This window comes from Labeo rohita, chromosome 15 (genome assembly GCF_022985175.1).
Source record: "Labeo rohita strain BAU-BD-2019 chromosome 15, IGBB_LRoh.1.0, whole genome shotgun sequence".
NCBI classification, from domain to species: Eukaryota; Metazoa; Chordata; class Actinopteri; order Cypriniformes; family Cyprinidae; genus Labeo; species Labeo rohita.
This window is the reverse complement of record NC_066883.1, coordinates 19432581-19504669: the sequence shown is the minus strand read 5'-3', so window position 1 is coordinate 19504669 and position 72089 is coordinate 19432581. Positions and strand designations below refer to the sequence as shown.

The following is a 72089-nucleotide window of genomic DNA, read 5'->3' as shown; positions in this document are numbered from 1 at the left end:
AAGAACAGGATAATTGATATTGTAAGAGTGGGGGCAAAACATCTTCCGAAGACAATGCTGTACATCATCAGATGTTCCCCTGATGAGGGTATGGCTGGTATCTAATCACTGCAGCCTGTTTTGAGAAATGAGACACGCTGGTGCTCACAGGACTGTGATGTCTGGGCAAATACAACAGCTCAGACTGTCTCTCCCAGTTTTCCAGAGTGTGTGTGGGAATGCGGGTATGTGCGAACGATCACAGACGCGGTCACTGATACGCCTTGACAGTGTTTTGGCAGAACAGTTCTGCCATGAGCAAACACATTGAGCTTCAAATGCGGGGGTCTTTGTGCTTTCCGCAGGGCCGTTCCTCGCTTTTTGTGTTGGCTAGTGCTACAGGCTCTTCAGGCCTGTCTAGTTGTGCTCTCATCAGCAGATCAAGCTCATGCTATCGGTCCAGCTTCTTTTAGTCCCGTCTCTGTTTTTCTCATCCGTCTTAGGCCTCCAGTTGATTCACACAACTCCCGCCCACCGGTTCCAGCTTTACCAGCACGAGCGGCCCAATAGCCGGAGGCCCAGTGGCCCGGCGGTATTTCCGCCCTTTTTGCTGAGGTATGACACATGTTTTTACATACTGCATGAGAAAGCGCTCAGCTCAGTGTGGGAAACATACATTCCACACCCTGTTGTTGACCTGCATGAACTCACACACGCACACATGTCTCAGCACTGACTTCAGCCAAAGGAAGAGGAAGTCTGACCTTCTCAGCTCACAAGGTCAAAAACACACACACACACATTTACATGCTGGGAACACAGATGCAAAAGCTCTGGACACATGTGAGAGCGGCCATGTGTTCAGAGTGGAATATGATACACGACTGAGAAGCTTGAGACCACACTAGACATCACAGGAGGTTTGGAGACAATGGGTTTCTGAAAGTGGTCTTTAAAAAAAAAAAAAATAAATAAAATAAAATAAAACATTTTATCTGAAAGGCAAAATATACACAAAAACTAAACTTTTATGTTAAAAACATTGAAAGGTCTGAAAGATTTTTGTGATGTTTTTGAAAGACATCTCTTATGTTCATTTGATCAAAAATACAGTAAAAACAGTAATTTTGTGAAATATCATTCTGTTCTATATATTTTCTATTATAATATATTTAGCATCATTATGCCAGTCTTCAGTGTCACATGATCCTTCAGAAGTCGTTCTGTAATGTGCTGATTTGCTGCTCAAGAAATATTTCTTACTATCGTCAATGTTGAAAACAATTGTACTGATTATTATTTTTGTGAAAACAGTGATACATTATTTTTTCAGGATTCTTTGATGAATAGAAAGTTCAAAAGAACAGCCATTTTGATCTTTTAATTTAATGCTTCCATGTTAAATAAAAGTATTAATTTCTTACAACAACAATATATATATATATATATATATATATATATATATATATATATATTAATGCATATGTATGACATTTGTTAAACATGTAAAATAATTGTTTTTTATTTTGATTAGGAAAATGAGAGAAGTACACAAGCACATTATATTGTGTTTGGAGAAGAATGAAGGGAGCAAAATTGTGTGATTTTTCCAATAAGAACAAATAAAATGAAGTGTCTTTTTAATTCAAGAGTTCAGTTTAGGATAATATGGAAGCCCATTTCTGCCACTGAATAAAAAATAAAAACACAATTTCACAATTCTGATTTTTTTTTTTTTTCTCAGAATTGCATGATACAAACTTGCAATTCTGACTTTTTCCCCAGTTGCATGGTATAAAGTCGGAATTGTGAGATATAAACTCATAACATAAAGTCAGTTTTTGAGGGAAAAAAAGACTTGCGAGTTTATATCTCAAAATTTGGACTTTATAACTCGCAATTTCGTCTTTTTTCTCATAATTATGAGGCATAAACTTTCATAGCAACTTATAAAGTCCCATTTTGAGGGGGGAAAAATACTGATATGTTCTTAGAATTGCGAGTTCATATCTCAGAATTCTGACTTTATGACTTTGTTTATATTTCGCATTTCTTACTTTTTTCTCACTATTCTGATTTTTTTTTTTTTTTCATTCAGTGGCGGAAATGGGCTTCCATAGGATTACATGTTCAATAATATCAACACTTTTTCTCTTCTTAAAATTCTAATCTGTTCTTCTAATAACTGTAGATATATGCTCATATTTAATAGTTTTTTGCATAACTAATACATTTGGTGAGAGGTAATGCATATACATGCAGCTTGGAGTTTTTTCAAGTGATAATTAGTATCATAAAACAACACGTGTTATTAAGTCAAGTGTAGATTATGCAACACGTGGGACATTTCAGTGATTGACTCTTGTGTGTCTGAAGATGAATCAGTTACTTGCTCATGCTGTACAAATACTGGCTGGCATGACGTTAGAGTGCTGTGGCTGGTCAAAAGAGTTGCTATGCAGTTGCTAGGGTGGTCTGGATAGTTGCCAAGTCCTTTCTAAGTTGCAGCTTCCACGCATAAGAACCTCCAATTCTGTCTGATATTCTTGTCTATGTTAATGCACATCTGTGGGATTTTGGTGCACATTTTCTTGTCAGTCAGGTGAATCTCTTGATCACAGCACCAAGCACATCTGTCTGAATGATTTTAGGACAGAGTGAAGTATTTTTACTTAAGTACATTTTAAAAGCATCAGAGTAGTTTATTAGAGTGTTTTTTCTTTGGAAAACTTTACTACATTCCAAAGCATAATGTCATACTTTTTACTGCACTACATTTCATAAATAAACGTTGTTTGTTTTACCTTTAATACCTGAGGACATCAAAAATGTAGTACTTTCAACAAAACAAAAAGTACATCAAAAATGCAGAGTAAAACTACTTCACTACTGTCCACCTCTGCTTTTTTGCAACTTTTTATCTCGTAATTCTGAATTTTCTTGAAATTTCTTATTTTCCTTCAATTTTTAAAAAAAAAAAAAAAAAAAAATTCACAATCACACAAAAACATTAATTGTGAGATATAAACTATAGGTTTATACCAGAGACGATAAGTCTAAACTTTGAGATACAAATGTGCTATTTCAAGTAAAACATCGGATTTGTAAGATAACAAGTAAAAATTAATTGTAGCTTTTATTTTTGTAGTGGAAAAAAATTTAATTGTGAGATAAAAACTCAGAATTTAGAGAAAGTCAGAACAGATGTAAACTCAGTATTATAAGATTTAAACTGTATTGTGAGAAAAAGTCTGCATCCTGAGTTTATATCTCTTCTTAGAATAAAAAAATAAAAAATAAAAAAAACGTGTCAGAAATTGCATAAAGTCAAAATGACATAAAAAGTTATGGAAGTCCATTTCTGCCACTGAATAAAAAAAAATGTAAAATAATTATAATAATAATAATAATTTGCGACTTTTTATTTTACAATTCAGACTTTTTTTCTTGCAATTGCAAGTTTACATCTCGCAATCATGACTTTCGTTCTCAGAATTGTGATATAAATTCGCAACTGATTGCAATTCTGAGAAATTATGTCATATATGTGTGATATAAACTCACAATTGCATGAAATAAGGTTAGAATTGTGAGATAAAAACTCACAATTCTGAAAACATGTCTTTTTTCCTCCTCAAAACTTGACTTCATAACTCGCAATTGCAAGTTTTTATCTCACTATTCTGACTTTAGTAAATTTCTATCATGCAATTCTGAGAAAAAAATCAGAATTATGAATTCGTATCTTGTAATTCTGACTTTATAACTCACAATTGTGACTTTATAACTTACAATTCTGAGAGGAAAAGTCAGAATCGTGAGATAAAAAGTCACAATAACCTTTTTTATTTTTTATTTAGTGGCAGAAACAGGCTTCAATGAAAAACTGCAGTTAAGGCAGAAGAATAGAATTGTTGGATGTAAATAGAGAATAAAGAATGTGAAAATTGTAAGATGGGAAAAAAATGGCACAGTTGTAAGATATAAGCTCAGAAGTGTAAAGTGTCAACTCAGAATTGTGAAAAATAATGTCTGAATTCTGAGATAAAAAGACACAATTACTTTTTTAATTCTCTGGCAGAAATTAGCTTCCATATTTAACTAACTAGAAACAATCTAAATAGATTAAATTCTTTTGAAACTAATCAAAACTGTTATTGCAGAATATCTGCTGTTAATGCAGCCATGAATAGAACGGAATTAAAGTGTTCAATCTCGTCATCATTTTGGCCACTGAAGGCAGGCAGATGGACTCTGAATGACTGTAGGTGATGATACACCGAGATGAATCTCACCCTCAGCAATACTGGAAATGAACAATTGGCCAAGACGCTTTCATATTTTCCCTTCTATGACAGTATATCAGTACGCCACTTATAATCTAAGGAAATAGGTGTCAACAGATCATTTCAGAAGTGTTTTTATAGCGCCTTTCAAAATCTCCAGCAAGGACAAAAGCTTTGTGGCACAGAGGGGTGCTGTTATGTAACGAACAATGATGAATTAAACAGTGAATCAAATGAATCAAAAGTGAATTAAAGTGACGGCCTCAGACAGCGCAGTGTGCATTAGAATGAGGTCATTTCTGGCAGAGGCACTAATTCAGATGTGTTCAGATGTGTGATGGGCGGAAAGAAGAAATCAGTTTCCCACACGTACAGAACTTCAACACTCTCTCTATTCCCCGTAGATTTACGCTGTGCATTAACCAGGAGCTGGACTTTAATTAGACCCATCGGCCAGATGGATGCAGGTAGATTCATTAATAGAGGCCGAAACACACGTGACTACAAATTTGTGTGTAAATAGCTGAAACTGACAGGCGGTTTTTATAAAATGTAGTTTGATCATGTTCTCAATTGTTGAAAATCAAGTACAAGTGCACATTCAGTACAATTAAATGCACTTCTTTTTCACAAGGGTCAAAACATCTCTTTTTGTGTTGCGCATTAGATGGAAAATCATACTGTTTTGAAATGCCATCAAAAGTGAAAAAACTAACAACATTTTGCAAACTATTTCTTTAAAAGAAATGACTGTTTATGAAATAATATATAGAGAGATTGTTGTAAAAGGCAATGCTAAAAAATTAAACTCCAGATGGCGCAGGCTGATGGGTCGTTAATGCAAAATAAAGATATTCACAGCGTTAAACGACTTGACACAAGCTGATTGGTTCATGTTGCACACGCAGCCAATGAACTTACTGTGTTACACTTAAATGGCTGGTTAGCATTCACTAGAGCATTTCACAACATGCTTTCAGAGTTGCTTTGAAACCCTCCACCTCCCCAGCTCCACTTGTATACTGTAGATCTGCTATGGGTTATTAGGACCTGAGCACCAGTGGTGCAAGGACCCTATTGGAATTGCTCAGATTCTTCTTCTCCAAAAAGAATCACATGCTCAAAAACTCATTGCGCACACGCCAAAAGTGGTGAAAATTGACATAATTTTGACAAGCTATGTTACACATACATCTACAAACCAGCTGGCAGCAGGAAGTTTGGCACATATAAATAACATATTCCTTCTATATTTACCACATTAAATGTATATTGGCCACCGTTCTCTGTTTTCCTAAAGCTTCTGGGTGGTGGTGAGCCTAGGTGCGAGGGCCCTTTCAATGCTGCTTGCATATATATGCTACTTGCCATATCCATTACCAAGCTAAAATCTTCCGAGAGTTATGATAGAACTATATAGTTTTAAGGTATCCACTCTGAATGTCATTACATCAGCTACTTCTAGGTTTAAGTTTGATTGACAGACTCTTCTTATTATTTTGCACATGAATTGGAAAAGCTTTCATATTAATTTGCCAAAACAGATAAACCTTTATATTAATATATCTGGAAGGCTTCCGGGCAGAGAGAGTGCATATTGCGAGCATGCGGAGGAGAGTTTGGCAGCAGGCCCTGATGCCTCCAGCTGACCTCATTCATCAGCACAACCTAAAGGCTGATCAGCGCAGGCAGGCAGCTGAATGCATTAGTGATGTCATAGTGGTATTACGCATCATTGCTGCAGGGAACCAATAAGGCACAGAGGAGAGAGGAATGAGATCATGATCAGGGATAATATATGATCAGCTCTCTCTCCTTGTTTCATACCATGCTCTTTGACACTGAATGTGGTGGGTGATGCATATCAAGCAGCTGTGGAATCATTCCTCTACGTATGGCTTCACCTGATGTGCCTAATGATGCAGGACTGCTAAATTGGCTCTAATGCAAAAAAAAAAAAGTATGAGGGGATTATTATTATTCATAGCATCTTTAGGCAATATGGGAGATTAAAAAAACTGTGATTTGCTTTGCTTGGCAAAGTCATTTTCGTATAGTTGCATAGTTGTACCCTTTTTTAAACAAACTACTGCATCCAGCATGCAATACATACTACACAGTAATAAGCAGCAATCTAGTATTCCTTTTAAAAACAGCCTCTTTTTTTAAAAAAGCACCCACAGAGACATATAGCAGATGCTCTCTTTTCATCTTTGGGGCCCCATATTCAGCCCTTGGCACCTGGGGGTGTCAAGATGGTGGGGGCGAGTGAGAAAAAGCAAGCAGGAGGAGGGGGTATCTATTGTGAAATAGGGGTGATGGGGGTAGGACATATTTTGATGATAATGTGGCACACTTCTTGTATGGCGCGATCCCAGTCTTAGATCTGTACAAAAGGGCCCCGAAGCCCACTGGTCCGTGTCTATCAGACCATTTATAGGCAGAGGGTGGGTCACAAGCTGGCTGGTGCAGGGCCCAAAGGCACGGAGCCCCACCGTTCTGCCGTATGGGCCTCCACGTGTCTCTCTGCATGCAGTTTGCATCATTGCTTTTGTTACTGGCTCCCCCGTGTATAATTTGTGCAGCCATTATTCAGCATCTAGATTTTGGTAATTCTAGCACACAAAACAATCCTGTTTAAAATCAGCTGACACATACACAGGTTTTACTGAAGCTAATTTATAGCACATTTGAGTGTAGCAAACACGTGTACTGTATGCGTTCAAACCAATGCTGGGTATACTTGCAACGATGTCATCAGTGAGTATCTGAACACACCAGAGACTAGGCAATGGTTTTAAGTAGCACACCCCAACAAAGGCGAAACTAGGACTAAAACTTGCAGTGCAGACGGAGATTTGCATAAAAGTTGTTAAGCTTCATCTATTGGAAACGCCAGTATTGTTTCTGTGCTTTGAAATCAATAGTATGGCTCTAAGATCATATTAGGTAGCAGCTGGCACAAGTGTGATTAAACCTCTCCCTGAGGATTTCCCAGCATCCCACTGGGGCTGTCTGGTGCAAACCACTCTCTACATCGCCCTCTTGTGGTGGGAGGTGAAACCCTGTATAAAAGAACCTAGTTCTTTGTGTGCCTTTATCATTTATTATAACAGGATTGTCTTTTACATGAAGGCAAAGCCTCATCCCTCTCTATATGATCTTGTGTACGTCTAAACTGGAAAATAAAGATGCATATTTGTTGTTTTCCTGCTTTGTCTCATTGTGTAGTACAATACTGCCACCTGGTGGTGTGAGATGGAAAGTTTTAGAAATTTTAAGCATAAACATAATGCATCTTGGTTTCTATCCCTTGGGGGAAAAGAAGATAAAATAAGCAGTTGCTTAATTGTATTGAATGTGTAGTGTAATATAAACTGTACTCACTGATAAAAATATTAATGAAATGAAATGGAAAGAAACACAAGTGCATTTAAAGAGAGTACAATTTAAGTGTTTCTTAACACACTTATATACACTTTGTAATGTCAAATTAAAATGTTTTCTTCGTGTTTTTTAGAAGTACAATTTTGATGTGTTGATTAATATACTCATTCAAGCACGTCAAGTGCTTGTTCACACATTTACATTTATGCATTTAGCACCCACTTTCCAAAGTGACATAAAAAGAACAAAAGCAATTTGTCAAAAAGCCAACAATATTTGTCATGCACAAAGCCAACAAGATTAGGAGGCAAGCCAGAGAAGAGGAGAAGTGCAGAGGGCTGATTGAAAACCAGACATGCTGCCATGTTCTGGGTCGTTTGTAGAGGCTTAGTTGTGCTGGCTGAAAGGCCTGCCAGTAGAGCATTGCAGGAGTCCAGTCTTGAAAGGATCTGTGCCACATATTCTGATAGGAAGAGACTGAATTTACTGATTCTGTAAAAGGCGAATTTACAAACCAATGGTTTGTTTAAATGTGGGTTGAAAAGCTCTGTTGATAGTTGAAAAGTTCCTCCAGGTATCTTGCTGTCTTAGTTGGTGTTAGTGTTGAGGATCCCAGGTGCCCAGTAATGTTGTGTCAACTGATGGGGTTGCAGGGATTACAAGAAGTGCTGTCTTCACAAGGTTGAGCAGCAGATGGCGCTCTTTCATCCAAGCAGAGATGTCCCAGAGGCAGACAGAGATACAAGCTGAGACAGTGAGATCATTAGGTTGAAATGATAGATAGAGCTGTGCATCATTTGCATAGCAGTGGTAGGAGAAGCCATGTGCATTTATGATCATTCACAGTAAAATTGTGTAAATGGAGAAATGCAAGCACCAAACCTTGAGGCACCCATCCACTCCATGAAACTTTTAAAGATCTGCCTTTGAGGTAAGACTGAAGCTACTGAAGCACTGTACCTGTGACGCCTAAGTCAGAAAGTTTGAACATGAGGATCTGGTGGTCAACACTGTGTAAGGCAGAAGAAATGTCTAGAATCAGGACAGTGTGGAGTTTTTAAACAGTGCTGCCTCTCCCTGTTTGCCTGAATTGCTTACGCCACTTTTAAATCATGTGAGCTTGTCCTATTGTCCTTTCCTAGATATTTCCTAGGTCATTTTGAATTATATGTACATATATGTACATATAATATAGGAAAACGGCCAAATTTATATATGTCACATATATTAAAAACCTATATCAAAACCAATATTAAAACATATATGTTTATATAGGTTATTTCCGTATGGGTAAATTCCATAACATGCCAATTACATGTGATACCAATTTCACGTGTTCGCACATAAGTTTTTTGCATTTTTTTTTTTTAGTTCTTAGTTATTGCCTTGATAATAGAAAATATGAGCTAGGCATCATGTATGACAGTTGCCAAAATGAGATATGAGCTAAAATGACCAGATCCTGCCATGAGCTATATAGGAGACATATCTTGTATGTACATATAGGGCTTTTTTGTGGATATAAAGAAGCAATACAGGAGACCTATATAGCCTGTATATGCACATATATGCACCTCAATTTTGCCTATATGTGGCATATATACACATATATGCAGCATATATATTATCATATATGTGCATATATACTGCATATAGGTTTCATATATGCGCATATATCCTCATATAGGTTCTTTCCATGTGGGCAACCTGCTTCAAATATAGCTTAGATAATCGGAATTTGTTTTTTCGAAGTATGTGGGGGGGTTTTGCATGTGTGTTTATTGCATTTTTTACCCCGATATGTACTTTTGTAAAGCAACCTTGAGCTATAGTTCTATAGGAACTACCAGTGATGTAAGTGTTTACTGATTGCCAAACGCACACAAAAAAATTGGCTACCTGACATTTTTAAAAAGCCATGTACTCCATAAACATGGAAAACAGCGATAACAGCATTTAACTACCTGTTGTCTGGAGCGCTGTGTTCTTTTCTCAGCCATGATGATATCTAACACAAGTTGTCATAAGAGATTTCATCAGTTGTTGATGTTCGTAAATGGCATGGAAAAATGTTGTTGTTGGTCGCTTCAGATTTCAGAGTGGTAAAAAAACATTATAGGGGAAAGAAGACATGTAAGATAGATACTTGCTCAAGTCAAGTAAATCCGTTTTTTTTCAGCAGTCTGAGCTTGGTTCTGTGGTCACAAAGAGCATCTGGTAGCCAGGGACTAGAGGTGTCGCACATGCTGACCTGGATGTGAGAGGATAGATGTTCTCAGGGCAGAATGTTACGGTGGAGCACAGAATGTCTGTTGTCTATTGACACCAAGAGAAGAGAACTGGTTAGTGGGGGAGAGACCACAGAGGAATGCATAGGAAGAGAGTCAAGGTTATGGCGGTTACAGAAAAAGCAGGAGGATGCCATGGGAGCCAGAAGACAGAGTGACTGTAGAACGGGAGAGGTAGGAGAGATGAGGTGAAGCAGAGATATCCAAAAGTCCTTGAGGGCCACTGTCCTGCAGAGTTTAGCTCCGACTCGCCTCAACACACCTGCCTGGAAGTTTCTAGCAGTGTTGGGGTAACGCATTACAAAGGTGTGTTACGTAATCAAAGTACTTTTTTCAAGTAACCAGTAAAGTAATGCATTACTTTTTAATTTGCAATGAAATATCTAGAGTTACTTTTTCAAATAAGTTTTTTTTTTTTTTTTGCCATTTATTGATTGAAACCTCTCCTGCCCCCATATTGACAGAAATTAGGAGTAAGATGTTACTTTAGTTCTAGAATAAATGCATCTCACAAAAAAAACAAAAAAAAAAAAAAAACAGATTCAGTATTTCACACAGTGAAATGCAACTCAGAATATGATGCAAACCTGCAATAATTAAATATGTAAAATAATATCAAAATATCCTTTACAAATACAATTACCCTATGTATTTAATCCCATTTTATTAAAGGGCTCATATGATGTTGCTAAAAAGAACATTACTTTGTGTATTTGGTGTAATGCAATGTGTTTATGCAGTTTGAGGTTTTAAAAAAAACATTATTTTCCACATACTGTACATTATTGTTGCTCCTCTCTGCCCCGCCTTTCTGAAATGCTTCGATTTTTACAAAGCTCATTGTTGATGAAAAGCGAGGTGTTCTCTGATTGGCCAGCTATCCGGTGCGTTGTGATTGGTCGAATACCTCCCCTTACCATGTTGCCATGCCGTTTCCCGGTGGGAGGAGAAAACAATAAAACTCAGGCATTTGTTTCATCCAGTGAGGACATAATTACAATATAATTACAATAATGACTCATACTGTCTTTTACGCGTTGCATCGCGTTGCGCCGCGTAACCATAACACAATATCTGCATTTGCCATCTAGAATGAGAAACAACAAGCACTACTCTAACTTACATTGCTCAAACTCGCGTTTGAATAGTCAGTAGCAAATTCTTTAAATATGAAAACGTACTTACAGGCCGTCAGTCAGAAGCGCCAGACTGTCCTCGCAACGTTGGAATTGCCCCGCTTTATAGCCTTAACCCTTTGTGCACAGCTGGCATTAAATGCGTAAAATGTGCCGCACCCACTCGAATATTTGCGTTGTACTGTTCTAGAACAGTGTTGTAAATATAACTTAACCACTGATTTCTAGCTGTGTCCTCATTCGGAAGGCTAAACAAAGTACTTTTGAATGAAACACACAGCGTCTCCACAACATGGCGGCGGCTGCAACAATACTACAGCCCGTAAAAGTTAGGCCTTCCTTTCTTTGCATATGCATATGGGCGGTGTTATGCAAATCTACCCACACAGTGACGTAGACATGTAGGGGCGTGTTTGAACGAGCCATTTTAGGAAGGCGTGGCTGAGTCGACCTTTATAATAAATATCTCTTTGGGTTTGAGACTTTAAGCTTTGCTTTACAGATGTTATCTATGCACAAACAGCTTGTAACACTCCAAAGACAAAGGAAAACAAGAAACCGCATCATATGACCCTTTTAACCAGTGTCTTGGCTGCTGACCTTCGATGAGCCAAATCAAGCACACTAACAAGCAATAATTACTCAAGATGAACTAACATCTATTTTTTTAATTGCTGAAGAGTATTTAACTTTTTCCTACTGTATACATGTGAACTTACTTTTCCTTCAGGCTTTTGGTGTGTTCTTTTGCCAAAAATATAACTTTTTACATTAAAAACAAATAAGCAAGCCCTGCTCAGATTTAAAATGTAACGCAAAAGTAATGTAACGCATTACTTTCCTTAAAAAGTAATTAGTTACTCTTTTAGGGAGTGACACAATATTATAATGCATTACTTTTATAAGTAACTTTCCACAACACTGGTTTCTAGTATGTCTAGTGAGACCTTGATTAGCTGGTTCAGGTGTGTTTAACTGGGGTTAGAGCTAAACTCTGCAGGACGGTGGCCCTCCTGGAGCAGGACTGGAGATCCCTGTGGTGAAGTAACAAGATGGTTGTCAGGTTACATGTTAGGATGAGGAATGGCTCCTTGCCTGCTTAGTGTGTCATATGGGTGTGCTATCTTGTGAGGTTTAACAAGGCCGGAAGAGCTAGGACAGGGGTGTCTAGTTCAGGTTCTGAAGGGCAAAAGTCCTGCAGAGTTTAGCTCTCAATTAAACACACTTGAACCAGCTAATCAAGATCTCACTACAGATACTAGAAACTTCCAGGCAGGTATATTAAGGTATATTAACTCTGCAGGACACTGGCCCTCCAGGAGCAGGAGTGGACACCCCTGAGCTTAAAAAGTCAGTCAATTTAGGTTAGTTTAGGTCAGAGGTGCCCAGACTCGGTCTTGGAGGGCCAATGTCCTAACCACTGGAAGACACCAGCCTTGTTTGGGCATCCCTGGTTTAGGTAGACGTTGGAGTCACCAAGGACTTACCAGCACTGTGCCGTCCTCTAGAAAAGAGGACAGCAGCACATTTAGCTCTTCTAGGAAGTTGACCTGCCAGACAGAAGACAACAACAAGATGAAGTTTTGACATTTTTAGTTACAGTAATGGCATGATATTTTAAGGAAAAGAGGAGTGAATTTCCATGTGTTGGAAATGAGTAGACCTGAGAGTATTACAAGGAAAACCAGAAAGTAGTAAGGAAAAAAAAATTAGGAAATACCATATCAGTGGTGGCTTGGTGGACTTGCACAGGTAGACTTAAAGGGCTTTACCTGAGCTGGTCTACACACAAAGAAGGCTTCACACAAAGGCTGTCACTTCAGCTTCAGTGATGTTTGCTAATTACAATTTTAACTGTAGTATTTTATTCAATATGCCATGTTAAGTTAATCTATTTTTTTAAATGAAGAACATTTAGATTCTACTAATTTCATCTAATATACATTTAAACTACAATACATTTTCATTTAATTAATACAAAGTACATTACTTCTGTAATAAGTAATCTTTTAAAAAATAAAGTATGCTAAAGTGCACTTCTTGTTCATAAGGGATCTCCTGTGATTTCTGCAGAATCTGTGAAGAAACGCAGTTTAAAAATTGCAGCACAATTGCGTACTTTGACGTAAATAGTGCAGTACATGAAAAACAGGAACAAACTACCATTTTATGTTGTTTTTGTGCTCTCACAGAAATGTATCGCAAAAGGAAATGAAACCACTATGTTCAATAAGCAAGTGATAATATGACTATTACGTCTCAGTTTGAGTGTGCAAACACTGTAATATGCGAAAGCAACCCGGATGCTACGTGAAAACACTTCAGGAGGCATCGCTGAGCCATGACACGTGGAAGACAAAGGGTATTTAATATGCAATTTTATATGCACAGAATACAGAATGAAAATATATTTTCTATGCAAAGTTAAAACCCACAATATTACAACGAAGAACTTACTACTTACTACCAAAAGGTGTATTGGTGTATTTTAATAGTGTGTGAAAGCTCGTTAGCATTAGCCTGTGTGGCTAGGTCTTGTGGGCAAGGCGAAAGTCTGTGTTTTGGTTTTAAAAACCCAATGTGTTCATCAGATTGTGAAGGACAGTGGTGAAATAGAGGAACAGTTTTACTGTTTGAGTAGTTTCATTGAAAGTTTGTGGTTAAGTCATTTGCCTAATCAAATAAGTTTTAGATGGAATGGAGGACAGAAGGCACGTTCAGCAGATAAAAGCACAACGTAGTTAGATATACACGACTGAATCAGTAGGGCTTTTGGATTGTTTAGCATGAATTTTGGATTGCTAAGGTCAAATGTTTAGTAATTGAAATAATTATGGCGTCTAATAATATTTTGCTGTATAACCCTGTTGAAAAAAAAACTGCATATGCTGGTTAGGTATGTTTTGAAGCACGGCTGCTGGCTTGAGCTAGTTTAAGCTGGTCCTTAGCTTGTCATGTGCTGGTCCTGAGCAGGAGCTAGTTGCTTAGGACCAGCACGTGACCAACCTAAATCAGCAGCCATGCTTCAAAACATACCTAACCAGCATATGCTGTGTTTTCAACAGGGAAGTTCTCCACTGGTTTGCTTTTTTTAATCTTCATTTTTTCTTTTCAGGTCCCAGTCCAATGTGAAGACACTGTACGTTTGTTTTGGTTTATTAAAATATAGTATAAAATATCTGCTTAAACACTTGTAGACTATAATGTGTTGAAACTCTTTTCAGACTGAGATTTCAGTTCAGTGTCAGGATGACCAGTACGGGTTGGATGCTGAAGTGGTTTATGATGACAAATCCTTTCTCCTACGGAGGTGCACTCCATTTGTGACTGGGTCATATCACGGGTAAACCTTTTGAAATGTATCTAATGCACATTGTATAATACAGACGCTCAGTTTTTTAGCTTTTTGATTTTTGTATGTTCAAGCAAAATTTGTTTTCCACAAAATCATTTGTAGGGGAAGTGTTCCAGGGCAGAATCAAGATACTGGTAGGTACATTTAATATTGCAGAAGGTTCAAACGCTCACTGATGCTCCAGAAAGAAACACAATGCATTAAGAGCGGGGGGGTGAAAACTTTTGAATTTGAATATCAGGCTAAATTTAACTTATTTTGTCTTCTGGGAAACATGTAAGTATCTTCTGTAGCTTCTGAAGGACATGTCAAAAAATATATATTTAGACAAACAATGTACATATCTTAATTCTGTTTGAAGTTTATACCCCTCCCTGATAGCACACGCACATCTCAGAGACGTCTTGGTATTTGGCGTCTGCATTTACATCTGCAAGATGTAGTTCGCTCATCTGCAATACGTCTATTGGACGTTTCCTATCAGATGTCAAACAGACGTCTATTAGATGTCTTCAAGATGTTTAAGATTTACAATGTACGTAAAACTGACATCTTACAGACGTCTCTCAGACGTTTGTACACACCAGATGCTTTCCAGATCAAGTGATCTTTAACAGACATCTCACAAGACATTGCAGGGCATTTTTCAGAATTTAGTCTAAAATAGAATGTTTATACCAACTGAAATGCTGCAATGTATTCGTTTTTCTATAAAAATGAATACATACTTAATAAATTCTATAAAACTATTAAGTCACAACCGTAATGACTCTTCAATGCTTCCACATCTTTTACTGTACATTAAATTGTGTGCATGTGATCTTGTGGTAAACATTGTTTCAATCCATTCCAGCTGCTGGTCAAGTGCAAGAGTCATTTGCTGTGAATGGACAAATGAGTGCAACTGCAGGCTTTTCCACAAATGCAGACGCTTTGGACGCTGACAGCCGAACATTCACAGATGGTTAGAAAAGTCCAAATGATCAAAATGCAACATGAAACACTTGTTTGTATCAAGACTTGATAACAAAAAGGCTACTTTCTTCTTGTAGGTGTGTCTTCAGGATTCATAGCACCTGATGACATGGGAGACAACGGCCATGAGCTGATGAACAGAGATGAGCATTATGAAATAGAGAAGCGTGTCCATCCAAAAAGAAAGAAGAAAAAGGTTAAGAGAGAGAAGGGAACAGCTTCACCACTACAGAGGAAAAGGATCTAGTCAGCATCTGAATGTAGTGAAATGCTATTTGATTTTATTTGATAAATAACACTTATTTTCTTGTTTACTGTAGCATGTTTACCTTTTTCTTCCCATAAAATGCTTACTTTTATGTTGAAGAAAAAGGTGGATAGTCTGTATTTTTATAAGCTTGAGTAGCCCTTTGAAACTTTATAAACTTCTATCTTTATCTCTCTCTATATAACGCTAACTATAACTTTCTATGCTGTACTGTTAAAATAAATACTTACTAAAGGACAATACAAACTGTTGTTCATTATTGTAAATGCAAAATACTGTCATCATAGTTAAAGTGATAGTTGACCAAAAAAGTAAATTGTGTCATAATTTAGGCCGACATTTGTGCCTACATACAGCGCCGTTGCGCTACGGGCGTCCCGAGTTCGAATCCCGACTCGAGGACATTTCCCAATCCTGCCCCCTTCTCTCTTTTCCACTTTGTTTCCTGTCAACTATGATCTGTCCTATCTTAATAAAGTATAAAAAAAGAAAAAACATTGGTTAATCTTTGAAACATAAATTAAGCCCTGGTTTCACAGACAAGGCTTAAGCCTAGACCTCGACTAAACTGTAAGTCTGAGCTGTTTCAACTAAAAGAAACTTGCACTGGCTGATCTTAAAATATACAAGTGCCTTTGTTTTGTCCCAAGATACACACCAGTAATGTTTTTATCTTAGCATGTTTTTAAAAATTACTTAAATGTCCTAATTGAACTATGGCCTAATCGTGGCTTAGCCTAAGCCCTGTCTGTGAAACCGGGTCTATGATATTTTATATTAAACCTGAGAGGCTTATGTCCTTCTGTTAAAAGTCCATGTAACCAAAATTAAAAAATATCTAAAAAGATTATAAAGGTGTCATAAAACGAATCCATATAAATCAGGTGGTTTAATCTAAGTCTGGTGAAGCTATATAATCCCTTTATATGATGAACAGATGTAATTTAGGCTTTTATTCACATACAAACACACATGCATAAGGTTACTGCATTGTATACAGTAAACATGAAAGCTCATGCGCACATCACATGCTAAAACAAACCTCATTGGTTTCTGCATCACATACACAGACTTCTCTTCACAAGACATGAAAGTGAGTAAATGATGACAGATTGATGCTATATCATACAAAGTGCCAGCAAATTATACAGAGTCTGCAAACTATAAAAACACACATGAAATTGAGATGATGAGTAATGATCATTCATGAATAGTGATTGAAGAACACTCAGTTGGGGAAGAAAGTTTTCTGTTTTCATTCTGTCTCCTCATGTCTATATTGCTTCCTCCCACCCCTCAGCTCAGGAGTAGGCTTTTTTTAACCTCTCAGCTAACTCGCATAAGTGGTCAGGAGTGAAAAGAAATACATGGATCAAGCATTACAGGTTACTGCACACACATTTGCAGTCCTACAACATGTTTTGCTTCAGCTCACATGTTTTGGCTTCTAAATGTTTTTTCCAAACATCAACAGTCATACAGTTTTTGGTGTATGGTTGATTTAAAGAGTTCAATTGTGGTTCATAATGATGTAGATCTCTGTAATGAGTACACAGCTGAAGATACACTATTTTTTTGGTGTGCCACAAAAATTAAAATTCAAATCTATTTATTCAAAGTAAATTCAAAATGTTTTTAAATTTCGTGTATACAAAATGCTTATGGTTTTCAGAAAAGATTTTTTTCCCCCTCTAAACACAAGTGCTAGTTTGGCTGATATGTGAAAATGTTGGGTCTTAAGATTGAGAAACCTGATTTCATAACCCGGTTAACTAGTCAGACTGACAGTTGGGTGGTGTTTGAAATCAAAGTGAAACTAACTAAAAGAACTTAGAGAGCAAAACTCACTCCAAGCTACACTAATTAAAGTTTTTAAAACATTGTTTTAGCATTATAGATCTGTATTTTCAGAAGTTATCTAAGAATATCTGTAGTAAATGTGCAAAGATCTGTACCAATTATGTTACAGATCATAGAAGTCAGTTGAAACGCCTCTTACTGTGAATCATAAACAAACCATAAACTGGTTTTGCCACTGGAATGAAAACAGGAACTGTAAGAGCCACAGCCCTTTTTTTTCCATCATTCTCAGAGGAAATCATTTGCTGTTTCCTGAAATGACAGTAGTCAGTGACTGAAAGTGTACTGAGAATATTTAAAGCAGTTTTGTTGGTTGGATATAAAGAGTTAAAGATTACAGAATGGCTAAAGATGGAGGAAATATTTGTTTTCTGTATGTTGGAAAGGATGTATCAACAAATTCTACATCATAAAGGGAGGATCAGGGCATGGAGACGAGCATGGAGCAAACATCTATCCCGAATGGACATAAATTAAGTGACCTTTATTACAAATTTACAAGAGAAAAACAAATTCTCTTGTGTACGGGTATACACTAAACTCTTAAACAGGAATGGAAGAACTTCCAGATCCAGTGCCAGTATGAGAATTTCCAGATATACATCAGGACGTAGAAGGTAGGAGAAAACTCAATGGCAAATACTTTATTAGTTTCGTTTAAAAAGACTATGATCAGATAAAATGTATTTGTGTTATAAAAATATGTACGACTATATACGTATAACGTCATGTTGCACGTGACGTAAAGCAGCTACTTCCGGGTACTTCAGAACGGAGTGATGGCTGCCAGCCTGCGCGACAAGGTAAAATTTTATTTTTTTAGGACAACCACGTAGTCCTAAACGTCCTGAAAGAATAACAGGAATGTTGCAAATCAATTTTTTTTAAGGAGTGTTGATCTTTTTTAGTCTCTGTGTAATGATTCAAGTTATGAAAACTATTATGTTATCTGCAAGTTTTTTCTAGCTGATTCTGAGGTCTGCTTGAGTCATTTGTTTAGCTATACGAGGGGTTAAGACGTTAGGTGTTCGTCATACTGCGATAAAAATATCAAATAGCAGTTTGAGTCAGTCGTGAGAGTTGTATCAGTCATCGATTTGTCATTCCGTCTTTACAAAATCACTGTTATGACTGGCGATTCACACTATTAACAACCTTATAAAAAACCAGTGGGAAATTTTTGTATTTTTTGAAATTTTGTATTAGAAATGTTTTGCATGTTTTGCTAATGTCATGTGATCATGGTGGAGGGTAATTTTGGGGGAATGGGAATTTCAGGCACCTGTTTAATAAGAGATGCTAGGGAGAGGGTTAGGGTTAGGCTGACCAAATCTATACAAGGTCAGTGAAATATCAGTCTGTGCAAAAAAAGCAAAGTTGTAGAAAGTACTTTCTGCTTTACCAATATTTATTTTTTGCAACCCAAATGCATAAATTCCCTGACTTCTCAGCAGATTTAGTGAAGACAAAGTAGCCACTACTAGCATTATAGCATTTTCAGTGCTAATTAAAATTCATTTTTTAAATTAAATTTCCTATTTTATTTTTAGTATCGGTTCATTTTTTTTTTTTTTTTTTTGCTATGATGTCTTGGAAGATGTCATTAACATTGCATGCACAAAAATTTGTCTGTAATAATAGGGCTTCAAATATGAATAGGTTTTGGCTATAATTCATAGAGCATTTAATTTTTATCTGTCTGCCTTTGAGTTTCTTTGTGTACATTATTATTTGTTGCCATTATATTGTTTAGGTGTGTTACACTGATCATCGTTCTGTGAATTTTGGCAGGGAAATCCAGTCATTTCAATAGAAATCCCCTCAATAGCAATTTTTGTGCAGATTTCACACTGGAATCAAGTTGGTCATATGAATTCACTGCGCAGACCAACAGAAACCTGCTTGATTTTTTTTAAAAGAAGACCTATTACTCCTCTTTTTACAAGATGTTATATAAGTCTCAGATGTCCACAGAATGTGTTGTGTGACAGAATGTGAAGTTTCAGCTCAAAATACCTTACAGATCATTTATTATATCATTTTGAAAATGCCTATTTTGAATGAAAGCACAAAAGCAACATTTTTTCGTGCATGTCTCTTTAAATGCAAATGAGCTGCTGCTCCCCGCCCCCTTTTCCAGAATAGGGCTGTGCCTTTACAGCTTGTATTTTCCTGGGAAATTGCACTGCTCTGCATGCTTGCAGAGAAAGGCTTGTTAACATATTACCCCCCCTTGTTATTTATGGTTGGCGCATGCGCCAGTTCAAAAGATGAGCGCGCCGGTAAAAGGGGGCAGTGTTGTGTTTGGTGAGTGTGTGTTTGAGGAGGGAGACGAAGTGGGAAAAAATAAAGTGTTCTCTCTGTGCAACATAAACGTCGTGTTTACTCAAGTTTAACATGGTAGCAGAGGATGGTTAAAGAATGGCAGCTAGTTACAAAGTTCCTCCGAAGTTTGATGAAACCAGACCATACGAGTGTTGGAAAAATGAAGTTAATATCTGGACGCGGGTTACCGAGCTCGACAAAAAGATGCAAGCCCTCGCTGTCGCATTGGGGCTTGAAGGGAGAGCCCGTGAAACGGCGATGGAAATACCTGCGGAGGATTTAGACAGTGATAATGGTATGGCAACGCTGCTGGCTAAACTGGACAATGTCTTCCTAAAAGAGGAAAAGGATCGCGCATATGAAGCCTATTCTTATTTTGATGGTATAACGAAGAGTAGTTCGGTCACCATGGCGGACTACATAATTGATTTCGAACAGCGATACAATCGGATGAAAATGTATAATATGACGCTTCCTGATGCTGTGCTGGCTTTTAAGCTATTGGACACGGCTTGCCTTGATGAAAAAAACAGACAACTAGCACTGACAGCCTGCACAGAGTTGACGTTTTCATCTATGAAATCAGCTCTAAAACGGATTTTCGGAGGAAAAACGACAGGCTCGTCAAACGGAATACAAGTGAACCAGGACGTGGCATTTTTGACTGAACAGAGATCGCAAGCAAGAGGAAAACCGAACAGAACGCTGCAAAGTGGGCAACCTAAGCAGCCATTACCAGGGACTAACCCACTGGATAAATACGGTAAGAGATCCAGATGTGCCATTTGCCAGTGCACATTTCATTGGGCTAAAGACTGTCCACACAAGAAAACTGAACAAGTAAGAATAACTGAAGATGCAAATATTGAGGAATGTAACATCACACTGTTTACAAAGGACTCAATGTCAGATGCAGAGATATTCATGACTGAATCATTGGGATCAGCGATCATTGACACTGCTTGTACCCGTACTGTGTGCGGGGAGAAATGGCTGGAAAACTTTATTGATGACCTCACTCAAGATCAAGTGAACCAGCTGATGCAAACAGAAACTCCTAGTTGCAGACCATTTCGGTTCGGGGACGGAAATTTGGTGTATTCCACAAGAAATGTGAAATTACCAGCTAAAATAGGACTGACAAAATGCTTAATTGAAACAGAAGTCGTCAAGGTTGACATTCCACTCCTGCTGAGTAAGACGTCACTGAAGAAAGCAGGGACAATTTTGGACATGGAAAAGGACAGTGCAGTGATGTTCAAACAGTCCATTCCTCTTGAATTTACTAGTTCTGGACATTACTGTGTTGATATCAGAGACAGAGACACTAAGAAAGATCAAGCTGAAGAGGAAGTTCTAACAGTGACAGATAATATGTCTCCAGATGAGAAACGCAAAATCCTTCTGAAGCTCCATAAGCAGTTTGGTCACGCGTCGGCAGACAGGATACAGAGGCTCATTCACAGTTCAGGAAATAAGGACAAAGAATGCTTTACTATTTTACAACAAATAGTATATGACTGTGAAATATGCCAAAAGTACAAAAGGACAAAGCCAAAGCCTGCTGTGGGGTTGCCCATGGCTTCGGAATATAACGAGACAGTGGTGGTGGATCTGCACGAGTTAGAACCAGGTGTATGGTATCTTCACATCATCGACCACTTTACACGTTTCAGCGCCGGAAACATTGTGAAAACAAAGAAGTCATCTGAAATTGTCAACTCCTTCATTCACACTTGGATAAGTGTCCATGGCGCTCCCCAAAAGCTGTATAGTGATAATGGAGGAGAATTTAACAATCAAGAGATCAGAGACATGGCTGAAAACTTTAACATCGAAACAAGAACAACAGCTGGATACAGTCCCTGGAGCAATGGACTACTCGAGAGACATAATCAAACACTTACCGAGATCATCCTGAAGGTCAAACGAGAAAATGGATGTGACTGGGACACTGCCCTTGACTGGGCCCTCATGGCTAAGAACAGTATGTTGAATGTGCATGGCTACAGTCCGTACCAATTAGTGTTTGGACAGAATCCTAACCTTCCTTCTGTGTTAGTTGATAAACTGCCTGCTCTAGAGGGTACTACTGTGAGTGCTAAAGTAGGAGAACACATTTCTGCTTTACATGCTTCTAGGAAAGCATTTACAGAAGCAGAGTCTTCTGAGCGAATAAGAAGGGCACTACGTAGGCAGCTTAGGCCTACAGATGACATGTATGTGACAGGTGACAAGGTCTATTACAAAAGGGTAGACTGTCCTGAGTGGAAGGGGCCAGGGGTAGTTATTGGTCAAGATGGAGCTGTTGTGTTTGTAAGACATGGGGGAACTCTTGTTAGAGTGCATCAATCCAGGCTCTGTAAGACAAACACACAGGATCAGGAATCTCAAGATAAGCAAAATGAACAAGAAAACAGCCAAAAAGTAAGTGAAAAAGGTATCTTAAACAATGTAGCAGACAGTTCAGATAGTGAAGAAAACACAGACAGCGACCAAGAAAACACCAGCGTCAGTGAGTTAAATACAGGAGAAATGTTTCATCCTAGTATGACACAAACTGAAACAGATCATGATGTGTGTGGTAATCCTGTCTCTTCAGCTGATGTAAAGCTAAAAACAGGACAGACTGTAACATTTCTGAAACAGAACAGTGGTGGTCTACAGAGAGCCAAGGTTTTAAGCAGAGCAGGCAAAGCCTCTGGAAAATATAAAAACTGGTTTAATCTGCAACATATTGAGCAAGATGGCAGTAATGGGCAAAAAGAGTCATTGGATATGTCATGTGTTGATAATCTTCACATTGAATCAACTGAGAGAGAGTCTGACGTACTTGTAACAAAAGATGTTTCATTTGATGCAGCTAAACAAGATGAAATAGTCAATTGGTACAAAAACAATGTTTTTGAGGAAGTTGATGATGCAGGTCAAAAATGTGTCTCTACCAGATGGGTCTGTAGTCTCAAAGAAACTCCTAATGGCATTGTGCCCAAAGCACGACTTGTAGCCAGAGGTTTTGAAGAGCTTAATATTCACGAGCTGCAGAAAGATTCCCCAACTTGTGCTTCTGACTCTCTTAGGCTATTATTAGCTCTAATCTGTCAAAATAAGTGGCAAGTCCATTCTATGGATATCAAATCTGCTTTCTTGCAGGGCATGCAGTTGTCCAGAGAAATCTATGTCCGGCCCCCCCCCTGAAGCAGGGAAGGAAAATGTTCTATGGAAACTAAACAAGTGTGTTTACGGCCTTGCAGATGCATCATTGTATTGGTACAACAAAGTGAAAGAAATCATGCTGAGTACAGGTGGTAAATTGTCTAAAGTAGATCCAGCAGTATTCTACTGGTTGGATGAACAATGTAAGGTTACTGGAGTACTTGCATGTCATGTTGATGATTTTCTTTGGGCAGGCTCACAAAACTTCTCAACAGATGTGATACCTACACTAAAGTCTGCATTACATGTTGGACGTGAGGAACATGAAAATTTCTGCTATGTGGGAATGGACTTTGTTACCATTGATGGTGTAGTTCATGTACATCAGCATAGTTACATTGAAAACCTACAGCCTATTCGGCTGCAAGCAGCGCGGGCAGTGGAGAGGGATGTCTCTCTTAATGAGACTGAAAAAGAGCAACTGAGGTCAAAAATAGGACAAATACTGTGGGTTGCAAAACAAACCAGACCAGACATTATGTTTGATGTATGCAGTCTAGCATCAAATATAAAGTATGCTACAGTCCAGTCTATTCACGAGACAAATAAGGTCATTAGAAAGCTTAAATCTGAAAAGGTGACTCTCAGGTTTCAACATTTGGGAAATAGTGACGCTCTAAACTTTGTCGTTTTCAGTGATGCATCTCTTGGAAATCTCCCTGATGGGGGTACGCAAGGGGGAACATTGATTGGTCTCATGGGAGAAGGAGGGAAGTTTTCTCCTCTCTGTTGGCAATCCAAGAAAATTAGACGTGTGGTGAGGAGTACTCTGGCAGGGGAAACGCTAGCCCTGTCAGATGGAATAGATAATGCCATTTTTTTGACTACTCTCTTTTCTGAACTTACTACTGGAAATGCTGAGCTGAATACACCCCCGTTGATCTGTGTGACAGACAATCACTCTCTGTTTGATGCCCTTAAGTCAACGAAACAGGTCTCTGAGAAACGTCTTCGACTGGAAATAAGCAGCATAAAGGAGCTCATACAGAGTAAAAGAATCAAGAAGGTTCTCTGGTCGGACACAAAAACACAACTCGCTGACTGTCTTACAAAAAAAGGAGCGTCAGCCCTGATGTTATTGAAAGTACTCAGTGAAGGACTATGGTGCTATTGAAAGCACATAGTTGAGTATTGGTCACTTAAAAAAAAAAAAAAAAAAAAAAAAGGGGAGATGGTCATTTGAAAAGACTCTATGGTAACTTGTAATCTTTGCTTTGTATGTTTTTCTTGTATTTATATATATTTTTTTTTTTTTTTTGTTTAAAGTATAGGGAGATTGTTAACAATCTCCCCCCTTGTTATTTAGGGTTGGCGCATGTGCCAGTTCAAAAGGTGAGCGCGCCGGTAAAAGGGGGCAGTGTTGTGTTTGGTGAGTGTGTGTTTGAGGAGGGAGACGAAGTGGGAAAAAATAAAGTTACTGAAGTTTAACAGGCTTACCAAAGTTACTGGGTTGTCCTTTTTCACATTTTCTGGGTTGGTAGATTTGGGACCTGGTAAAACCTTAAACATGGTAAAAGTCAGATTTCCATAATAAAATTTTGCTGACATTTTGTTGGTAAGTCCAAAAGAACACATGTAACATGAATTTAAAGACATACTTCAGCATTTTCATTAACTATTGCTTGTCAAAAGTAAAAAACTTTTAAATGTTATTACATAAGTACTGAAAGAGGCTGTAAACAGTAAAGGCTTTGTGTGTTTGTGTTTTATTAAAGATTTCTGTCCAGTGTCAAGATAACCCATACGGAGTAAATGGTGTGGTGGTTTTCGGAGCTGAATCCTATGGCATGACCCCAGGATGTATCCCAGATATGACTGGATACAATCAATATCTAAGGTAATACTATGAAATTAACTGAAAGAGGTAAATCTACTAATTACCATAGTACCATCATGCATTGCAAACAGTTCTCATGTTTAAGAAATAGTTTGTCTAAAAATAAATCTTTGCTGACAATGTACTTACCCTCAGGGCAACCAAGATGTGACAGATGAAATGAACAATATTATGGATTAAGTACTTGTATTTTAACTGGAAGCAACCGTTGAAGTGTTAATTGTTAATTTGCTTTCCAAACTTTTATTTTTCTATTTGCAACAGACGTGGAAATGGGTCTAGTTCTGGATTCATCAATGCAGACGGTTGGAATGATGGTAAGATTTAAATTTACTTATCTGTTCATTTGAGCTCTTAGAAGTGTCACTTCTAATGTATGTTTGTTCACCATTCATCTGTAATGAACACTATGGAAACCATTATCTTTTCCAATTCAGCTCAAGCATCTCGTCAAATGCCGCCAGTGAATGTTGCAGTGACTGTGTCTGCTATATCGGCCCCGATGAGCACCCGCAACCAACTAGGAGGTCGTCGCATGAACCCACTTTTCACTGCTGGTGAGACATTGGACCTATTACTATTTCTGCAAAGCAATGAGATGTATGACCAACAAATGCAAACAGCATGGCACATTATCTAATGATGAAACAAAAGAATTGATTGGTTCTGCTGGTTGCTCCAGGTTATGTCCTACAACCTGTTTATGAACAGGGAGGAAACGTGTCTCAGTTTTGGGAGAGAGATGGACAACATGAGGAGGAGGAAGAAGAGAAGAATTTGCGTCTGAAGGAGAAAAAGAAAAAAGCTGGAAGCAGGAAGAGGAAAAGATTCCGCCATTCTGGTCATTAGAGGAGATAAAGATCTGGCCCACATGCTTAATAGATCACTAGATTTTATCTTAATAGATTTACATATTCTTAAGGTGCAGTTAAATTTTATACCAAAAACAGTGTTTGTTAAAAAAAAAAAAAAAGCTGCTTTTTCATGCTACTGAACAAATCCCCAACTGCAGTGTTAGTTCCTGTTCACACCAAGCATGAAAACTATAAATTACTCATACCCCTTTACCTAAACCTCTCTAACTATTTGTCTCACACATTAGGCTTTTTTTTTTTTATTCATGTTTATTGTTCTGAATTGAATCCTCCTCCAAAGAGCAATGGGTTGTGGGCAATATCAGTGGCACTATTTCCACCGAAGCTGGTAGACCAATCGGGAACCTTTGGGATAACATAATACAATGTGGGGCACACAAATTCTTATTTAGAATACAATTTAAAACAGATATATTTTATATAATGAGTTAACATTATAGTTATTTTTATAGTATTTGTTCTTGGTGTGAACAGGCTTTACACTGTAAAAAATTTCCAGCAGTTTGCCAGTAATTTACTGTAAATTTACTTACAGTAAAAACTGTAATTTTACTGTATTTTACTTGTAAAATATACAGTAATTTTATGGTCTTTTCTCCAGTAATATATTGCAATACAAGAAAAAAATGAAATAAAAATAAGCAGTGACAACTGTGTAACTTTAATGTTTTTAATTGCTCAATTGTTGCAATAACCCTTGCAATAACATTAACATTTTCACAGATTCAGTTAAGACAAAACACTATTACACACTATTGTATATATTACAGCACATACCATTTCAAGAATGTATACATAAATATTTGTATATTACAGCAATTAAAAAAAATAAAATAAAATTAGGAATAAATTCAATCATAAGAACAATCTTAAAAACATACAAATTCACAAAAACTCTCCTGAGTAAAATGCATTTGCCCGTAGTGGATTAATAGTTTTGCCAGCTGAAATCCACAAACTCTTTGGACACATGAGGGTTCAGGCCGGAGTTTCTCCTTTGCATCATCTTCCCACTTCTTTTGCTGATCTGGAAATTTGCAGAGCACTTGAGGTGTGTCAGGATTGATCCTCACAATGAACCTTCACATAAAAAAAAATAATTCATTAGATTCATAGTTCATTCTCTTTGAAAAAACTTTTTAGTTTTGAAAATTTTGTCATCATTTACTACGGTGTTACAAACCCATGAAACTCTAGTTTGTTTTCGGAACACATGAAAATTGATATTCTCTCTTCATTTTGTCTATCCAGGCAACCAAAGTCTTTTGGCTTCAAAAAGTGCATAAAGACACCTAATCAGTTCTCAAGCATGTTTGAGATTCTTTTAACCACAATTGATCTACAGTACTCTACATATTTGGATGATCTATGTTTGTATGTGAATAAAAGCCCATCGATTAATCATACAGATTCATACATTAATCATCCATTTCTTTACGCACTTTTTGAACTGGAATATTTTGGTTGTGTGTACTTTCAGTGGATAGACAAAAGTACTGTTATGAATTCATTAGAAGAATAAACAGAATAGTACACCAGTTAATTTTATTTTAACTCAAATTGTCAGTTACCGTTACTGCAAGCCAAGACAACACCCAAAAATTGCAATTCTCTCAACATTTAGTCACCCTCATGTCATCCCAAATATACTTTTTTCTGTGGAACACAATTAAAGATTTTTAGAAAAAAAAAAAAAAAAAGTAATCTGAAGCAAAACGATAGGTTTGTGTTAGAAATGTTTAAATATGTTTTAAAAATGAATATTATAAACCACTGCTTCCAGGCAAGTGTCCTACATGTTTGTTTGATGTAAATGTCAGCATGTTGTGAAGCATCAACTTTGAGAGACCTATTCACTTGCATTATATGGATTATAGATGGATTATTTTTCTAAAAATCTCTTTTCGTGTTCCACAGAAGAATGAAAGTCATGTACATCCAGGATGGCATGAGGGTGAGTAAGTGATGAGAGAATTCTGTATTTTTGAGTGAGCAATATTGATGGGCAAATTAAGCCTTGTGATGGACTAAGACTTTCCTCTGACTTTTCATTTTTGGTGGATTGTTCCTTTAAGGGATTGTTTACTAAAAAATGCAAATTCTCTCATAACTTACCGTCATGCCATCCCGGATGTACATGGTTTTCATTTTTCTTTTTCCCTTTAATGTTTACTTAATATTACAGCATATTGCAAAATGTACTTACCTCTAAATAAACAACAAAGTAGTGGCTTCCACTTAGTACTTGATCTTAAGCACATAAACGAAGGAAACAGCAAATGCAGCAGACGTATTGGGTAGGTCAATCACAGGAAAGAAGACTTTGCTTTCAATTGCCAGCATCCATTTTTTGCTGTGTAGAATTGAATCTCCTAAAAAAAAAGTCAGTTAATTAATTTATTGTGTTCATGTTTTTTATAGTGATATTTGTGACTTCACATCTGATTATGGTGTCAATAAAAGTAGATGTAGAAGCCTTTCTCATTAGTTCAAAAGCATTGTTCACCCAAAAATGACAATTCCATCATTATTTACCTACACTTGTTATTCAAAATGTATTTGAGAAGATGTTAGGTAGAAAGTTAGATATAGAGAGCCATGAATAAAGTGTGACAAAAGGTTTATTTTTAAAAACCATCCCTTTAACATTGCTAAATCATGTACTAAAAGATCTTACCAAGCATGATCAGAGTAGTGAAAGCCTGGTCTTTGCATCTGCTGCAGTTGTTGTGACCTACACACACACAGTTTTTCTAGGAAATTATCAGTTGTCAATTACACAAAATGAAAAAAAATTACACTGGCTAAAAGGAACAGCAAATCCTCTGCTTCTTTTAAAGTGGGCCATCAACAACAGGACACTTACATCAGTATTCACATCTGGCACAGCAGCAGAAAGCACAGTAACATTAATATCTACACAGATTTCTCAAAATCACATTTATGCTGTGTGCTGAAAATGATGACTTTACTCTAAAATACTTTTTACAGTTACTAACTGGACATTCAGTTTTTTCTTACCATCTCGAATGTGCCATCTTAGGTGTTTAGTGTTCACAAAGGCTGAAGAATTTAGTCGACACGAATGTACAACCTTCCGCGCTGCATCTAGAATTCAGATGGTGTTCAGATCAGTTCGTTCGTTTTGCGGTACATGTGCGACTGAAGTGCAGAGAGGCTTAAGAACGTGCATTAGCATTCAGGACAGTACACGAAAACCCACTTTGGCATGATTAATAAATGCATATAATGTCTCCAAAGAGATGCCACAGTGTTTGCAGACGAACACTGCGGGTTTTATGCTAACGTTAGCATGAAATGCATGCTCTACATTTACACGCTTATATGGGGTTAATAGGTAACGTAAGCATCAAGCGATTTCATAGCGATTAAAAACCACAGCGAAGTATCTTTAAACTAGCTTTAAACCTTTAAAAACACTGTATTTTAATGGCGCCAAGAGGATATTTCCCATTATGCAACTTTAAAATACAGTAACATACTGTATACCTGTTCTACAGTAAAGTACAGTTCATATTACAGTTAAATACAACTGTAAGTTGGCAGCATATATCTGTTAAATTATATACTACTCATAACTCCACACACAGAAAAAAAATGGTGCTTCAGTGGTTCTTCAGCGGTTCTTTGGTGTGATTGTGGTGCTATATAGCACCGTTAGTGTATAAAGAACCAGTCAAGCCCCTGTCTGGTTCTTCAGCGGTTCTTCAGTGGTTCTTTGGGGTCGTTAAGGTGCTATATAGCACCACTGCCATACAAAGAACCTGTTAAGCCTCTGAATAAGGATATCTAACTCTCTTAAACTCTTCAGTTGGGGAAAGGATTAAAAACAACATTAACATACAGTGTATTTCCTGAAGATCTTTTTTGCCCCTAAGGCCCCCATAAGGAAATATTTCCCACATAAGACCTTTAGACCTTAGAAAAGCATAAAAGTGATTCAAGACATTTTGCCATTGTAGTAAATATATTTACTACTATTGTAGTAATACAAGCCTCTATGATTGTTTCTATTGAGCACCATTTTTGTTGAAGTAATAAAATGCTATACACAGCAAAATCCCCAGTGTTAATTTAACACTCTGAGTGTGGACACATATAAACACTGAAGCAGTGTTGAAGTTAACGAAATAATTAGGTGATTAACGAAGTGATGATTGATCATTATTGAAGACACCTGATGTTAATAAGCAGAATCACTAAAGAAGAAAAACAAAATTTTTAAGCAACCATTATAGTGGTCAGTGTTTGCATTAGTTGGGCTCTTGACCCTTAAATCATCAATACTAGGTCTTGTTTGGCTGCAATTGCAGAGTTATAACAGCCAGACAAGCAAAGAGCAAAAGTCAATAAGATGGCACTGACTGTGCTTGACTTAATCATCATATAGTGACTTGAGTATTTGACATAGAATTTCCTTACAGATTACAAAAAAAGCTGTGAACAAAAGATCAATCAGTTTTGCCATAATCAGACAGATGATAAAAAGAAGTTTATCTTAATTTAGACACACAGACATGAAGAATCAGTGTGAGAATCACAACAACGGTGACCATCAAAAAGCGTGTTGTAGCCAATCAGAACTCATCCATGACTCCCATCATGCATTGCGGCATGAATAAATTATGAGAGTTCAGAGTTGATCTGTTTATCTGAATATGCCGTTTGTCACCATTGTTGAGATTCATGGGCTGGTTCTTGATGTCTATGTGTGCCTAGGTGAAATGCCTTTTTTTTTTTTTTTTTAAACAGGTTGTAAGAAAAACCTTTCCAAAATGTATAGGAAGTGCTGGATCTTCTTACAATAAGCAAAAAAAAAAAAAAAAAAAAAAAAAAAAAAAACAACCTAACTTAGAGATTAGACTAGGTGATTTACGTCAAACAATGAATATGTTAAAACATAATCACCTGGTGACTTGAGCTTCAACTCAAAGGGTCAAGAGCCCAACAAATGCAAACACTGACCACTATAATGGTTGCTTAAAAATTTTGGTTTTCTCCTTTGGTGATTCTGCTTATTAACATCAGGTGTCTTCAATAATGATCAATCATCACTTTGTTAATCACCTAATTATCTCATTAACTGTGTATGGTACATCTGATGGTTCTACATAGAACCATTTGACAAAGGTGCCATATAGTACCTTTTAAAATAGGTGCTATATAGCACTAAAAGCGGTTCCCCTATGATTACAAGCCAAATAACCACTTTTAGTGCTATATAGCACCATTTGTTTTTAAAGTGCATGATCTCAGTTTTCAATGCATTTTCTATTTGACTGTATTACAAAAGAGAACAAAGTCAAGTTATGTTCTGTTATTTTATTCTGATACAACAATAGTTCAACTTTTACAATATTCCCTAAAACAGGCATGCATATAAACATACAAACATGCATAAAGTCTTTATTTGTTCATAAAATACAAATGTACTCTCAAATCAGGCTTCAGTGAACACCAGCTAATGTTTTTTTTTTTGTTTTTTTTTTTTTTTTTTACAAATGCTTTATAAAAGATATCAGATGAAATGACTGGTGTCTTTAATTAATCATACCTTTATGTTCCTTTTGGAGCTAAAAGATTTGGTTCCCATTTGTCTTCCATTGTATGGGCAAACATTTCTCTGTGACAATATCTTAATTTGTCCTCAGCATAAGGTTGAGATGAGGATGAGATACTTCTGGACTGATGTTCTTCTTCATCATCTTGGGTCTTCTTCTGCAGTTTTTCCAGTTATTTTAGACACCTCTTTTCTCCATGCAGCTTTGATCCTCTTTTCTGGATTTATTCCAATAAAGTATCTGAAAAATAAGAGGAGAAGAGCTTCAGAACATATTCTTGTGTATAATTTGATTTGATCAAATTAAACTTTACAACTAAAAACTAGTCGATAATTAACTGAAGTCTCGGAATACACTGCACAAGTCATACATGCTGCATTTATAATAAATGGATTCTGGTATGAGGCACATTAAGGTGGATCTTTTCCTGATAATAGAAACTAGTGTCAGTCTGGAGCGTGAGCTTTGTTTTAGTGAAACAAAATGCAGACATATACTTACCAAGAAGGTAACAAGCTAGGAGTCATAGACAGGTTACCCATTTTCTCAAGGTCAGAAGGAGTGGCAGACATCTATTAGTAAAGAAAACAATTTAAAATGGCTCACAGTATCTGCAAATGACTAAAAAACTACTTGTTGCAATATTCTACAGAGGTAATAAAACAATTATACACAGAGTAGAATTCAAAAATGATAATTTTCTTATTTACTTGCCCGTATGCTGATTTAAACTCTGATGATGCAATAGATGATATTTAATGGAGATTTGATGTCTGTTTGTCCCAACAATGCAAAAGAAAATGGGGACCAAACTTTAATACCAACAGACACGCAGTAAACAGAGGATAAAGGTAATTAATCGCATGATTTAGCCAGTTATCTGAAGTGATTCAATTTGTTCAGGTGAAAACAATTTTGCATTTTGCAATGCCAGTTTCTAATTTGTGGTTCTTTGGTCTGATATTTTGATATCAGACAAAATTACTGGTATTTAATCATACCTTTATGTTCCTTTTGGAGCTCGAAGGTTTGGGTCCTACTGGTCTTCCACTGTATGGGCAAAACAGATATCAGTTCTCCACGACAGTATCTTCAGTTGTCCTTCAAGAGAAAGTCCTATGAGTTTGAGACAACATAAGGTTGAGTAAATAATGAGATAACCATTTTTAGGTGAATGATTTCTTGAACAAACAATAGGCAAACTTACATTTTCTTAAAGAATGAGTCATTTGCTTCTCTACAATGTCAGCCTTTGAACTACAAGGATAATGTATAATTTACATAATGTAAAGAATAGATAGCTTCTAGGTAGGGCTGACACTCCTGTGGTAACTTGCTAATTAAAACATGGTCATAAATCCAATTTAAATCCCAAAAGTTTAATTGGATGTTTAAACGTTAACTTTTAAAAAGAAATTAGTACTTTAGAAATAAAACAATAAAAAGGAAGAGCTGCAAAATGACCTTGTGCAGATAAACCAAAATGTCTTACTATGTGCACATGTACAAGGGAAAATATTGTATTATGCTGCTAAACAACAGTGTCATACTGTTGCTGGTCAACATATCCCACAATGCTTCACAAAATACAGTAACTTATTGTTATTATATGAAAACAGCATTTTACTGTTAAATTTCCTTGTGAATTTACAGGAATTTTTTACAGTGTAGGAAGAATGGGAATTTTGTAGTGTGTAAAAATGGTAAAGTATCCTCAATTTGCAAATTATTATTGGATTAATTCACTTGTGTTAAGTGAATTTGAGTATTATTCATTATTAATAAATACTAACAATATGTTGCAATAAAGTTATTAACAATAAAACAATATTAACAATAACGTTTCGATCTCAATTCAGTGTCAATTCATATGTATATATTGTACATATAAGAGGATAGAAATATTTTTTTTAGCACCATTTTAATCTTTTCTTAGGTTAAAATTAGTATTTGCTTGCATTAATTTATATTCAAAGTTATTAACTTTTTTTTAATTTTCACATTTAAAAAACCTAGTGTTTAATCATGTCTAAATATTTATTAAAATTCAACACTTAAAAATTAGTCAGCAGGTATGACCTGCAATACTCTTTAGAAACTAGACTAGTAAATACATGTATATTTATTAAACAGCCAAACAGGTACCTAGTGGGTAAACCATGGTATTACAAATGATTATCCCACCACAAAATGACTATAATTTGCCTTTTTGCATTGGAATTTAAAAGCCTTTTCTCTATTTTAACCTTAAATACTACACTATAGTTGAGGTCAAAAGTTTACATCCCCCTTTCAGAATCTGCAAAATGTTAATTATTCAGATCCGGGGGGGGGTCCGAAAACCAGTCTGTATCTGGTATGACAACCATTTGCCTCACATAATAAAACACATCTCCTACGCATAGAGTTGATCAGGTTGTTGATTGTGGCCTGTGGAATGTTGGTCCACTCCTCTTCAATGGTTGTGCGAAGTTGCTGGATATTGGCAGAAACTGGAACACGCTGTCGTATACGCTGATCCAGAGCATCCAAAGCATGCTCAGTGGGTGACATGTCGGGTGAGTATGCTGGCCAGGCAAGAACTGGGATGTTTTCAGCTTCCAGGAATTGTGTACAGATCCTTGCAACATGGGGCTGTGCATTATCATGCTGCAACATGAGGTGATGGTCGTGGATGAATGGCACAACAATGGGCCTCAGGATCTCATCACGGTATCTCTGTGCATTCAAACCCACACAACGCCATACACACTGTCTGCCATCTGCCCTGTACAGTGAAAACCGGGATTCATCCGTGAAGAGAACACCTTTCCAAAGTGCCAATGCCATCGAATGTGAGCATTTGCCCACTCAAGTCGGTTACGACAACGAACTGCATTCAGGTCGAGACCCCGATGAGGACGACGAGCATGCAGATGAGCTTCCCTGAGACGGTTACTGACAGTTTGTGCAGAAATTCTTTGGTTATGCAAACCGATTGCTGCAGCAGCTGTCCGGGTGACTGGTGTCAGACGATCTTCGAGGTGAAGATGCTGGATGTGGAGGTCCTGGGCTGGTGTGGTTACACGTAGTCTGCGGTTGTGAGGCCGGTTGGATGACTGCCAAATTCTCTGAAACGCCTTTGGAGATGGCTTATGGTAGAGAAATTAACATTCAATTCATGGGCAACAGCTCTGGTGGACATTCCTGCAGTCAGCATGCCAATTGCACGCTCGCTCAAAACTTGCGACATCTGTGGCATTGTGCTGTGTCATAAAACTGCACATTTTAGAGTGGCCTTTTATTGTGGCCAGCCTAAAGCACACCTGTGCAATAATCATGCTGTCTAATCAGCATCTTGATATGCCACACCTGTGAGGTGGATGGATTATCTCGGCAAAGGAGAAGTGCTCACTAACACAGATTTAAACAGATTTGTGAACAATATTTGATAGAAATAGGCTTTTTGTGTACATAGAAAATCTTTGAGTTCAGCTCATGAAAAATGGGAGCAAAAACAAAAGTGTTTCGTTTATAATTTTGGTCAGTGTATTTATTCAAATTAAATTCAAAATGTTTCCGAATTAATCAGTGTATTCAAAACTGTTATGGATTTCAAATAGTTTTTAATAACATTTTTTTTCCCCACTCAAAAGAAGTTAGGCTGATATGTGGAGATGTTGGGCACATGACTGATTTCATTACCCGGATGTCTAGCTCATATTAAGGTTGAGGTTGGGTGGCATTCGAAATCAAAGTAAAGCTAAAAGAGCAAAACTCACTCCAAGCTATACTCATTAAACTTTTTAAGTCATTATTTGATGATTATAGATCTGTATTTTCAAAAATTATATAAGAATATCTGTAATTTAGAAGAAACATTTGTAGTAAATGTGCAAAGATCTGCACGGACTGTTGCGGATAATACGAAGTCAGCAATAATGCCTTAATTTTATTAGTCATAATCAAAACCATAAATGCAACAGAGAAACAAAAACAGGAAATGTCCCAGCCATTTTATTCACTTCAGCTTCAATGGAAACCATTTGCTGTTTGCTGCAGAAATGACAGTCATCAGACTAAAAGAGTACTGGGATTATTTCAAGCAACACTGTTTATTGTACACTGGTTGGATATAAGGAGTTAAAGACAACAGATGGCTGACAGAAGAAATATTTTTTAACAAACCCCACACCATTAAGGGAGGAACCAAGAAGAGACCAGCACAGAACAAATCTGTCCTGAATGGACAAAAATAAAGTGAACTCTATAGAAGCATGTGAACTTTTTACAAGTTTACAAGAGAAAAACTAATTCTGTTATGTACAGGTATAAACTAAATTTCTAAACAGGAATTTTTAGGAACAGGAACTTCCAGACATACGGCGTGACACAGAAGGTAGGAGAAAACTCAACAACAAATATTTCTTATTAATTTTGTTTCATTAGAATATCAGAAGAGAATTTGGATTTCCCTCGTGTTGTAAAAGAATGAATAGCATGTTATCTGTAGACAGTAAGCAAAAAGTTACATTTGGACGTCTCGATACGTATGACGTCATGTTGCGCGCGACCTAAACTATTCTGGATAGCTCAACAATGGCGTTGACATTTGTCCAAGATGAACAGGTACAATTTTTAATACAACCATGTAGTCCAAAAAGGTTTTTTTTTTCAAAATAGGTAGAGGAAGAGTAGACCTGTTGCAAATTTTTCTTAAAAGCATGTAAAGAAATTAAGTTTACTGTTAGCTTTTGCTTGTAGTGTCTCACATGGCGTAAACACGGCCATGTTTGTCAACATTTTCTGTTCATCACGATAATTTTTAGCCCCTGTGTAATGACTAAAGTGATGACAATTGCGTTATATGCTTGACTTCTCTACCGCTGCTACTTAGGCATGATTCATTGAGCCATTTTGTTGTCATATTGCATTAGTTAGCCGTTTGAGTCATTCCGGGTTTACAAAACCACGGTTACGACTGGAGATCTACGACTACCTGTATAAAAAGCTAGTGCAAAATTATTGTTAATAATCCTCAAACCTTCACAAAGGCCATTCCATTTGGTTAATTTTTCTCTTTTTTTTTTACTTCTGTACAGTAGTAAAGTATCCCAGTGTACACAATTCAAAACATAGCATTATTTTTAGTATTATTTTAGTCACAAACATTGCATGCACAAAAATTACCTGTAATAATAGGGCCTCAAATATATAAAGGTTTTGACTATACTGTAAATCATAATTTATAGAGCATTTCATTTTTAAATATCTGCCTTAAATCAATCTTTTTAAATGTGTTGTTATTTGATGCCATTATATTCTTAAGGTGCATTACATTTAGCATTGTTCAGCGAATCTGTGCAGGTGAATTCCAGTAATTTCAACAGGAATCCATGCAATAGCTAATTTTGTGGAGATTTTGCAATAGATTTAACCATTGCAAACCATTTGTTTTTTTAAAGTCGCTTCTGTGTAAGCTGTGCATCATATCATTTCTATACTATTGCCAATAGATAAATGATGTTTTTTGCCTGCAAAATTTTGCAGATATTTCATTATTGTGATTATGACTTCTGAAGTCCAAGAGAACACATGTAACGTTAATTTAATGACATAGTTTTCATTAGTTATTGCTTGTCAAAAGTAAAAAAATGTTCATGTGTTACACAGCTGTTGCATCTCTACTGAAAAACAAACCCAGATTCCCTAGGCTGTAAATATAAAGGCTTTGTCTGTTTGTGTTTTATTAAAGGTTTCTGTCCAATGTCAGGACAATCCTTATGGATTTAACGGTGTGATTGTGTTTGAAGATGAAACCTATGGCATGAGCCAAGGGTAGGACTATAAAATGAATTAAAAGAACATCATGCACTGCAAACACTTGTTTTTAAAGGTATATTTTACCTAAAAATGCAAATTTGCTAAGAATTTACTCATCCTCGGGTTATCAAATTTGTAGATGAGTTTGTTTCTTCATTAGAACAGATTTTGAGATATTTAACATTGCATCACTACCTCACCACCAGTGGATCCTCTGCAGTGAATGGGGTCACAATGAGCAATGTTATGGACACAGGTTGTGTGTTTTACCCGGAAGCAGTCTGAAGATAAAAACATCTTGATGGATTTGTTTTTTACAACCACATAGCTTTACGCTTCATAAGACATCAACTTATAGGCTGGAGGTGTGTGGATTATTGTGATGTTTTTATCAGCTGTTCAGCCTGATGGCACCCATTCACTGCAGAGGATCCAATATTGAGCAAATTACGTAATTCAAACAAACTCATCTACATCTTGGATAGCCTGAGAGTGAGAACATTTTTAGCAAATTTACATTTTTGGACAAAGTATTTTTAAAAAAAAAAAACTAGGTGTGCAGTCTATTGTAATTGCTAATATTTGCTTTCTGAATATTTGTCTTCCATAGAATGGACTTTTTTGAGTCAACTTTTTTTTTCTCTTTGCAACAGACGTGGAAATGGCTTTAGTGCTGGAGTTATTATTGAAGACCATTGGAATCATGGTAATATTTTCATTTATTTATCTGTTCATTCTCTAATGATGAGAAACATCATCTCTTAGAAAGTGCAAGTCTATTCACTATTTATTTGTAATGAACACTTTAAATTCCACATTATCTGTTCTAAATCAGCTTGGCCATCTCGTCAAATGCTGCTAGTGAGTGTTGCAGTTACTGTTATATCGGCCCCAATGAACGACCCACCCAGCTAGGAGGTTGTCACATGGACCCATCCTTTTACTGATGGTGAGACATTAGACATATTAGTATTTCTGCAAAGTGAAATAAGATTTAGGACAACCAAATGCAAACCTACTGCAGTATGGCACATTATCTAATGATGAAACGAATGCACTGATTGGTTCTCCTGGTTGCTGCAGGTTACATCTTGCAACCCATTATGGATGGAGAGGGAAGGGGTCTCAGCTTTGGCATAGAGATCAACAACCCGAGGACGAGAAGAATTGACATCTGAAGGAAAAGAAAAAAGCTGGAAGCAGGAAGAGGAAAAGATCCCGTCATGCTAGACATTAGAAGAGATAAAGAAGAATTGACCTAGGTCAAACGTTTATAAAATGGGTATACGGTAGGGATGTCACAATACTCAATATAATATCGAACCGTTCGGTACGACATCCACGGTTCAATGCGTGCTTGTGAATTGCAGTTTTTCGGTTTTGCATTTAAATAACGTCCTTGTTTTATTTTTTCGGGGAATTTGCTGTATGTGTGCCCGCGATTTCACGTGCTGAAATGAGGAAACGCTTCCCCGCTTATATTTGAAAAAGCAACACACGCAGAGCATCTTCCATTATAATAACATCCAATGATAAGCCTTTCTAAACCTGTTGTCCAGAAAAGCTATAAAAACAAAAGTTATAAAAACATTATAACTCATTTTTGATTCACAACATCAGTCGAGTGTTTGAAATAACTTCCTTGTGTGATCTGATGTGGATTCTTATCACAGAATGAGGCAGACAATAAATTCTATACTCATATTCAATGTATGTCGATTAGCAATGGCTTATGAAAATACCTGAGATGGCTTGAAGAACACCGATAAACCATATATTATTGTAGACGAGTGTTTATTGTCCTTACATTTCATTATTCAAAACGTTTAACGTTATATCTTGTTTTTAGTAAGTTACAGCAATAGCAATGTTTTTTTATCCATATTAGAGAAACTGGAACGGAATGTCATCAGCGCTACTTCTTTGACGCATATGTGGTTTTTTTTTTGGGTTTTTTTTGCACGAGGGCACCCTCTGACATCCAGTATGAATGAAACCCATTCTATTTTGGGTAAAAATTGAAAAAAAAATACCTCTTTCAAAAGAAAAAATAAGCAGACCTATACTAAACCACACTTCTTCTAGTGTACATAGGTTTACGGGAGTATTTTGTTAATTTGTTCCAAAAAAAACCCACACTGAAGTGGCAAGATATCAGAACCGAACCAAACCGAAAACCGTGGTTAACCGAGGTACGTATTGAACCGTGGACTAACTGTGTTGTTGCATCCCTAGTATACGGTGACATTTACCATTTGGTGACTTTGTGTGTTAACTATCAAAATATGTTTTGTGTGTGTGTGTGTGTGTGTGTGTTTAGTAACAAAATATGCTTTCAAAATACTAATCCTCAGCTGAAGTGTTAAAAGGATAATTAAACAAAAAATGAAAATTACCCCATGATTTACTCACCCTCAAGCCATTCTAGGTGTATATGACTTTCTTCTTTCAGACGAATACAATCTGAGTCATATTAATAAATGTCCTGGCTCTTTCAAGCTTTATAATGCCAGTGAATGGCTGTTGAGATCTTAAAGCCCAAAAAGGTGCATCCATCCATCATAAATAGTGCTCCACATGGGGGTTTAATATAGGCCTTCTGAAGTGAATCAATGCGTTTGTGTAGGAAAAATATCCGTATTTAAAAAAATCACTGCTATTATAAAGCCTGGAAGAGCCAGGACCCAGTACATTTTTTTTAATATAACCCATTTTTTTTCATCTGAAAGAAGAAAGTAATATACACCTAGGATGGCTTGAGGGTGGGTAAATCATGGGGTTGTTTTCTTTTTTGGATGAACTATCCCTTTAAGGCCTATTCACACCAAGAATAATAACTATAAGAACAAAATCATTAGAATCACCTTCAGGACAATTTTTTCAAGTTTTTTCAAAGCACAATGGGTTGTGGGCAATACAGCCATAGTACAACTGGTACAGCAAAATAAATGTGGGTGGGTCCTCCCCCCAGAAAAATTACTGGAGTATATGTCATTTTCTGTAGTATGGTGCCTTTTATTATGCATATTGCCTCTATCCAGTAAAGTAACAACCAAATGGCAACCTCCCGGTCTCCCTCTTGAAGCCAACATGGCAGTGACTAAAACTGCAATTCATCGACTGGCCACTAGAGACTGGCTGCAAAAGGGAGTCAATCCCATAGACTCCCCATGTTAAAATGCCCAACTTCACAGCAGAAAAAAATATGTTTACAGCCTGGTACAAAAATTGGTTTTGGTCTATATAGCTAATTTTGCCCTTCATGTCAACTGTGAGGGGGGTGAATTTTTTTATAACTCATCTGTTTAATTTATATTAAGCCTTAAAGTTCTGCATAATTTAGGGCGTGGCCACTTGAGTGACAGGTGGATTGCCGCTGCTGTCACCACCGTCGCGCTAGGCGGGTGTGGTTTCAGCAACCAGCTCAACCCACGTCCCGCCTATTTATAATTTTCGATTATCCGTGAGTGACGTGCAATGACGCGATTCCAAGATGGCGATGGCTGACTCCCGCCCACTAAGAGCTTCAAAAATGCCAAGTACTGCTCACTGCAGAGCCAAATGGCCTCCAGCTCCCCCTCTCTGGAGGTCCAGCTCCACCTCTGTGTGAACTAATGGGTGGAGTTAGGGTTAGAATAGGGTGTGGTTAGGTGTCTATCTCCACCCATTACCTCCAGCGAGGGTGAGCTGGAGCTCCAGCTCCTCCCATCTGGCTCTGCAGCGACCACCCTCTCAAAAATGCTCTTCAGAAATCTACGGGTGACGTCACGGACACTACGTCCATGTTTTTTACAGTCTATGGTAACAACACCACAAAAGACGGCCGTTAGAATGCGTTTCCGGTGGTGTAAGCGGTAAGGCGAATAGCTAGTGCTTTTTAATGCAAACGACCCAAGTTCACTTCCGCCTGTTGCCGAAATCGATCTTTTGCTTTTTCACATCTTATTTTACATCGGAAAGGCATTTGTTTTCAATAAAAATAAAAATCAAGGAAATAATCGAAAAGTTTGAATAAAGTATCGGGTAGGCTTAGGTGTATCTGAGCAACAGATACGCTCAGATGCTTTGTTTACTTTGCTGTGTTACAGGAGTGCAGCAGGCGCGAATATTCCCTAAACACACCTAGTACAGACAGCGATTCGGTCAGGACCGTGGCGCCCGCTTCCTTTGAAATATATTTGATGATTGCACCTGATGCGCCCACTCCCACTCCGTCCACTCCTCCACCCCAGATGCTGCCTGTTCACATGCATGACCACAGAGCTTAATCTATTAGCGCATTCGTCATGTGCAATGAATTTGACTGATGGCGCTCTAAAAAGTGCGCAGACATTCGCAAATTAGAGACGGTAAAAGTGGGTGGGTCCGATATCATTGGTCTTCAAAAGTGGGTGGGTCCTGTCCCACCCGCATTCAATGGTTCCGACGCCCATGAACTGGTAGGTAGACCATCTGGGAACCTCTCATTTTAACATAATACAATTTGGGAACCTTTAGTAGGAATGGGTAAACATGTTAAACATGTTAAGATAATTAATTATTAATAAATATTAACTCCATTAATGACTGTCCTTAAAGTCAATGTGTATGTCTTCAGAGACAGAATGAATATATTCTTCCAAGTCAATTAACTGAAATATTTAATTGATTTTTTTTTTTTTTTTTTTTTTTTTTTTTTGGCATACTGACTACCATTTGTATAACCACAGTTTTACTTCAAGTACCAATGTTGAACCATGGTTAGTGTAGCAAAACAACTGTTAATTTGTGGTTGCTATGTGGTAAAACTATAGTAGCAATGTTATTTGTTTGGTTTTATTTGTAGTTCATTTTCGTAAGGGAAAAGCTTGATATTAAAAATAAGCATATATAGGCTGAAAAACATTTGCACGATTACATTAGCCTTCTGCGGAACATATGTGACCCTGGATCACAAAACCAGTCGTAAGGGTCATTTTTTCAAAATTGAGATTTATACATCCTCTGAAAGCTGAATAAATAAGCTTTTCATTGATGTGAAGTTTGTTAGGATAGGGCGATATTTGGCCCAGATACAGCTATTTAAACATCTGAGGAATCTGAGGGTGCAAAAAAATCAAAATATTGAGAAAATCGATATTTCTTAAAATAATGTTCTTAACAATGTATATTACTAAACAAAAATTAGGTTTTCATACATTTACAGTAGGAATTTTACAAAATATCTTCATGGAACATGATCTTTACTTAATTTCCTAATGATAAAAGAAAAAATATATAATTTTGACCCATGCAATGTATTTTTGGCTATTGCTACCCCAGTGACTTAAGACCGGTTTTGTGGTCCAGGGTCACATATCAGCTAGAAATCCATCAAAACAACGTACTTACGATGATGATCTGGTAGGATAGTGATGAAGATGAAACCAAAAGATCTGGGCAGGTAACCCTGGTACTACGGCACAATATATGTTGTACACCATGCAAGATAAGCTTGATTAGTAAACACTTTAGGGCTCTTTATGTACGGCACTGTATGTTTTTCGGATAAAAATTAATTACACTGTCGAATAGGTCTTCTTGACTCATCCAAAATTACCAAAGAACGGCACACACACACAGGTGCCGCTAGGGGCGCTGTTACAAAATGTCACTTCCCCTCCTCATGTTCATTGAAGGGATCGGCACAGACCCACTGAAGTGTGTTTACATTCTCAGTTCTGTGCTAAATTCAACATTAAATCATTGTTTTCATTTACTCCTTTTAACGATGAAGATTAATCAGCGTAACCGTTAAGTTCCTTTCATCAAAAAGCTGTAAAAATCCCAACTGCTTTTTTAAAAACGGTTGCAAAGAAGAGGAAGGTTTTACAGTTTTTCTTTATCAGACACCCTCATCCGCAGCATGGATCGCCTGGCGTCTTTTGGAAGTAAGTACATCGTTTAGCAAATCAAAGATTTTCAATTCGAGTAAAAGAAACGACTCTGGCATTCGTTACAGAATTTTACCATAGTAATTGCTCATTACTCTGTTACTACCATAGGTCATGCTAAACTGTTTTCTGAGCAAAACATAATGACTACCATACATGTTTACTATGATTTACATAAGACACTCACTAAAATGTCATTCAGTATAACAGTAGTTCATATTACAAAACTCTTGTCAGGCATTTAAATCTTTACCAATCTTTGCTACTCTGCTACAAACCACTGAGTTTTACCCAGTTGTCAGCGAGACGTTTTTATTAATCATTTAAAATATAATGCAATTTAGTATGACCAGTTTTTCTTTTTATGTGTTTTAATAAGCACATGTCAGAGTAAGTGGGTTTATATGTTTATATAAATATGTTATATCTCTAACCTTTTATTTTAACAGAAGTTATTAGAAACATTAAGGTAGACACTTTACTTTCTGTATATTTAAAATCACTTTTTAAAATTTATTTTGACGCAAACACCAAAAATCATCATTGTACCATGATGCCACCCCAGTATTTGCAAAGTTGTAACAGCATTAAAATCAAATGTGACATTCTTATTTAAAATATTTATTTTTTTGTATATATAATGAATAAAATGTAATACATAAAAGTTAAAATGTACAATAAAAGTTGAAATATTTGTATATATATATATATATATATATATACACACTCCCACTCAAAAGTTTTTGAACAGTAAGATTTCTAATGTTTTTAAAGAATTGTCTTCTGCTTACCAAGCCTGAATTTATTTGATTTAAAATACAGCAAAAGCAGTAATATTGTGAAATATTTTTACTATTGAAAATAACTGCTTTCTATTTGAATATATTTTAAAATGTAATTTATATCTGTGATCCAATATAAAGTTTCAGCATCTTTACTCCAGTCTTCAGTGTCACATTATCCATCAGAAATCATTCTAACATGCTGATTTCCTGTCCAAAAAACATTTATAATAATAATAATAATTATTATTATTATTATTATCATCATCATCATCATCATCAATATTTAAAACAGTTGAGTAAATTTTTTTCAGGATTCTTTAATGAATAGATCGAAAGATCAGCATTTATCTGAAATAAAAAAATCGTGACATTATAAACTATACAATTCAAAGCTTGGAGTCAGTATAATTTATTTTATGTATTTATTTTTTTAAAGATATTATAGAAATGAATACTTTTATTTAGCAGGGATGCTTTAAATTGATCAAATGATCATAAAGACATTTCTAAATTTCTATTTCAGATAAATGCTTTTCTTTTGAATTTTCTATTCATCAAAGAAACCTGAAAAAATTATACTCAGCTGTTTTCAACATGATAATAATAATAATAATAAATGTTTTTAAGCAGCAAATCAGAATATTAGAATGATTTCTGAAGGATCAAGTGACTGGAGTAATGATGCTAAAAATTCTGCTTTGAAATCATAGGAATAAATTACATTTTAATATATATTCAAATAGAAATCTGTAATTTTGAATAGTAAAAGTATTTCATAATTTTACCGTTTTTGCTGCATTTGAATGAAATAAATGCAGGCTTGGTGAGTAAGAAAAACATTATAAATCTTACTGTTCAAAAACTTTTGACTAGTAGTGTATATAACAAATATCGTAAATATATATATATTTATAGCAATATATTTTTTAATTGTCAGAATAATATAATTATATTTCTTATTAATTCTGTTTTTCGTTAATGTTATTTTTAAATAATAACTTTACTATAATGCTATAAAGCTATAATGTAACTCTCTAAATGTGTTAAGCATTTTATTAAAATACCATATCATCTGTGTTACGCAGATAACCTGACCTTGCTGACATATTTTAATCAGATAGTATTAAACTGTTAGCATGTTTTTTGGTGTAGGATATATGTCTGTTGAAATGACAACTTAATTCTGTAAATAAATCTCTGTCTTTTTAGATGATCCTTTCGATAAGCCTCCCTGTCGAGGATGTTCCTCGTATCTAGTGGAGCCTTACATTAAATGTGCTGAATGTGGACCGTCACCTTTCCTTCTGTGTCTGCAGGTGAGTCGCTGGATTGAGGGTCTCATTACTGTCTGACTGCATAAATCATATACTGTCACTGTTAAGTCTATGTGTACTATATGATTTCCTCTTTCTGTTGCAGTGCTTTACAAGAGGATACGAGTATAAAAAGCACCAGAGTGACCACAAGTATGAAATCATGGTAAAGAGAGCAGTTTGTATTTGAAAATTATTACACTGAATATAAAAGGTTTATAAGTAATTTTTATTCGCAGGCTGAATAATAGGCTGAATATATTCTTTCAATTTAAGATTTAAATTAACAAGTGCAGATTTATTAATAATAAAACTGTGTAATTCTTTTATGTGTCCCATAACTTGTATTCTGTTCAATCTTGTGCCCATAATTTGCACATTTATTTTAATCTTCTTTCTTTTAGACGTCAGATTTTCCCGTGTTAGAGCCTGGCTGGACTGCGCAGGAGGAGATGGCTCTGTTAGAGGCCGTCATGGACTGTGGTTTTGGTAACTGGTCAGTGTATTTCTTTGCATCATATCTGTAACTCTACTTGGGCTCATTTAGCAGGGTTTCTGCTGGCCTCAAAAAAATTTTGGTAACGCTTTACAATAGCGAACATATTCCAGGGCTCTACAGTGTGATTATGAAAAAATATTTAGGAGCACCATGTGCGACTCGCCCTATCAGCATATTTGTGTTTGCACTGAGGGGAGCTTCAAAAGTTTCTACGTGTTTAAGCAACACTGAGTAATGTATCACGGACATATCTCATGAATCCTTTCATAAACAAAGTGTAGAGAGAGTGTAAATGAGAGACTGATTGTGCAGTGTAGAGAGCTTCGTTGATTATAATGAAACTTAGATAGTTAGATCGCAATGAACTAAGATGAGTGACGGATTTTAAAGGTCCCATATTGTCAAAACTGAAATTTCACAGCTTTTTTCTTGGTAACTGAGGTCTAGGGGCTATGTAACTACCATATAAGTCAATCCACAGTAAAATGCACACAGCCTGCATAAAGTAGCTGTGCCTTTTCACAAGCCGCTGTGACTTCCGTAAAAATGTGACGTCCGAACCAATCAGTCAGCGTCTTTAGTCACCACCCCGAGCACCAACCACCATCCCACTCTCCTTTTGCCAAACCCACAGACAACATTGCGTCCATGCCATTACTGAGCAACAACAACACGGAATCATGTCCCATGATTTGTTCCAGAATTGTTTAATTTGGTTCATTCACACAGTGATTTTCCGGAATTTGTGCGTGCTTTACACACAACCCGTAAAGATCCCCTAAAGACGTGATGTGTAATGCGACGCGTACGTTGCACTAAACTGGCAACAATCTGTGCTTCAGCGCGGTGAGGAACTCCCTGATCGCTGCTTCGTTCCAGTTTGCACATATTTTTTTGCCATGAAGAGTCGCACAATAACATGCATCATCGCTACAACAGCCTTTATGGCATTGGTTCTGGCTTTTGATCACACAGCACTCATTCCGGGACTGACCCCAGCAATGTTACTAGGTTCCCAATCCGGGTGTTTGCATTCACACAGAAGGCACCCTGGCAACTTTCCGGCAATTTTCCGGAATGTGCAATGTGAGAGGCGCTTTACTAAAGCAATAGTTATGTAGCTTATTGCATTCGGTGTTTGAAAAAATAAATAAATAAATAATTACTATTCTGAAACATCCTGTTGAGTATCACCAAGCCACAGCAGGCCACAGCATACATGACCCTAGTTACCTGTGGTTGGCCTGACCGTGTGTCACTCAAAAATCAACAGGCCAATCAGAAGAGAAGCTCATGAATATTAATTAGACGGGCCAAAATCGACCTGTTCTTGACAGAGCTCCTAAGAGAGGCGCTGTAAAAATATATTGAGATAGTTTTTGGCACTTATACCGCAAATACATATTCTTAAGGACATCAACAGCTAAAATAAACCTCCAGAAAGGTGTACAATATGTGACCTTTAATGATTTTTAAGGGAGTTATGTAAATAAGATATTGATTTAATACAACAGGTAAATAAACAAGAGGTTAATATTTAATGACTTACATTGACTATAACACTATTGCCTGATTTTGCTCTATTTCATAATCACAAATAGTTTGAAACAAGAGCCGCTGTATATCTCCATTCAAACACAGTGGTGTTTAGTCTATGAATGAACGTGCGTTTTTAAACGAATCTAGTGAGTCAATGATTCAATTTGCCATTTATAAAGACAGTAACTTGTTTTATTTCTGAATGAATCAGCTGTTTGAACCAATTAAGTGAATAAATGATTCAGTAATTAAATCAGTGACTTGCCGCCACCTACTGGCAGTTGTAGTTTTATTTTTAAAGTATCTTTTCAGTTATTTAAATCATTTAATATTTCTATATTCAGTAGAAATGTAAAAGTTTTTAAACATTAATTTCAACATGAATTTATGAATTTGATTGCATTCATGCCACCTCTGAGCCTCATTAAACATCTGAAAATACACCTACAAGCCACTTTTGTGTTCTTCTGTGCTACCTCTGTAGTACAAATTAGTTGTTTCTATTTAAAAATTTTCAAAAGCTTATAAAATATAATTTAAAAAATTGACATAAAAGATAACATACTTTTAATAAAGTTAGAAAAATGCCATTGCAAAGGTAAAAACAACATTCCCCTGTAAAATACTTTAAGGAGTCATATATCACCTCGTAATGGGAAGGCTAGTTTTTGATCACAAGTGCCCCTAAAAAGAAAAGTAAACATAGAGCCCTGTATTCACTATTAACAAAGATTTTTCCCTTAATAAACTCCCAATTTGCTGCTTATTAATAGTTAACAAGGTAGTTTTGCTAAGGTTAGGTATTGGGTCGTGTTAAGGGGTCTAAAATATGGTCATGCAAAATAAGGCATTAAAATGTGGCTAATAAGTACTAAAAATCAGCCAATATGCTAGGAATATGCATGCTAATAAGCAACTAGTTAATAGTGAGAATTGGACCTTAAAATAAACTGTTACCAAAGTTTTAAGTTAGAGCAGAAAATCAGAAAGTTCATAAAGTTGTGGTATTAAATGTTGCATGCATTGTTAAAAATAAATATCTTTCTAAATACTGTGTTCTGTTTTACAAATAAAAATCCTTAAATCAAAATATTTATTTACTTGCAAAATGAAAATATGACATCTTGTTTTCTTTGAAACTGAACAAAATTGTGTGAGTTTATGCTTGAAATAGAGCTAACATGTGTTAATGGGGTATGAAAACTTGTTCCTCTTTTCAGATATGTTGATTTTGCTAAGCTCATTGGCAGATATTTGTTCTTGTTTCATAATTATAAACTCACTTCATTTTGATAAATTTGACAGAAAAATCTTGTTTTTGTCATTTTGCTTGTATCTTAATTTAGGAATTAAAAACTACAGAAACCCTAAATTGGGTATTTTTTGGTAAAATATGTGATCAGTGTTATTGTTAACTAAAACTATTAAAAATTATTTTGGTTAATTGAAATATTTGTTTTGGAAGTAATTACCTTGTTTAGCAAATCACAGATCTGCTGTTTGAGGGCATGTAACTACCTAGATTTGAAAAAGAAACAGCTTTGACATTTGTCTTGTTGTTGTAAATTTTAATTATTAAAAATTGTTTTGGTTAATTGAAATAAAGTTAATCATTGAAATAAATATATAAAAACTTCAAAAACTTAAATGAGAATTAGAAATGTTGCCAAGTTTAAGCTGAAGTACAAAAATTACGAAAAAATAAAATAAAGCTAAAAATAAATTACTAATACAAAAAAAATATAAAACATGACAAAAGCACATAACAAAATTAATAAATCTTAAAGTAAAATTCAAATGAACACTAAAAATATAAAAGCTAGTTCAAAAATGTAATAAATGCCATATGACACATCTGGGTGTTTCTTCAGGCAGGACGTGGCTTACCAGATGCGCACCAAGACCAAAGAGGAGTGTGAAGGACACTACATGAAGAACTTCATCAACAATCCTCTGTTCTCCTCCACTCTGCTCAGTCTCAGACAGATGGAAGATCATCTTTCCAGGACGGCAGACACAGCCATTCCCTTTAAGCGTAAGTGATCTTCAGAAACATGCTACTGTTCTTTTTTCCCACATTCCGTTATATTTTTTACCAAATTTTTCCATTTTAATTTTTCTAAACTGTTTTAATGGTTAAATGACATTTTATTCATCAAAAAGCATGTCTAATTAATTAAAATTAAATAAATAAATAATATTATTAAATAAATGTAAATATTAAATAAATTAAAATAAACAGCAATTTATTAAAAGTTTAACAAAAATTACCTTTTTAAGACCCTGTGAAATATTTTATTGTAAGTTCAGTTTTGTTTACCACATTCTTTTTTCCATTAAATTTTTGGATTTCATTTTAATAGTGTCATTAAATATTAATAATCAGAAGCATCTATAATTAATTAATTTATTATTATTTCACTTTTTTTTTTCAAGAAATGCTGCATTGTGTATTTATATTTTTCTCCTAAATAAATTAAGGTAAATAATTTGTCTGGTAAATAATGTTTTAATAATAATGTTATTAATAGTAGTAGTATTATAATTACATTAAGTTATATTTCTGTCAGGTTTTCTTCAAGTTAAACCGAACTTTTATTTTGATGGGTTTCTGTGAAGACATTTAAATTTTGTTTGTGTACAGTATGACAGTAGTTTTACTCAAAAGAAATGGTAAAATGCTCATGAAGTGACTCTCAGAACAGTTCTAGAGATTATGTTTATGTGTTCATGTACTCCTATTGAAGCGGCAGAGGCTGAAAACACCATAAGCGTCATTCATTCACACAGAGACATGCAGGATTCATATTTAAACTCTATTTTGTGGTATAATATTCACAAACACTAGTCCATGTCGCATTTTGACTTAAATGTACTGACCTACTTTTGATTTATTCATCCAAATTTGGCAAATTCCATGACATTCCGTGTTAATTCCGATTTTATGACTGGATTCCGCAATTTGATCCGTGTTTTCTGCATTGCAGAAATCATAGGGCCCAATGTTCTGTTCATTCAACTCTAAATATATGTACATACACAAGGTTTGAACAAATTTCTAATCAGTCGAATAAAATGGCAATAAATTGGTACTGTAACAACTGCTAATTTAATGGATATTTTTAATGTAATATTTACTTCTTAATGAACACTACGTGCAGTCCCCTGTGTTCAGTTTGGCTGTGAGTTGCGTTTGAGACAGATTGGATTTGTTGTTATCAGTCAGACCATCTTTTCTGCAGGAAATCTGTTTTGTTTTAATCTGTTGTTCTTTCAGTGTGGCCGTTTGTGTTTGTCATCATGGGCTCAACAGCCCCTGCAGGCGCTGATTTATCACACTTTGGCCAGACAGATAAACAACATGAACACTCGATGTGATTGTCTGATTTATTTTGTTTTTAAGGCAAATAAACACAAAGAGAAACCATTCTACAATATTGAAACTGATGATTGGTGTTTGTTTGTAGTATAAATGTCTTTTAAAGCAGTTGTAGTTAAGGGTTGTGTCTTTTTCAGCCACTGATGATCCTCCAAGACCTTCGTTTGACTCTCAGCTGTCCAGAGATATGGCTGGATACATGCCGGCTCGAGCAGACTTCATGGAGGTGATGAGCGATCTATGCTTAATGTTCTGTCTGTTGAAAAGAAATGAATTTGTACATTATTCAAATCAACCCCCTTCTCTTTGTCTCTGTGTAAAACTAGGAGTTTGATAATTATGCTGAATGGGATTTGAAAGATATCGACTTTGTTGATGATGACTCTGATATTCTTCATTGTAAGTGGAACAATACAGAAATATGATAATCTGTTCTCTCATTTTATTAAAATGAAATGTGGTTCCTACAGTAATGTGCTGAAACACTCCTTGGCAGCTGCAGAGCATCATAATAGCATGGACTGCACTGGACAGATCACATTTTCTTCATAACAAGTTATAATCAGAATTTGTCAAATAAAGTTCTTAACAATGCATATTACTAATCAAAAATTAAGTTTTGATATATTTACAGCAGGAATTTTACAAATTATCTTCATGGAACATGATCTTTACTTAATATCCTAATGATTTTTGGCATAAAACAAAAATCAATAATTTTGACCCATACAATGTATTTTTGGCTATTGCTACAAATATACCCCAGCGACTTAAGACTGGTTTTGTGGTCCTAGGTCACATATGTAATTTTTTTTTACTTACACTGCTGTTCAAAAGTTTGGGAAGTCTTTTCTGCTCATCAGGGTTTTATTTATTTGGTTAAAAATACAGAAAAAACAGTCATATTGTGAAATATTTTTGCAATTTAAAAGTGTGCTTTCCTATTTTAATATACTTTAAAATACAATTTATTCCTGTGATGCAAAGCTGAATTTTCAGCATCATTGCTCCAGTCTTTAGTGTCAAATGATCCATCCATATGTTGATTTATTATCAATGTTGGAAAATGTTGTGATTTTCTATAAATTTATTTATTTATTTTTTTGCAACCTGTGATGCTTTTTTCAGGATTCTTCAATGAGTAAAACATTAAAAAGAACAGCATTTAATTAAAATAGAAATATTTTCTAACAACTGTTCACAGTTTGGGGTTAGTAATTTTTTTTCTTTCTTTTCTTGTTTGAAAGATATTAATACCTTTATTCAGCAAGGAGGTGTTAAATTGATCAAAAGAGTTTTGTTTTGAATAAAAGCTGTTCTTTTGAACCAAAGAATCCTGGAAAAATGATCACCGGTTCCAAAAAATATATAAAATATTAATTGTGTCCAACAATGATAATAAATCAGCATATCAGAATGATATCAGAATGATTTCTGAAGGACCGTGTGACATTAAAGACTGGAGTAATGGCTGATCAATTCATCTTTGCATCACAGGAATAAACTGTATTTTAAAGTATAAAAAAATAGAAAACTGTTATTTTAAATTGCAATAATAATTAACAATATTACAGTTTTTTTCCTGTTTGTATGAGCAAATAAATGCAGCCTTAATGAGCATTTTTAAAAAACATTACAAATCTTCCTGATTACAAACTTTTTAAAACAGTATTCAGTTTACTTCAGCAAATTGAGAATTTGCATGTATTAATGATTTGTTTTCTTTGTAAATGTTAATGGAATCACAGTACAATGAATGCTGATTTGTTTTTTTGTTTTCCATACATTTTTCAGCCTTGAAGGTTGCAGTCGTTGACATTTATCACTCCAGACTGAAGGAGAGACAGAGGAGAAAAAAGTAAGTAGCAAAACACACACATTGTACTGCCATAAAATAACCACTAGAGGGCCTAATTTGACTATTAAATTAAATCTAAAATTGTAGCATCCTTTTTATTTCCATTTAAATATGTTTCGCAATAAACAAAATATAAACTGCACAGTTAGAGTAACTACTAATTAAAGAATCAAATCAAATTATCACATGCATATGCAACCCACTGACATGCATTACTAAGTTCATCATCTGGTATGTTAAAATGTAACCTAATCCATAGCAACTGGTCAGCCAGCCTGATTTTCCCTTGCACAAACACAAACAGCTCTAGTGGTAACAGTAACAGTGTGTAAATCAGCATTAATGAGCCCTGGCTGCCCTGTAAAGGACTAGTGGTATGTGTGTGAGCTTGACCTCAGCTCTGTGCTGAAGTGGAGACGCAGCTGTCGTCTGAGATCTCCTGCAGAGCGGCAAACAGTCCAGTGACCCGCCGCTTCCACACAACATCTGAGACCAGCATACCAGACGCCACTTTCCCCAAACACACACCATAGATGAGATGCTTTTGATAAAACATAGCCCTCAGCACATAATGCCAAGCGTGGTTAAATAAGCAGCAAACCAAGGCTGTGCATTACAGTCGTTTTACCACGGTTAAGTCACGTTTACTGTCTTCTCAATTCAATTATCTGTGACATAACAGCATCTGTAAAATAGACTGTAAATAACAGACTATATATGAAGGACAGTTAAACAATAACATAAAATGAATTTATGTTTTTAAAAATAAGGCGTAATGTGATGACACTGTAATGCACAGCCTTAAGTGATGTGTGGCTTTTAATAAAATGGTGGTTAAACCAATATGAAATAGATAATAAATATATTTTATTTTTCTCACAATTCGCACTTTTTTTCTTGCAGTAGTGAGTTTACATCATCTTATTTTGAGTTTATGACTCACAATTCAGAATTTTTTTTTGTTGCAATTTCGCGTTTATATCTCGCAATTCTGACTGTGTTTTTTTTTTGTTTTGTTTTGTTTTGCAATTCCGAGTAGGGCTGCACAATTTATTGAATTTCTAATCGCGATTACAATTACAGATGCCACAATTATGTAATCGTTCAAAGAATAAAAATAAAAAATCCACTTTATTCTGCTTTCTTAAGATGTGTGGGTGTGTGTGAGAGCGCGAGTGTGTGTATTTTTCCTACAGGTTATCTTAAGGTTTTTCTTTTCTCATTGTTTTAATTTTTTAATTTTTACTGTTTTTATATTTAAAGAAGAAACTATATATGAAAATGTGGCGTGCAGTTGTTTCAAACAATGGTATAAAGCTATTCAAAACATCATTCAGTGTAAATGATAATCGTAATTAATAATCACAATTACAATTTCAAGGGAATAATCAACAATGATGATTTTTGTCATAATCGTGCCGCCCTAATTCCGAGATATCTCACAATTCTGACTTTTTGTCTGCAATTTAGACTTTATATCTCGCAATTCTGACTTTTTCTGCAATTTTGTTTATAGCTCGCAATTCTGACTTTTTTTGCAGTTCCGACTCGCAATTCGAACTTTATTTATTTTTTTCAAATTCCAAGTTTATATCTCACAATTCTGACTTTTTTGCAGTTCCAAATTTATAACTTGCAATTCTGATTGTTTGCCCCACAATTGCAAGTGTATAACTCGCATTTCTGACTTTTTTTGCAATTTAAATTTTATATCTCACAATTCGGACCTTTTTTGCAGTTCCGAGTTTATAACTCGCAATTCTAATTATTTTTCCCCCAATTTCAGGTTTATGACTTGCAGTTCTGTTTTGTTTTTTGTTTTTCAAATTCCAAGTTTATATCTCGCAATTCTGACTTTTTTCTTCTTTTTTCTTTTTTTTTTGCAATTCTGATCAATTTCTCAGAATTGCACGTTTTTATCTCTTTTATCTTATTTTGAGAAAAAAAAGTCAGAATTGTGAGAGATAAACTCGAAATAATAAGAAAAAAGTCAGAATTGTGAGAATTTAATTTTTTATTCAATTTTCATAATTATAATATAATATAATATAATATAATATAATATAATATAATATAATATTTTGGGGTCAGTATCACTTAACCTCACCACAGTTGCATTTATTGTAACAAAAATCCAGTGCTAAAACAGTAACATTGTGAAATATAACTGATTTCAATGTAAAAAAATTTGGAAACTGGAATTTGTGAAATCATCATTAGGATTTAAAAGAATGACTGCATTTATTTAAATCAGAAACGTTTTTAACAACAATATTATTTGCTTCTCATAGAAAACATGTGAATTATGTGAATTATTGTCTTTCAGGATCATTCGAGACCACGGCCTCCTCAACCTACGCAAGTTTCAGAGTAAGACCACGTCTTTTTTTAAAACCTGTTGTTTTGCATCATATTAGCCAAGCGCTCTTGCCATCTCTTGTACTCCGTTGTGTATGTGTGGTTGTGTATGTGTGGTTGTATATGCTCCCCATGCAGGCATTTTCAGGTTGGTTTCAATACACAGACCAAAAGTTACAACCACAAGATAACCCCCCCCGACCTCCAATAACACGAGCCATCTGTGCCAAATGTTTACAGTGAGCACCCGGAATACCGCGATCCCAGATCAACACTGATCCCAGAGCTGTTTTCTCCAGCTGTGATTGCTCCCCTATGAATAGTTTGGCATGAAATGAACATTTCGACTGTAATGACAAAGGAGATTGCATCTTTACGAGCTTTTATTGATCCGCGCCCTCTGGGCACCGTGTCGCTTCTCTCAGTAAATAGAAACCCATCCCTTTCTATTTCCCTCTGGACATTTCAGTTGGCCAGCCGGTTTCGATAGGAATACGCTTATCCAATTATTTCCTCTTTGCGTGCAGGGAAAAAAAGCAAGGAAATCCAATCAGGTTCGTGTGTTTTCCTGAGACGTATTGAGTGTTTGTGATGCACGGAGGGCTTTAAGTCGTTTTTATTTATCTATCGGCTCCCAGCCGCCCTCCTCGTCTCCCTGCCGCTCTCAAGACAAAAGCGAGGCGATAGTTACCGTGGAACTGCAGCCTTGTTGTCATGGAGACTGCGGGAAAGTGTGTGTGTGTGTTGCGAGTGATAATGGAAGCAGTGGCCAAGACCTGATGGCTCGCAGCGGTGTTGGTTTATCCCCAATTCAAGAGAGCAAGACGGCTTGACCTGGCTGTGCACACACCGGCCGGTCTCGTATCCCATCAGCCACTGCTGCACGGGCTGCACTGATATTGTAGTTTGATACGTCTTGACTGATGTGTGTATATATATGATTTTATAGAGTGACAGGGAGAGGTGTGTTTCTGGGTAACATCTCGGCAAGCTAGCGGAGGCAGAATATCACACCTCACGCTCACCCACATAGCAGCTTTCTCTTTCTATCTCTCTCGCTCAGTAGCAGCAGGGCTGATGGCTGATAGTGCTGCTCGCTCAACCCTTCCAAGGGAGCAGAGCTTCAGCGGTGGGTGAACAACCATCAGGGAGACTTTCACAGGGCTGCTCGGCACAGCTGGACTCTTGATACTTTGCTTTTGGCATTTGCCTTTCAAACAGCCAATCAAGTGCAGCCTTTCTAATGTATGAGATTAGATGTGTTACAAAACCTAGTAAGCACCTAGACATCATTTTAGGGACCAAAACATGAATGTTAAAACAGTGTAACCCGCATTGTATTGTTTCAGTGGCATTGGTATGTGTGCATAGAGCTGGGCGATATGGCCAAAAAAATTATCACGATAATTCTGGCTTTTTTGCAGTTCAGAGTTTGTATCTTGCAATTGGGTCATTCTGTGTCAAATCAACCAAATTTCAAAAACTTCCCTGCTCCAATTTTTGATTTTGCTAATAGTTTTTCTGAGGAAAGATATGTATAGTGATGAAAGCCAAAATATGAATATTTACTGAGTAATCCACTATTTTGTAGCGGGAGGTCAAAACGGCAATTGTCACCCGAGATTCAGAGTCAAGTTACAGGGGGTTAAAAATGACTTAAGGAAGAGGGCAGCATCATTGTGTTATTTTTACACAGAGATTGGTAGTTCTATTAGTAAAATCTGTTGAGTTTTGCAATCTTTGTCACATTATGTGCCAATGGTGACCATTCAAAAATGGGGAAACGGCACTTTTCAAGTTTTTCTCCAAAGTTTGCATGCCTGTAACTCAAGAAGTAAAAGATAGAGTTAAAGGAGAAGTCCACTTCCACAACAACAATATACAGATAATGTACTCACCCCCTCCAAAGTTTACATGCCTGTAACTCAAGAAGTATTAAACATATTTTAATGCCCTTTTAGATATTGGGTCTTAACAAACTTTCCTTTTGGCGTCTTTATTTTTAAAGCCCTATGAGATTCAGTTCCAGAGATATTGGAATTTCAGTATGGCTCCAGGAGTAAATTGTTAACATTTACACATTTTCAGTGGTCAAAAACTAAATGTGGGTCAGTTTGAAAAAAATATTACACTTCTTTTCTTTTAAAGAGGAACATCTGAAGAACAAATAATATTAAAACTAGAAATGTATCTTGTTTCTTTCTGTCAATACAATTGCATTGAACATAGTCTGAGTCAAAAGTTTGCATGCCTATAACTCAAAAAGTTTTACATTTTTCCTTTGGAATCTTAATTTTCAAGGCCCTACATCATTCAGTCCCAGATAGTTGAATAATTCCCATTTTTAGTGGTCGAAAACCAAATGTTGGTCACTTTGTGTACAGCTGAAACTTATTTCATTTAAAGAACAATGTCTGAAGAAGAAATAATGTTGAAATTTACAATTGTATCTTGTTTTCCCTATCAAAACAATAGAACATACCTGTTTGAATCTCATAAATATTAATTCTCCAAAATTTGTTTGCCTGTAACTCAAGAAGTATTGAAGTTATCTTAATATGATTTTAGATTGTGGTTCTTAAGAAACTTTTTTTCCAGAATCTTCATTTTTAAGGCTCTGTATGGTTTAATCCCAGAGATATTGAGATCTCAGTGCAGCTCCAAATTTAGTATCCTACCCATTTTCAATAGTGAAAAACCAAACATAGTTTTGTGTTTATATAGTCATTACTGTTTACAATGCAAATATGCAAATAATAACAGTAACCCAGGGATTAGGATTGTACAGTGTAACACGTCAGATTATGAATGACCAGGATTAATTGTTAACTCTAGGTACAGTATGAACAGTGTGAAATGTAAAATATGATTACCCAGGATTCCATTTTCCTAAGATTCAGATTTCTATTATTTCTTCAGACATTGAACGTCAAATAAAATAAGTATCAGCTGTGTACAAAATGACCAACATTTGGTTTTCGATCACTAAAAATGGGTAACAGTCAACAATCTGGACATGGAGCCTCACTGAGATCCTCATATCTCTGGGACTGAATGATGTAGGGCCTTAAAATTAAGATTCCCAAAAAAAGTTTATTAACAACTAGAATCTAAAATCATATTGCAATATCTTTAATACTTATTGAGGTATAAGCACGCAAACATTGGAAAAAGAATATTTATGGCACTCAGACTGCTATGTTTAATGCAGTTGTCTTGACAGAAGGAAACGAGGTACATTTCTAGTTTCAACATTATTTGTTCTTTAGACATTCCTTAAGACCCAATATCTAATAGGGCATTAAGATATTAATTCATTAAAGACATTAAGTCTGTCTTTTTCTTCTTGAGTTACAGGCATGCAAACTTTGGAGAAAAACTTTAAAAGTGCTGTTTTCCCATTTTTGAGTGGTCACCATTGGCACACAGTGCAACAAAGATTGCTAAAGTCAACAGATTTTACTTGTAGAACTACCAATCTCTGTGTAAAAATAAGACAATGATGCTGCCATCTTTCTGAAGTCATTTTTAACCCCCTGTAACTTGATACTGAAAATTGCCATTTTGACCTCCCTCTACAAAATAGTGGATTATATTCACAATATTCGTGTAATATGCATCCATGACATTTAATATTTTGGCTTTCATCATTATACATGTCAATCTTTCTTCAGAAAAAATATTCGCAAAATCAAAAATTTGAGTTGGGGCCTCATCAAGAGTTTGAGTTGGGGAGTTTATATCCCGCAATTCTGACTTATTTTATTTTATTTTTTTACAATTCCAAGTTTATATCTTGCAATTCTAACTTTTCTATCCTGCAATTTTGTTTATATCACCACAATTCCTGACTTTTTTTCCCACAATTTAAAGTTTGTATGTTGCAATTCTGACGTTGGACAAAAAAATATTGTGATAATTTATTTCATATCAGTCGATATCGATAGTTATCACAATAAATGTCAAATTTTTATTTCTTTTAAGTTTAAAGGCAGATTTCTGCTATAGTGTGAAAATATTCTTTATGGTCAGAACATGACAAACACTTCATGTTTTTTGAATTCTTGACACTTTTTTCAGTCATTCTCCTTAACAAAATAAATATCTTAATAGAAAAAAATAATTTCTTAGTCTGCATGTTTTAATGAGTAATACTGTTACAAATCAAGAAACAGGTTTGTGTTGCCTGATAATATTAATAATAATGTAACATTTTTTGTCTCTTAGAAATACACATTTGATAGTAGCTTAAGTTAGGAAGCAGATGTAGATGTTCATTATCAAAATCAGTAATATCTGTAAAAACTGTAGCAACCTCATTTTTTTATGGAGAAATTTAATTATTCTGACTTTTTTTTTTTTTACTGTTATTTTATTAAATTAAATTAATTTAATATATATTTCATTTACACAGTACAGAAAATGCTGTGTTTTTATACATTTGGTTAGTTTATACGTAGCATTTCTTATTTATTTGTTCTACTGTAGGTTTTTTTTCTATTGCTTGTAATTAGTTTCTTATTCTTATTTAATTACTTACTGTTTACTTGTCTTCAGTGAGCTTCAGTGAGTTTTTTGTGATATTGACACTGGTGACAATAATTATGACATTTCTATTTCTATCAAATATTCTATTTCTGTCAAATAATAAAGACCTTATTTAAAGCTAAAACAACTATATTGTGATATATATATTGTTACCATGAAAAAAAAATTACTCGTCGTGATGTATGATCTTGGTCATATCACCCACCCCTAGTTCAAACTATTGAATTATATTCAAACTGCTCTACTATTACATGGGCAGCCATGTTTTATTAAAAGCCCTTTTTGCCAGTGGTGTTCCTCTAAGCAATGCTGTGTTCAAGATATATCAGATTCATCAAATGGATTGTGTGCTTCTGCTGTGTTGTCAGTTCTGGAGAGGCGTTATCCCAAGGAAGTGCAGGACCTTTACGATGTCATGAGGCGCTTTGCACGTGTGGTGGGACCTATAGAGCATGACAAGTTCATCGAGAGTCACGCCTGTGAGTATACCCTCCATTTGTACACTTGATGTATAGGATGTCAGGATTTTGTTCTATACATACTAGACTCTCTAGTTTTCTTCCTCAGCTGACCCAGGATCAGTCTAGCCCTGTGTTTTGTGGTTAGCCCCCATGTCAGTCACCAACGCCAAGTCTGAGTTCAGTCTGTCCGTCCCAGTAATTTGAATCAGCCAGGGTGAAAAGTTCACCGCTCCATCTGCTGTGTTTCTCTCTTTCTCTCATGCACGCATTCACAGTGGAGTTTGAGCTGAGGAGGGAGATCCACAGACTGCAGGAGTACAGGAGAGAGGGAATACAGTCCTTCTGCGGTAAGATGCACCCACAGGAATGGCTCACGGGAGGTAGCCTAAATCAAAACGAGGTTAAAAGGATAGTTCACCCAAAAATGAAAATTTGCTGTTTGTTTACTCACCCTCAGGCCATCCAAGATGTAGGACACACAGTTTCAGTTAAAACATTTTCTTTAGTGTTCTACTACATCTTGGGTGGCCTGAAGGTGAGTAAACTCACAGCAAATTTTTCGGTGAACTGTCCTTTAAATTAAACACAGTCAGCAAGTGAGTGTTTCACTCCAAAAATGACAGATCCACCTGAATATGAACCATACTATCAAGTCAGCTTTTTGTTATTAAAATGTCACTATTCAAAAGCTTTGCTCCGAGCTGCTCTGACATCTGTCATGTGGCCTGCAGGTGCTAAGGTGTACGAGAGAGTCAAACGTATGCGAGAGGACGAGCGCAGGAAGAGGAACATGCTGTGTGACGTCCTGCAGTACATTCACGACGCTCGTGCCTGCCAGCAGTGGCTCCACAAACAGGCTGCCATGTAAGAGCTCTTCTTAAAGGAGAAGTCCACTTCCAGAACAAAGATTTACAAGATGTTCATGTCTTTCTTTCTTCAGTCGTAAAGAAATTGTTTTTTGAGGAAAACGTTTCAGCATTTTTCTCCATATAATGGAGGGATATGGTGCCCCGAGTTTGAACTTCCAAAATGCAATTTAAATGCGGTCCCAAATGCGGTTGTAAACGATCCCAGCCGAGGAAGAATGGTCTTATCTAGCAAAACGATCGGTTATTTTCATAAACATAATACAATTTATATACTTTTTCTTCTCAAATGCTCGTCTTGTCTTACTCTCCCTGAACTCTGTTTTTGTTCTGGTTCATGACAGTTAGTGTATGTCGAAAAACTCCCATCTCACGTTCTCCCTCAACTTCAAAATCATCCTATATGGCTGTTTTACATTTTTTGTTAAAGGTGTTTGATCTTCTTTGCATGTTCACTTTGCATAGACTAGGTTGGTACTTCTGCAGCGATGTTTTTTTTATGTTGAGGGAGAAAATACGATTGGAGTTTTTCGACATACCCTAACCGTCTTGAAACAGAATACACAGAATTCAAGGAGAGCAAGACAAGACGAGCATTTGAGATTAAAAATTATATAAATTGTATTGTTTTTATGAAAATAACCGATCTTCCTCGGCTGGGATCGTTTGAAGCTGCATTTAAACTGCATTTTGGAAGTTCAAACTCAGGGCACCATAGCGGTCTATTATATGGAGAAAAATGTTTTCCTCAAAAAACAATTTCTTTACGACTGAAGAAAGAAAGACATGAACATCTTGGTTGACAAGTGGGTGAGTACATTATCTATAAAATTTTGTTCTGGAAGTGGAGTTCTTCAATGTCACCATACTCACTCTGTATACTACTACACATTACAATACTTCATTACAGTTTAGTTTTGTAAATGTAAAAAATGTAACTAACTCAAAATGATTTTACCACAGGAAATAATAAGGAATTAAGAAAACTAAAACTACTAGGGATGGGTAAAAGATTTTAATTGATACTAATTTTTGCAAAACGACATTGACTCCTAAATCTAGTCTAGCCTGTTTTCATTCATTGAAGAGAAAGAACATTGCAATGCACCTTCCATCCAGTAAAACGCAATAAGCTTTGTACTTTGTTAGTTTTGATATGAAGCAAAGTCTTAGATTTCAAATTCTGTCTATTTTATTACAATATTCAAACAATAAATGACATTGCCAATGCTCGGTTCAAGAGAAGCAGCAGTGCTAAGCACACATGAACCGATCGTGTCTTCTGCTTTGATTCCAGTTTCAGCATGAAATAAACATGAATAACAGAGTTCATACAAGGTGCTTCAAGTGCTTGAAATACTTGAATGACTTTTTAAAAAAATGTAAGGCCTGGAAAACCCTTGAAAATAGCAATATTCGTGAAGAGGTGTTTGAAAAGTGCTTGAATTGTGAAACAAGAAGCGATTCACTAGCAAAAGCCAGATCAAATTAAAATTAAAAAATTAAAAGTCATTTTTACATTTCAACATTGTAATGATTTTAAAAAATCATGTAGTTATGGATGCAAAACAGCTTTTCAAAACTCTGAATCAGATAAACCAATGCATCACAAAATGATTCACTGTCTCGAAGCGCTCCAATTGGATTGTGTATCGCAGATCATTTGTTTCAAATCAAGACTTCAAATCTATTTGATTTAGTTTGGAATAGGTTTGTGAATCATTTTGCAAATTGAATTATTCAAATCAAATGATTCACGATACACGATTTGAAGTCCTGATCTAAATCAAATGATTTTGTTTATACGCAATCCAGTTGGAGCACATTGAAACAGTGAAATATTTTGTGCCACATTGGTTTAACTGTTTCAGAATTTTGAAAAACTCTGTTTCGCTCATCACTACATGCTATTTGAAATCATAATCTGATGTAAATCAAATGATTCGCAAAGTTCCAATATAAGTCAAATGATGGCAAATCCAGGATTTCAGAGCGGTTTTGCAATTTTTTTTTTTTTTCTTAAACAGTAAAAAACATCAAACAATCAAGGCAGTACAGTTATAAACTAAAAAAAGAAAGTATACACAAATACAGATCACTTAAGAAAATTATCTCTGGTTTTACTATAGTAAAACTGTAGTATACTTTGTAATACTTTAGTATACTTTGCATGTTCTTTACTTTATTTTTGCCATTTTGCTTCATTAGTATATTTTTATTTATCTATGTATGTTTTTTTAAGAATTTGAAAGAGAAGACATTGTTTGATAAGTGAGATCTCTTGATGAAGTTCTTGAAAATCAAAAAAGTAGTACTTGATAAATCCTTATAAGTTCTTGAATTTCATTTTACAGTATGGTACGAACCCTAGAATAAACATCCGAAGGTATGTTAAAAGAAAGAAAACAACTTCCATATATGGTCTCAACCATGGAAAGATGTCAATAGAACAGCTTGTAAACAATACATCACGTAACGTCACATTGACCATAAATTTGTTACTCAGCTAGAATAATCAACTTGAGAGAGGAGCATTTTGCTAAACATAAATAATTTGTCCTGTTCTGTTAATGTTTCATTTGTTTAAATGCATCTGTCAAGTTTTTATGACAGTCACCATTTAAATGTTTATATTTCAAGCAACGCATTCGAGTAGAAACATAATTAGCTCTAATTTAAGTGTTTGTGTACAAATCAGTTAATTTTAACCTTCAGTATTATAGTAATGTAGTACCAACTGACTCTCAAGTATATTTTAAAGCATTGGGGTTTTTTTTTGTTTTTTTTTTTAATTTGGCATGCACTGTACCTAGTACATATCCAGCCCTAGAAACTACTATGGTGTTGAACAGTTTAAGAATGTTATAGTAAAAATAGAATGTTAAAAAATACAATGGCTGGAATGATTCCTCGATTCTATTCCAGTATTCAATTTAAAAAAAAATTCGATTGCATTTTGCCTGTGTCAAGTAATTGGCAAAATACCGGAAGTGGCGCGTTACACATATTAAACCCATTTAAAAATCACAAAGCATAATGCTATTAAGAATTCACACAGTCTGCGATTCAGTTAAATAAATATATGAGATTCAGATTTAATATATTCGCTTTAATTAGTTACATGCTTGTAGGTTACATACGTGCATTTCAGAGTGGCTCCATTCACAGTAAATGTTGCTACACAAACTGTTATCATTTACATGTGCCCTGGTGAAAAAACCAGCATATGCTGGTAGGTAGGTTTTGATGCTGGATTAAGCTGGTCCTTTGCTGGTTTATGCTGGTCCTTAGCTGGTTTAAGATGGTCCTTTGCTGGTTTTTGCTGGTCATGTTGCTGGTCAAGGACCAGCATGAACCAGCAAAGGACCAGCATAAACCAGCAAAGGACCAGCTTAAACCAGCATCAAAACCTACCTAACCAGCATGTGCTGGTTTTTTCACCAGGGTGTGGAGCGTCTGAAATTCCATCTCTGCATGTTGTTCTGAGTTTGGGTTTATTATAACGTTCATCCTGGAACTTAATGTGCGCTATTTCTTTAGATTTGTAAGGTAAATCATTTATAAACCTACACAAACACAGGAGAATCAATCGTTTTCAACATGCTAACTGTTCATCGTAATTTCAGAATAAAAGTAATAAAATAAAACCTCACGCTGTTTTTACAGTGGCTGTAGCATTTGTATCATGAAGAAATTGCCTAGCAAAGATTTAAGTGGACATTTGAATTAAATATTGTTTAGTCAATATTAAACATGGATTATATCGTGCAGCACAGTGTAAAAACAATCATCAGTCTGTTGGCGCCATCTGCAAGCATTTGTTATAATCTCTATTGTGCAGCGCTATTTATGTTCCATAAAACAATATGATTACTAGCTTTTGATACTTTATTTGAACTAATTATTATTGTCTCATTGCTATTATATATGTATTTTAAGTCAATTTAAAGGCTATTGTTCACTAAGGTCTATTTTTATTACTACAAAAAATGACTAAAATAATTGTTAGTGACAGTCCTAAAAAAACAAATAAAGATTAGTTTTACTCTTTTGTTGCTGCTGCACAAGCACTGCTGTTTGTTTCTGGTGTACTTTCATATGCTGTTTATTCTTTCTGCCTACCCAACTTGTGGGCATTTGGCTGTTTTTTAGCTTCACAAAATGTGTTTTTGGTATTCTGCAAAAGTAGACAAAGTGAATGATGAATCAGGCTCTCTATTTATATTTTATTTTGCTGAGAACCCCAAGAGCCCCAGCCAGTGTTTCAGAGAAATTTCAGGAGCGTTCGTGTTTTGCTTGGCTGGAGCAGCTGTTAACTGACTGTTTCTCTCTCTCGCAGTGATGCTGGAATCACCCCTGTGGTCACCACTATCACTACCTCAGGTACAGTGCTGCTTATTTCCCCCATTTTTCACGCTACGTCTCCTCTCCTCCAGTCAAGTCTCCTTTTGCAATCTTGGTGATGTCCTCTTCAGCCGTGAAGCCGCAGGCTCAAACACATTAATCTATTCTCTGAGATGCACCGCTGTAAATACGTGCAACAAAAGAAAGAAGCCACTCACATCTCTTTGTATTTCTCTCTCTTTTTGTCACTTGACTGCACAACTAGGACATATTTGAATGCATGTGAATCTGATCGCACTCTTTGGCTTTATGTGAATATTTATTTTTTATTTTTTTTTATTTTAGTAATAATATTGAAATAATCTTTTTAAATACCCATTTATTGCAAAGCTCCCCACCTCCAATTTCTCATTAGATGGATGGATAGATATCTAAGAATTATAATATTTAATATATAATAATATTTTATATGCAAGAGTGATAATATTTCAGTATATAAAGGGCAATTATCATGTAAATAATTTAGCATTTTAATGATTTAATAGTAATGGCTATAATAGTAAAAATACTAATGTAATTGTATGTAGCATTATTATTATTATTATTATTATTATTATTAAAGTACCATAATGGGAAATTGTTGAGAAAACCATTTTAAAATGCAAAAATTGGTTTAGTTATGCATTAAATGCTAACATTTATTTGTTTATTTATTTATTTATTTATTTATTTAATTTTTGTATTTCATTTAATTGTTATAATATAATAGAAATTATTATTATTATTATTATTATTATTATTATTATTATTATTATTATTATTATTATTAAGAAGCAGCGTTTAATAAAAAGTACCTTAATGGGAAATTATCATGAAAATAATTTTATTATTTACTATATCATTTATTTTTATTTGAATTATTTGAGGCTCTAATAATTATATAATATAATATAATATAATAAATGTTATTATTATTATTATTATTATTATTATTATTATTAATCAGTGTTTAATTAAAAAAAATACCTTAAGGAAAATTGCCATGAGAATAATTTTATAATGCAAAAATTGTTTTCTCTTTTTCTCTATGCATTAGTTGTCAAAAAATATTTTCGATTTTATTTTTTAAATTAATTTTTATGATTTTGACTTGATAGTTGATTATTATGTATGATTATTATTATTAGCATCACTATTAATATTATTACACCATTATTATTAATATGATTTGAGGTTCTAATAATAATAATATTGTTATTAGATAATTATAATATATTATATTGTATTATATTATGTTATATTATGTTATATTATATTATATTATATTATATTATATTATATTATAATATAAAATGTTGTTGTTGTTAACATGAAGTACCTGGAAAATTGTAAAGAAATAATTTTAAAATGCAAAAATAGTGTTGTCTATGAATTAAATGCCAACAGTTAATTTTATTTATTTATTTTTGTAATGATTTGAGGTTCTAATAATAATATTGTTGTTATTATTATTGTCATGAGAATAATTTAATAATGCAAAAATCATTTTCTTTATGCATTAGTTTTATTTTTTAATTAATTTAATAATTGTGTATTGATTTTGAGGCTCTAATAATAATATTATAACAGAAAGTTTTTTTTTTTTTTGTAATATATATTTTGTAATTTGTATTTTTGTAATGATTTGAGACTAATAATAATAATAATAATAATAATATAGAAAGTATTGTTGTTGTTGTTGTTGTTGTTATTAGTATTATTAGTATTATTAGGGCCCGAGCACTGCAGTGCGAGGACCCTATTGGAATTGCTCCGTTTATTATTATTCTTCTTCTTCTTCTCCAAAGTAAAAAGTCTTTTTGAGGGCCTAAACATGCTCGAAAACTCATGAAACTTTGCACACGCATCAGTCCTGGCGAAAATTTACATCTGATATGGTTTTCAGAAGTGGGTGTGGCAAAATGGCTCGATAGCGCCACCTATAAAATTTCAACGGAGTGCGCCTCGAGCTGCGTTTCACGTACCTGTACGAAACTCGGTACACTGGTGTAGCACACCAGTACCTACAAAAAAGTCTCCTGGTGCAACTTCCTAAACCCAATCTTCAAATTTGCTGAGTGTTATCATAAGGCCCTTGCGATGTTAAATTGCGAAGTTTTTGAGTTTTCGTCGAGGGGCGTGTCCGTGGCGGCCTGACAAAGTTCGACTTGTCGCCATGAAAAAGGAAGTGGCTGTAACTCAGGCAAACAATGTCCGATCTGCCTCAAACTTCACAGGTGTGATAAGATTCATGTCCTGAACACATTTCAGTGCCCATATTCAGTTATATTCATAGCGCCACCTGCTGACAACAGGAAGTGACATGTTTAACACTGTTACGGACTCCTAGCAACATATTAAAAAGCATTAGCAAGTTTTAAATAGGCTAACAACATGCTACAATCATGCTACAACATGCTAGCAACACTTAGCTAAGAGCTAATGCATGCTATTAATACAAAGAAAAAGAAAATTGCTGTAACTCATGCACATAATGTCCAATCTGACCCAAATTTAATATTCAACATGCTACGAACATAGTAAAGCATGCTAGCAACACTTAGCTAATATGCTAAAGCATGCTAATAATACAATGAAACAGGAAGTTACTTTAACTCAGGCATACAATGTCCAATCTGCCCCAAACTTAACATGTTTGATAAGAGTCCTGGTCTGAAAACTTTTACGTGCCAATATTCAGTTATAGTCATAGCGCCACCTACTGTTAACAGGAAGTGACATGTTTAACACTGTGATACACTATTAGCAACACACTAAAAAGCCATTGAGTGCTAAACTAGTTAAAAACATACTCAAATATGCTAGCAACACTTACCAAGTGCTAAAGCATGTTGCTAAAGACATAAAACAGGAAGTTTTTGTAATTCATGTAAACAATGTCCAATCTGCCCCAAACTTCACATGTTTGATGAGAGTCCTGGTCTGAAGATATATACATGCCCGTATTCAGTTATAATTATAGCGCCACCTCCTGACAACAGGAAGTGACATGTTTAACGGTGTTACGGACTCCTAGCAACATATTAAAAAGCATTAGCAAGTTTTAAATAGGCTAGCATCATGTTAGAATCATGTTAAAACATGCTAGCAACACTTAGCTAAGAGCTAAAGCATGATATTAATACAAAATCAAATTGCAGTAACTCCTGCATACAATGTCCAATCTGCCCCAAACTTAAAATTCAACATGTTACAAACATAGTAAAGCATGCTAGTAACACTTAGCTAATATGGTAAAGCATGCTAATAATACAATGAAACAGGAAGTTACTGTAACTCAGGCATACAATATCCAATCTGCCCCAAACTTAACATGTTTGATAAGAGTCCTGGCCTGAACACATGCCCATGCCCATATTCAGTAATAGTCATAGCGCCACCTGCTGGCAACAGGAAGTGAGATGTTGCACTCTGTAATGAACGCAACATTTTAGAAATATCAACAAGTGTTAAATAGGGTAGCAACATGCTAGAAACATGCTATAACATGTTAGCAACACTTAGCTAAGTGCTAAAGCATGTTATTAATGCAATGAAACAGGAAGCTACCGTAACTCAGGCATGCAATGTCCAATCTGCGCCAATCTTAACAGGTAAAAGTCCTGGTCTGAACACATTTACGTAACAATATTCAGTTATAGTCATAGCGCCACCTACTGTCAACAGGAAGTGACGTTTAACACTGTGATACACTATTAGCAACACACTAAAATAAGCCACTGAGTGCTAAACTGGCTAAAAACATACTCAAACATGCTAGCAACACTTACCAAGTGCTAAAGCATATTGTTAAAGCCACGAAACAGGAAGTTGTTGCAATTCCTGCAAACAATGTCCAATCTGCCCCAAACTTCACATGTTTGATGAGAGTCCTGGCCTGAAGATATCTACATGCTCATATTCAGTTAAAGTCATAGCGCCACCTGCTGGCAACCGGAAGTGACATGTTTAACAGTGTGATGGTCTATTAAAAGCACAGCAAAATATGCCATATTGTGCTAAACATGCTAGAAACACTTTCTACGTGCTAATGCATGCTATTAATGCCATGAAACAGGAAGTTGTTGTAACTCAGCTATACAATGTCCGATCTTCCCCAAACTTCATATGTTTGATAAGAGTCCTGGCCTGAACACATTTAAAGGCCAATATTCCATTACAATTATAGCGCCCCCAGCTGGCAACAGGAAATGACTTGTCTTACACTAACTCAAACATACCATGTTCAATCTGCACCAAACTTCATATGTTTGATAAAAGCGCTGACCTGAAGACGTCTACATGCCAATATTCAGTTATAGGCATAGCGCCACCAGCTGGCAGCAGGACGTTTGGCACATCTAAATGACTTTGATTATATTCCTCCTAAATTTACTATGTTAAAAGCATAGTGCCCACCGTTCGCTGTTTCCCTAAAGCCACCGGTCGGCGGTGAGCCCGGGTGCGAGGGCCCGTTCATCGCTGCTTGCAGCTTTAATTATTATTATTATTAAGAACAAGTGTTTAATAAGAAGTACCTTAATGGGAAGGTGTCATGAAATAATTTAATAATTATTATTTTTTACTTTTGTAATTATTTGAGGCTCTAACAATAATAATAATTATAAAAAGTATTATTATTATTATTAATAATAAGCATTATTAAGAGATTTATTTAATTAATGTTAATAATAATAATAATAATAATAATAATATTGCTATCATTAATAGTAGTAAGAACAACAACAATACATGCATTTGGTCACACTTTATTACTATTATGACTATTTAGTATTAACTAACAATTAACTATGACTGGCCTCAAAAACCTCCTAATATGCTGCTTATTAATAGTGAGGTAATTGACGTTTAGGTGTGGAGTATAATTAAGGGATCTAGAATATACTCATGCAGAAAAAGACAATAATATGTGCTTTTTAAGTACTAATAAACAGCCAATATGCCAGTAATATACATGCCAATAAAGCAGCTTGTTAATAGTGAGAATGTATACCATGTATTTTTTTTTATCGAATGCAGCACAATGTTCTGCATGTTCTGCATAGTAAAATCACTGTAATGCACAGTCCTGTGACTTACTGCTCTGCTCAGTTATTTGTTGCCAGCTGTTCTTGATGAGGAGAATCTGAATGATTTCAATCGTGTGATCCACAGGCAGAAGAAGCGCTCCTCCTCTCAACCTAACAGGACTGCCTGGCACAGAGAAGCTCAACGAGAGAGAAAAAGAGGTTTGGAAATCTTGATTTTGCTTTTGGCACCATCTCATTTTGAAGACATTTGCCTCACTGATGTGGTATAATGGATCCTAAACGATTCTCTCATCATCTTCCTCAGTTATGTCAGGTGGTTCGTCTGGTGCCTGGAGCATATCTGGAGTACAAACAGGCCCTGCTGAACGAGTGCCGGCGGCAGGGGGGTCTACGGCTGGCGCAGGCCCGATCGCTCATCAAGATAGATGTCAACAAGACGCGCAAAATCTACGATTTCCTTATCAAAGAGGGCTACATCAATAAGGCTTAGTGTTGATTGAACTGCTGCAAGGACATCTGATAAATGAAGAATCATACTCACTGTGGATCATTCATGTTGAGAATGAGCAACGAGAGATGACAGGTTTTAAGTGGACGGGTTCAATGTACTTCATTCCTTACAGATCTGCGCCCTTTCTGTTTTTGAAAGACTGATGGGTGCTTCTTTAAAGCTATGTTTAGGACTATATAAGTTAATAGTTTTGTGCAAAACTGCTGCTGTTTGTACCGATGAGAATCTCTCACTGTAATATTAAAAGAGTCATTTTATTTCATTTTGGTTTGTCTCCAAGTCTTTAAAATTGTTGATTAATTTTTGAAGTTGTTGAGTAACTTTTGAATCACAAAATCAACAGAAATAAAACATATTGGTAACACTTTATAATAAGGTTCATTAGTTAATATTCGGTAGTTAACATGAACTAAGAATCATTAATACTATTACAGCATTTGTTAGTCAGCATTTACTAATGCATTATTAAAATCACAAGTTGTGTCTGTTAACATTAGTTAATGCACATGTATTGTTACATGTTGTTCATGTAACTAACATGAACAAACAATGAACGACTGTATTTTTTTTTTTTTTTTTTTTAACAGCGATTAATAAATACTGTAATAAATCTATTCATTGTTCGTTCATGTTAGTTAATACATTAAAGTGATGGTTCACCCAAAAATGAAAATTTGATGTTTATCTGCTTACCCCAGGGCATCCAAGATGTAGGTGACTTTGTTTCTTCAGTAGAACACAAACAAAGATTTTTAATTCAAACCGTTGCAGTCTGTCAGTCATATAATGGTAGTCAATGTATACATGTATATATGTATATATTTTGTTTTGTTTGTTTGTTTTTGTTGTTGTTGTTTTAGTATTAGTATTAAGTGTACTGACATTTTCATGACAATTTTGCATCTAATATTTATTTTTTCTGAGGAAAAAATATAATTTATAGTATATAATTGCCATGTATAATATACAATTATAATATTGCGATTATATAATTATATTGTAAAATATATTTACTGTACTGCTTTTTATTATTAAAATTAGAAAATTGTATTTACATGTATATTTATATTCACATAATTGACAATATATAAAAATATTTTTAATATATAAACAACATATTTTTCTTAATAAATAATAATAAATACACAGTACAGGCGTATATTATGTTAACAATTTTTTTTTTTGGATGCAAGTAATCGCGATTAATCGTTTGACAGCACTATGATGAAAAATGTGTCATGAAATAATTGTACCATTTTGAAATAATTTTGTTAAATAAGTTGCTTCGTTTTCGTCATGCAAAGTGCAATATCTTATTACGATTTTTATTTTGAGCTGTGATATGATCCCGAGAGGTTTTGTGAGATTCACTTTGTCCTCGGCCATATAGAGGGTGACCACCTGGCAATAGATCCGTTGCAGGACATAAATGTGATTTTGCGGGACAATGCTGGA

The 72089-nt window shown here is 35.4% G+C and overlaps 1 protein-coding gene and 2 long non-coding RNA genes across 3 annotated transcripts; 2 read left to right on the top strand and 1 right to left on the bottom strand.

The window, feature by feature from the left end:
- Positions 1–32089: 32089 nt before the first annotated feature.
- Positions 32090–42725, bottom strand: LOC127177559 (uncharacterized). Its single transcript, XR_007829246.1, has 3 exons — positions 42542–42725; positions 32371–32485; positions 32090–32142 (listed from the first exon to the last, which is right to left on the bottom strand). It is a non-coding gene; the product is annotated as an uncharacterized LOC127177559 (long non-coding RNA).
- LOC127177558 (uncharacterized) lies at positions 35599–38657 on the top strand. Its single transcript, XR_007829245.1, has 5 exons — positions 35599–35747; positions 37104–37186; positions 37825–37877; positions 38007–38120; positions 38255–38657. It is a non-coding gene; the product is annotated as an uncharacterized LOC127177558 (long non-coding RNA).
- Positions 42726–42823: 98 nt separating the features above from the next.
- On the top strand, positions 42824–70901 carry tada2a (transcriptional adaptor 2A). Its single transcript, XM_051129956.1, has 15 exons — positions 42824–43080; positions 45078–45184; positions 45288–45347; positions 45586–45677; positions 49091–49254; positions 50736–50824; positions 50925–50997; positions 52393–52456; positions 54783–54826; positions 59731–59841; positions 60099–60170; positions 60555–60687; positions 65029–65072; positions 70248–70321; positions 70428–70901. Exons 1-15 carry the CDS (start codon positions 43056–43058, stop codon positions 70611–70613), a joined length of 1338 nt encoding a protein of 445 aa, XP_050985913.1. The 5' UTR covers positions 42824–43055; the 3' UTR covers positions 70614–70901.
- Positions 70902–72089: the final 1188 nt, after the last annotated feature.

Coding starts and splice junctions, on each gene's coding strand:
- tada2a (XM_051129956.1), top strand. CDS start 43,056: ATGGATCGCCTGGCGTCTTTTGGAA. Junction 50,825..50,924: donor CTCGAGCAGACTTCATGGAG/GTGATGAGCGAT, acceptor GTGTAAAACTAG/GAGTTTGATAATTATGCTGA. Junction 60,688..65,028: donor CTCCACAAACAGGCTGCCAT/GTAAGAGCTCTT, acceptor TCTCTCTCGCAG/TGATGCTGGAATCACCCCTG.